This window comes from Dermacentor silvarum, chromosome 1 (genome assembly GCF_013339745.2).
Source record: "Dermacentor silvarum isolate Dsil-2018 chromosome 1, BIME_Dsil_1.4, whole genome shotgun sequence".
NCBI classification, from domain to species: domain Eukaryota; kingdom Metazoa; phylum Arthropoda; class Arachnida; order Ixodida; family Ixodidae; genus Dermacentor; species Dermacentor silvarum.
The window spans coordinates 331777911-331849999 of record NC_051154.1 but is presented as its reverse complement, the minus strand read 5'-3'; the positions used below and the strand labels follow the sequence as shown (position 1 = coordinate 331849999).

Genomic DNA, 72089 nt, shown 5'->3' with positions numbered 1-72089 from the left:
AGGAAGTCGTGATTCCTTGTAGAGCACGGCGTTTGCTACAAACTTTGGCAGCCCCAGACATAAACGAAGTGCTTCCCTTTCCAGCAAAAGTAGTGGACGTAGTTTGTAAGCAGGGGAGCCAGAGAATAACACACAGCCGAACTCTAGAATTGGCCGGATATACATGCGGTAAATCATTAAAAGTGTGTCCCTGCGCATGCCCCATCGATTATTGCTAATCCTTTTCAATATCCCCATTGCACGGGAAGCTTTTGAGGTTATATTTTCAATATGTAGATGCCAGTTAAGGTTTCCATCATAAACAATTCCTAGGTATCTGACTTTTTCCACTTGTGGAATAGTGGAATGGCGGTACGAAAGGGATATCGTAAATGGGTCTTGTACCGGAAAGACAAGAACAGCGCTCTTATTTACATTAAGAGACAAGTGAATACTATCTAGCCAAGCTTCCAACTCGCATAAGTATTCCTGTAAGTACTCGTACAGTGCCTGAATATCATTTGCCGAAGCAAAAAACGCTATATCATCAGCGTAAACGTACGTGCATATATTCTGATGACAAGGAATGGAGCTTAGCAATATATTAAACAAAAGCGGAGATAACACTGAGCCTTGTGGAACCCCGCGTGTTTGTCTGAATTTTCCTGATGCAATTCCACTTTGCGCACAGTAAAACTCCCTGCCCTGCAAGAACTCAGCAGTCCACGTTATGAAGTAATCAGGTAATCTAATTTCCTGCATCCTTTCTGTTAAAATAGGGTATTCCACACTATCGTATGCTTTTGAAATGTCTAATGTAACTAGAGCTGCACATTGGTTGTGGTAGCGAGCCAATTGAATTCTGCTTTCTAGGTCGACGTGTGCGCACCAGATTGACATCCCTGGCCTAAATCCAATTTGACAGGGGCTCAATAATTCTCTTGTTGTCACAAATTCAATCATGCGGGTGTATAATAACCTTTCTATTAATTTTACAAAATTTGATGTTAGAGAGATCGGCCGAATATTGTCTAGTACATACCCTTTGTTTTGGTCTTTGAGCAGTGGAATCACCTTCGCGATTCTCCACACAGGAGGGATCCAAGCATATTGTATTGAATGATTTACAGTATCTAACAGAACGTTAGGAGCGATGTCAAATAGAAGTTTAAGCATCTTAGTAGTGAGTCCATCAGGACCTGGGGCTGCAGCTGGTAAACATGAAACAGCCTCCGACAATTCCGACAAAGAAATCTCTTCGAAATCTTCAAATGTGCCCAGTCTTTGAGGAGAGGAGGGAAAACAGGTCGAGAATCGGACCTCCAAACCTCTCGCAATTACCTCTAGAGATTCGACTTTATCACTCGTGGTTAAAACTATTGACTCCAAGTTCAAGGGACGCGGAATAAATTTTTGTGATCTTAAAAACCGAAACAGTGCACGCTTATTATTTGACTTTGAAAGAAATTCAAAATGACGAACATTGTAATCATCTTTTGCCTGAGATACCGTTCTTTTAAACGTTCCAGCCATAAATTTATAGTTATTCCAGTTTCTCGGAGACTGGTTCTGCATGAGTTGTTTCCACGCAGCTTTCCGTCGCTTGTAAGCCCGCGAGCAGTCGTCATTCCACCAACGCGTAGAAGTACTGTTCTTGCTAGCTTTTAACTGGAATTCTGATCTTTTGCGCGAAGTCTCTAAGATTGAGCAAATATCCTCAGCGTTCAATGCATGATTTTCAATTGTTGATTTGAAAGTGGTTTGCAAACATTTTTTAAATCTATTGTAATCCACAAATGAGTGGATTCGAGCCTCCACGGCGGACTGCGAACCTATGACTTCAAACTTAATTGGAACGTGATCACTATTTGTCCCAACATTCACTGTTTCCCATGCTGATATGGAAAGACCTGGACCCGAAAATGTAAGATCCAGCACAGATCTAAACTGTCCGCGAAGAAATGTAACTGATCCCGAATTTCGACATAGAAAATTATTACTTGTTGCCCAGTCCCACAGACGCTTACCACACTGGTCTGATCTACCCCAGGATATATGATGTGAGTTGAAGTCTCCAGCCAATACAATTTCTTTACCGCATTTTGCCAGAACTAAGTCTAGTGGGCGTGTATCCTGAACACCCGAAGGAAAATATACATTAGCCAACGAGAAGGGCCTACTGCCAGGGAGAGTAATTTCTACCGCTAAAATTTCACATTCTGGAGACATCAGCTGGAATGATATATTTGCCCTGAGGCAAAACTTGCTTGATACCATAATTAATAAGCCCCCTCCTTTAGACGGACGATCTAGGCGAAACGATCTAAAATCACGTAAACAAAATAATTTTTCAGGAGATAACCAAGTTTCTTGCAGTATAATTATATCTGGACAAAGTTGATAAGACAGAACGTTTAAATCGGTAGAAGCAGCGAATATTGATCTGCAGTTCCACTGTAGTACCCTCATCTACCTTCCGGTGATGAGAGCACCGCAGAGGCAACTGCCTCCTCCAAAATATTAGATTTTGAGTTGACTTCAGAGAGGATTTTCTTAGATTTACTAATTGAGCGTAAAGTGGTATTCTCCAGTGGAGAAAACCTCCTTTTCTGAGCCCTCACATCAATTTCCATGTTTGAGGTATCCTGTGAATCAGAATTGACTGAGCTAGTAGTGTCTTTGCTTGAGGAACCTGGAATAGGCCTAACTTGTTTTATGAGAGATGTTGCAATACCCTCATCTTCCTGAGCGTGAGGTGTAGTAGCATTCATTTCAGAGTGCATTGGTTGAGCAGTAGCAGTCGGTAATAATTGCACTAGTTGTGAGGATACAAGGCCATTAAAACATTCCGTGACGCTTTCTACAATACGCTCCATGATTTTAGCCATACACTTTTCAATCGCTTGTGCGATTACCTCTGACAGGGTTCCATCAACGACAGCCTGGTGTCGTGCTGTCACACTCGCATATCCATGAGCTCTTTCCTTTACGGCCACAATGGCATCTCGGCGTGAGCAACGCCTTTTGTCCATAACTTCCAGGATTTGAATTTCTTGATTTCTAGCAGGGCAGTTAGAATAATCAGCCTTGTGGGCTCCATCGCAAAGGCAACACGTGTCCCATTGAGCCGAGCAGTCACTAGCGGAATGGCTCTCCCCGCATGTACAGCAGCGAAGGCTAGATTTACAACCACCTATGCTATGTCCGAAGCGCCAACAATTACGGCATTGTAATGGGCGCGAGGCAAGCGGATCCACTCTGAAGATCAGAGGCCAGACCTTTATCTCAGTGGGGCAAGATGTACCCGCAAACGTGGCAATTACTGATTCTGTGGGTACACGTGCATTGTCCACTAGTCTGTTGCACCGGTAAACAGAAATTGCCCCAGCCGCGGAGAGCTTTTCCAGGGTCTCTGCCGGACTTAAATTCGAGTCCACACCACGAACTATTCCCTTGGTACAGGCAAGATGCGGAGGGATGAAGGCACTTACTTGCAATGATCCAAATGATGAGCACTTAAGTAGGTCATACACGCACGCCTGGTCTGGCGATCGGCAAACAATCCCACCCCTGCCAAACTGTCGTACATCGGTGATGTGCAAGTAGTGATGCGTGGCCGCCTGAAGCTGAGCCTGCACTGCCTTTGGGTTGTTTAGCCGGATGGTTCCTCCATGCAAAGGCACCAGCGCCACAGGAATGCTGCTCACCCCGCTACGGAAGAAAGCTTCAAGAGGCATTTGATCAGGTGGTAGGGAGGCCGACCAAGGCGGAGATCGCCCCGGGCCATCCCCCGGAGAATTTGTCGACATCTGTGGCACTATCTGACTATATAAAAATTAAATTTCTCTCAAAACGATACTTAGCACCCACAATCAGGGAAATAAATCCGCCCGACACTTAGCCGAAACCCCAAGAGCTCACAGTTCGTAGAACCAGGCAGGGACCAGGCAGAACGTGAATCCCCCGAGAGGACGAGTCCTTGTCCTTGTACGCTGCTCGAGGTGCCGTGCCTCCTCTTTCCTGCCCCGATGAAGTACCCCATGTCTTATCTCCGCTTTTCACTGTAAATAAATCCATTCTTCATCCGTAACAATATCTTTAAAAAAAGAAATAAAAAGAAGTGAACAAATAAGCATTGCGAAAAAACAGCAAGAAGTGAAAAATAGTTAAATTATAGATTACATATTATAGGGCATTTTTCTGACGCTGACAGCAAGCGCTAGCGTGGGGCAGTGGAAAAGTATCCGACTTTCACGCAGCGGGCCTGGCTTCGATCCCAGTGGAGGCCGGGTACTTTTTCGCCCTATCGGCGACAGCGGTTAGGCCAACGTAAATATACCTGGTAGCGAAGCTTCCATAGAAGTCCATACGTTCAAAACATGGAGGCGATCATCGGCGGTTCATTGGGCTTAGCGCCATCTGTGTGAGGAGAGAACACTTCCGGCGGAAGAAAAAAGTAATGTGACGTCATATCTGTTAAAAATAAAAGTGACGTCATATCTGTTAAAAATTAGTGACGTCCTTTTGTTCTCAAAGGCCCGAAATTTGTTTTCGGAGGCCTGCGATTAGAGCTATATATTCAAATGCCCCGCCATTCGACTTTATGGGCGTTTCGAGCTTTCAGCGCAGAAAGCGATGCAGGAAAAGGTCAGCCGTACGGGTGTCGAAATCGCACCGCTGCACATAACATACTTTCTTTGGAGGCGGACGAACACTTTGGGAGTAGAGTACTCGTCCTTTCGTGGGACGCCAAGCCCGTCGGCCGGCGCTGTCGCACGAGAACTAAAGTAAATAAGTATCTGGTAGTCGCAAGAAAGAATGAAACTACCCGCGTCACCAAATTCAGACAAACGTTGACAAGCAAAACAACACAACATGTGAGGGGGGCGTATTGTAACAGGTTAAATTTACGAACGCGCCTTTCTCCACACTTCAAGAGCTGCATTGTATTGCAAGTGATAGCGACGTCAACGCCCGCCGCTATCGATGGGCGCTCTTACGGTGGGCGCTGAAAAAAGGTATTTATTGATAACGATCAAGTAAAGTAGAGTTGTCTCTTCTTTTCATAACATGCGTGTATAAATTTGACTAGGAATTTTATTTTCGTTGAATATATATATAACTGTGTCTCGCTTTAATTTAAAAAAAACGCTTTTTTCTTTCCCAGTGTTTGTTCCCTCCAAACGTAGTAGTCGTGCTTCAATCGTTGCTCCCATAACCACCCTTGCTGATGTTGGTGACAATTCGTTCTTAACCACTTTTCTCCCGAAGCTTCTCGGCCTATTTGAATCGACCTTGGTTAGGCGGCGGCGGCGGCGGACAACGACGCGAAGCGAAACGGCTATTAGAATGAGCCCATAACAGCTTACGCTGTAAAAGAAACAGTGGGAAATTCATCGCTGAGAAGACCGATAAACATAGAGTGCAACGCAACTTGAAAAAAAAACGATATTGAAATATCCAAGAATTTAGAAAAAAAGGAAACAAAAGTGATTGAATCGTCGCGATGGCACATCACAAGTCGCCGTATAGCGTCGAAGTCCCAAGTTATAACGAAATTATTTTTAAACAGTTCTGATGGCGTCCAGGCAACAATGGTTGCCTGTGTACTGTCAAAGGTTCATATGCTGCGGTGCGAAAGCGCGCTCGCCGCGAAAGCGACACATTATGCGCGCACATGCATGCAGAAGCGCAGTCGGTCGATGCGAACCCGTGCGATCGCTGCATTGAGGTTTCATTCTGTTATGCTTTATTTGGTTATACAGACAGCATGTTATAAGATAATGTTGCACACAGTCAGCTCTCAGCGTTTGCCTACCTTTCGCGCAAGAAGATGGTTCGGGGGCTCAATCGCAGCGACCGCGCGCAATGGGCGTTCACTGTACGTATTCGGTGAAGAGATGGTGCCTGAAACTATTCTGCGCTTTCTCTTGCCCAAGAATATTATTTTTACAGTAAGAAACTTCGCCCGTTTGGAGAGCACTGTTACGTTTGGTCGAGTTGGGTTCCAAGCCGGGAGAAGGAGACGCCGCGAGATGGAAGAACGTACTTTTAATGCGGCATGCTTTACGAAAGAAGGTGTACAAAAAGAAGCGCTCACGGCGTGATCCGCAGTCCTTTATAAAGGAACGCCGTGTTCAAAGGGCGAGGGAACACATATCGACGCACATGTGCAAAACAGATTATCGTCCGGAACAGATGAGCCAGACTTGGGCGCCGGCTGATAAGCGGTGCGCAAACGCAACAGCCCCTCCCCACGGAAGAGCCATAGAGTAACATACGGATTGGAAGAGTGGCCACTCGAGCCTAAAAGCGGCCGAGCTACGCAGCTTCATGCCGCCCGCTAGAGGGCAATACAACACTCCCTGTCTCCAAGGGAACGCGCGTACTACTAATCTATTGTAGTAACTTTTCTATAGTGCACTATACGCCTACTTGTCTATGTGGCTGTAGACGTAGACGTTATCAACGGGATCAGCCGGCCGTGAGCGGTGGATGATAAGACTAGTATAAAGAATAACGCATCGCTACAAAATATCGGCCATGGTGTGATCAGGCAAGGCGACGCTACAAAAGATGTGCGATAACGTCTGCGTGGTCTTTGCTGGGTTCGAATGCCAGAACGTGTCTGTCTGCTTGGCTGCTGCTTGGTAAGAAGGCCTTCATTACGTTCTTTTTTCCCTTCATTACTTTGCAAATTGCTTATGTATTTGTCACTTCAGCCGTAAGTTAACATTTGTCGCATTGTGCTGTTCGGCGCAGAGAGCTTTTTGTGTTCTTCACTTCGCGCATGATGTTCGTGGATTGCTTCACATTATGTAAGAAACAGCAATTTGGAATGCTGCGCAGCACGTTTGCGAGAAAATCGTTTCTGGGCGCGAGAAAGTGAGTCGGCACACGCCGGTATACGTAGTCTGAATTTGATGCACCTGTGTTGCACTTGTGTGAAAGAATGCAGTTATGCTTAGGATCGTTATTCGTGGCGTGCGCAGATTGCTTGAAGCCTTTGTTACGAGCGCAATTAGAGAGAACTTGCGAATTGAGATTGAGAAGAATGTAAGCTGTGGCTACGACGTATTCTGAATAAACACTCCTACCTCAGTGGCGCATGCATGGCACCGAAGGTTGCTTTTTTTTTAGCTGTGACAATTAAACGTGACGCTTTTCGCGAAAGGGCGATCTGAAGTGCGTAGGTGAAAATTTGTGCGAAGGCGGGAGAGAAGACATACCAATACTTTTTTTTTTCAGGTCATGCCGACCATAGTGAAGTACTACGGGAATTAACTGCTGTGTTGCGAGGTGCAGTAACAACGGCAGGACAGGTAGAGAGCGTGGTTGGCTGACAACTGGAGTGAGCAGCCTTCATTCCTTGTTTGCTATGCAGCCCGAAACTACCACTTAATAAGAAAGGTTAGGCTTCAAAGGATGAGCGTTGTTTTCCTCTTTAATGCTAATGCCGTCTTCTGCAGTTTTACTGTTCTGTGGGGTTTTTCATAATATCGCCTGTTTATTCCTTTTGTGAAATTTATTCTGGACATGTGGCAGCTGTATTGGCATGTCTCTCATTGTGCAGTGCACCCATCTTTTTGTGCTTGCGTTCATCGCACGTTGCGTAAAAAAAAAGTGTACATGTGCTTACTGAGAATGACTGAAAAATAAAGTTTCGTCTCTTCCAACACTTGTCATGTTTATTTAAAGTGCCTGCATAAACACACAGTGGCATCGTGAGCTTGCTGCTCTGGCGGTACAGCTTACACGAAGCTGCTCTATGCATGCAAGCAACGAGTTAAAAAAATCAAAATATAGCCATAATATAGCCTCCTGGACGAGAACTCGCACGGAAGCAATCTTGGAGGACTTGTACATTTTCTAATCGCCAGAAAATAGCCTTCGAGATTAGCTTTTCTGCGGTACTAATCTCTGAGTCTGCGTAGATTCCTAACACCCGCTAGGTGCGCTGCGAACCAAAATCGGCCGCAGGGGCCTATGGAAGTGTCCGCTCTTATCCTTGTATGTATGTTACTCTATGGAAGACCACCAAGGGGGTAAAGAAGGCTTCACACGCACGGGTTTTTGCGAAAGGTTGGTCGAAGGCTTCGATGTAACGGCACTTTCGGAGATTTTCACCAGTTTAGCCGGCTGCGCGCTTGATGGGCAGTTCCGAGGTGCACTGAAGCGTCGAAGTACTTGGCGACCGATGTTAAAGGATCCGGCGAAGTGACGTCTCACCGTCCGAGGACAGATGACTCGATGCTCGGTTTTCAAGTCGAAGGATGCGTCCTTAAAGGTGGATTCACACGACCGCACGGAGGAGGAATTTTCGCCGCGGATGGCGTATCACGTGTCGCGGCCGTCATCAAAACGTGCCGCCCTCGTCTAGTCCGGCCTCCTCCGCTCGCGGTTCGGATCGAAAATGCTCGCCGGTATTTCCATCTGTCCGTTTGGCGGTCATATGACGTCAATTTACCGCAGTCAGCGTCAAATCTGTCAGCATTGGACGCATTGGCGTGGCTACGATGGCGTGTTATCGGCTTGGAGCCACGTGTGATTTCATTGTGCAGCAGTGACCGCATTTATTTCGTTGGGATGCAGCGGGAAAGGCGAGTCGTGGTTGCGCGCGCATTTCTATTTACTCAGACCGCGCAGCCTGCGTGACCTCAACATGACTGAGGTGCACAAGAAAACGGTAAGTGACGAGGCAACCGTCACTTTTTTGGCTCTTGTTGGGGGATTCCCAGCGCTATGAAATATAGAGCACTCCGAGTATGCAAACGCGCAGTTGCTAATAAGCGTTGGAGTCGAGAGTACGCACGTGGATTCCGCAAACGGCGCTCCGCCTCTGGGAATGCGACCTAACTTGGCTGCGCCGGACTCAAGTGATCACGTGACTGTTTGGCCCGCGGAGCAGGTGGGATTTTGCCCTCGCGCGTCCGTGCTCACGTTGGTTTCGACGGGAATTCAGGGCGCAGGCTCCTTTCCCAAGCGTATCACCCCTGAAGGAAGCCGAACGCCAGGCCGGGGTACGCTTGTACCCTTTTGAACCAATGGGTGCCCGGCGGCGGTGGGAATCGAACCCACAGCCTCCCGCAGCCGAGGCGGGCGTTCTACCACTAGGCCACGGCTGCGGGCACAGAATGGGCGTCCGTACAAGTATGGACGAAACTTCGCAACAGCCCATACAAGAGCGAGGCACTCGCGCTCTATGATTGAATAATTGCACTCGGCGGGTTATATAAGTCGGCTGGCATAGGCTATAAAGCGATCATGTCCACGCTGGCGTTGTACTAACATTGCTCCTATGCCGTGACCACTGGCATCAGTTTGAACTTCCGTTGAGGCAGACGGGTCAAAGTTTGCCAGGATTGCAGGCATGGTAAGGAAAGTAGTGAGCTACGAAAAATAAGCAGCATTGTCAGACCTCAAGAAAACGGGACGTCTTTCTTCAAGAGGTCGGTAAGAGGATGCGCGATGGTCGCAAAATCTTTTACAAAGCGTCGGAAATAGGAGCACAGCCCTACGAAACTATACGAACGTCCTTGGTAGACTTCGGAAGAGCAAAGTTCGTAACGGCGCGAATTTTGTCTCGATCAGGTCGCACGCCTCTGGCATCCACGACGTGTCCAAGGACGGGGATTTGGTGGCGAGCGAAGTGACATTTTGACGAGTTCAACTGGAGACTGGCCCGGTGGAACACGTCAAGAATCGCTGAAAGACGGTCTAGAGGCGAGTCGAATGTGGGTGAATGAACGATGACGTCGTCCAGATAGCACAAACAGGTGGACCACTTGAACCCCTGAATCCATCATTCGTTCGAAGGAAGCGAGCGCTTTACAGAGACCGAAAGGCGTCACCTTGAACTGATAGAGACCGTCAGGGGTAACAAATGCAGTCTTCTCTCGGTCTATGTCATCGACGGATATCTGCCAGTAGCCGGACAGTCGATAGAAGTCGATAGAAGAAAAATACGTGACACAGTACAGGCAGTCTAGAGCGTCATCAATAGGTGGTAAAGAGTAAACGTCCTTTTTTTATTTTGTTCAGGTGGCGATAATCTACACAAAAGCGCCACGTTCCATCCTTCTTTTTGACGAGTACGACGGGAGAAGCCCAGGGACTACAGGAAGGCTCGATAATGTCCTTTTCAAGCACCTTTTTCACTTCCTGTTGGTTAACAGCTCCTTCCGATACAGAAACACGATATGGACGTCGGTGAATAGGGTTCGCATCGCCCGTATTTATGCGATGGGTCACGACGGACGTTTGAACTAAGGGTCGATTATCAAAGTCAAAAATGTCGCTATAGCCTTCAAGAACGTGGCAGATGGCTTCAGCTTGAGCAGGTGTAAGGTCAGAGGAAACCATCCTCTCAATGTCGACGTCACTGCCGTGGGATGAAGTCACGGTATGGGCTGAGCTGTAACAATTATCGACTGTGAATGGCTCGACCTCATCATCCTGCAGAGCGCTAATTATAGCCAATGAGATCCCCTGAGGCAGAACTTGTGCGGTTAGCGAGAAATTGACAAGGGGTAATTGTCAGTACATTGTGCGGCACGGTAACACCATGTGTAAGTATAACGGCCGGAATTGGTGCGACCACGTAATTGCCGTCAGGTACAGCTAATGAGGAAAACAAGTCGACGTGTGTCACAGAGTGAGGCGGCAGGCGAATAAAGTCCATGCAGCTCAAATGGTATCTAGGCGGGTCCACAGGTTCGCAAGAAGAGGCAAGTCACGGCGAAGTGAGCCAGCCGAACAGTCAATGAGGGCAGAATGACTAGCGAGGAAATCCAGACCGAGAATGAGTTCGTGAGAGCAATTCTCGATGACGGTGAAGAGAACGACGGTGTGTCTCTCAGCAATGGTGAGTCGGGCAGAGCACATGCCAACAATAGCGATAGTCCATCCGTCGGTGACTCGTACAACTCGGTTCGAGGCAGGCGTCAGAACTTTATTGAGCCGACGGCGAAGAGCAGCACTCATAATTGACACATGCGCCCTGGTGTCAATCAACGCGCACACAGGAACATTGTCGACGAGAACGTCCAAAAGATTCTTGCTCGTGGGTAAGGTGAAGCGAGGATTTCGTGCCAATGTCGTCGTTGCAGCTGCACCTCCAGAAGCTGTACTTTCTAGTTTTCCGGTCGGGGGTGCGGCGAGTAGGTCGGAGAAGGAGCACGGCGTGACGGGGGCGAATGAGATTGACGGTGGGAGGGAGAAGGCGAGCGAAAGTAGCGGGGTCGTGTCAGAGGTGTCACAGGGTGAGATGATGGATCGGACATAGGAGGAGCGAAGGAAAAGCACGCACTAGAGGGACGAGGGTGGCAATCAGAAGAAAAGCGCGTCGGAGAAGTCGAGTGGCTGCGGCAGTTGCGAGCGATATGTCCACTGCATCGGCAGTTAAAAGATATCGGCTTGTCGTCCACGGTTCGCCATTCGGACGGGTTATGCTCTCCATAAGAGGAGTAAGAAGAGCTGAGTGGAAACGTGCGTGGAGAAAGAGGTTCCGAGCGCACAGAACGAACGGAGTTCAAGCCGACGTCTGACAACTCTTGACGGACGACGGCCTATATCAAGGAGGTTGTTGCCAGAGAATGATCAGGTGTCGGGAATGAAATGGCCGCTGGTTGAGCTGCTTCAACCTCACGACGAATTATGCGGGTTAAGTTGTCACATCGCGAAGGCTGGTGGAAGAGGTCGTCATAGGATGACGTAGCAGCTGTGATGAGAAGTCGCATGATGTGCTTGGATACCCGACGACTTTTAGCGTGCTCGATACGGCTGCACTCCTTGAGGGTCGTATCGATGCTGGTGGCGTTCGTAAACACCAGTAAATTGAAGGCGTCATCAGAAATTCCTTTGAGGACGTGATTAACCTTATCGTGGTCTGACATGTTCGGGTCAGCCTTGATGATGATGATGATGATGATGATGATGAATTTGGTGTTTTGTGGCGCAAGGGCCAAGTATGGCCAAAGAGCGCCAGGCCACAGTTAATGAGTTAATAATGAAATAATTAATTATGTCGTTGGTTGTGACATGGCTGTAGAGGGGCCTAAAAACAGTGGCAGTAAAGTCCGTAAACACATGTAATAAAATTATGGAAATGACCAATGAATGTACTTTAAAACAAGAAATACATTGACAAGGGGCGATAAAATGAACTACAGTGTGTCGTTTGTAGCACTACTGCATTTCCAAGGCCCTTGAAACGCAAGGGCATGGAAGCATGGGCGTTACAAAGCGGTCCTATCGCAGCAGCAGCCTCTTGAAAAAGGATGCGCTACGAATGTCTCGTGCCTATCACTTTCAATAGAGCAAAATCATTTAAAAAGTTTAAAACTGATTTGCTATCGAAAAACGGCTCTGGTCCAAGGAACATTGCCGGATGGCGAGGAATATGCTCTCTGTAAGCTGAAGAAAGATACTTTCTACGTGGTTTTTTAGCTTCTTGCGTACAAAAGGTTTAAGATCTCCAGCTGAGACAGTCATGGTAGAATTAACAGCATCCGATGCAACTGATGTAGCCATTTTGTCGGCAAGCATATTACCTTCTATTTCCCTATGCCCAGGAACCCAGCATACTATCACATGTTTATTGGATGAATAAATAGTGCACAATAGTGAATAAAGCTCAATAAAAACAGGATTCTTGTGCTTTTTTAAAGACAGTAAAGCTTTTACAACACTTAAGGAGTCTGTGAATATTATTGTCTTTTGTAGTTCGGATTCCTTGATGTGTTTTACTGCAGTCAGTACTGCGTAGGTTTCTGCTGTAAAAATACTTGTCTGAGGGTGCAGAATGCCGGACTCAGAGAAGGAAGGACCCAAAGCTGCGTAAGATACGCCGGCATGTGACTTTGCCGCATCCGTGTAAAATTCAGGGCAACAGTACTTTGACTGAAGTTCTAAAAAGTGCATGTGAATGTGTGTCTGTGGAGCATGTTTTGTAACCTCGATAAAAGATGTGTCACATTCTACCACCCGCCACTGCCGCGAAGGTAGCAGCTTTGCTGGTGGCATTAGGCGATTTTCAAGCAATGGGACGCCCATTTCACTACTTAGCTTTCTCTTGCTGTAAGTTGATTGCGAAACAGTGTGGCAGATGTGGTATTGTTTATGGTCGTGTAACATAGGTGTTCAGGGTTCGAATGCACTTTCAGAAAATAAGTGAAACTAGAGTATGACCTCTGTAAATTAAGAGACCATTCATTCGATTCCACGTAGAGACTTTGTACGGGACTTGTCCTGAAGGCGCCCGTGGCCAATCGGATGCCTAAATGATGAATCGGATCCAGCATTCTTAATGCGGTTGGCGCAGCAGAGTGATACACCACGGCACCATATTCTAAGCGTGAACGTACTAGGCTCTTGTACAGGTTCAACAAGCACTTTCTGTCGCTGCCCCATGTTGTGTGTGACAGTATTTTGAGAATGTTCATTGTGTTTAGGCATTTAACTTTGAGGTACCTAATGTGGGGAAGGAAGGATAGTTTAGTGTCCAGTATCACAACTAAAAACTTGTGCTCTGCGTTTAGAGGTAGGCGTTGGCCAAGGAGTTCGATAGTGGGCTCAGGCACGAGGCCCCTCTTTCTTGTAAAGAGCACACAGGAGCTTTTCTGGGGATATAACTTAAATCCATTTTCGTTAGCCCATTTGGACACTTTGTTTAGGCAAAGCTGAACATGTCGTTCGCAGACGGCGAGGTTACACGATTTAAATCCGATTTGCACATCATCGACATATGCAGAATAAAAAATACTTTGCGGAATAGATGATCGCAAGGAGTTCATTTTATAATAAAAAGGGTACAACTGATTACACCACCCTGCGGTACCCCGGTTTCCTGGATAAATGACCTGGACAAAGCATTACCAATTCGAACACGGAATGTCCGATTTGTTAGGTAACTTTCAATGACGTTTAACATGTTCCCACGGATACCCATTCCTGACAGATCCCGCAGAATTCCGTAGCGCCAAGTGGTGTCGTATGCTTTTTTCATGTCGAGGAACACCGACAAAAAGTACTGTTGGTGCGCAAATGCGTCACGAATGTTAGCCTCGACGCGTACGAGGTGGTCTGTTGTCGACCGCCCTTCCCTGAAACCACACTGATGTGGGTCGAGCAACTTTTTGGATTCAAGAAAGTGCAACAGACGGCGATTGATCATCTTTTCGAACAGCTTACATAGGCAGCTGGTCAGTGCTATTGGGCGGTAACTTGATACCAAGGATGGGTATTTCTTCTGCTTCAAAATTGGGACAACGATAGCTTCCTTCCACCTAGCTGGAAGGTATCCGGCGGCCCAAATTGTGTTGAAAAGTGCGAGGAGCGTAATTTGTGTGTCAGTGTGTAAGTCACTTGAGCATGTCGTACATGATCCTGTCAGCTCCCGGCGCGGAGCTTTTGCATGCGTTCAAAGCAGCTTTCAGTTCTGCGATGTCGAAGGGACTGTTGTATGGTTCGTTTTGTTTGCATCTGCGGTCAAGTGCCTTATGTTCTTCTATTTCTTTGTAACTGATGAATGATTGGGAATAATGCACAGAGCTAGCTAGACACCCGTTCGAAGTATTCCCCAAGCGCATCAGCTTGGTCTTCTAGGCTGTTCCCTTCGTCATTTACCAGGGGTAATGGATGGCTTTGTTGCCCCTTAAGACTTCGTATCCCGTTCCATACTTTTGCCTCTTGGGTATAGGAATTAATGCCTGAAAGGAACCTTTCCCAGCTTACCCTCTTGGCTTGCCGTCGCGTTCGCCTTCCCTGTGATTTAATGTGTTTAAACTCTATGAGGTTTTCAGCTGTTGGCGATCGACGGAGCATGCCCCATGCTTTATTTTGTTTTTTGCGTGCCTGCTTGCAGTCTTCATTCCACCAAGGCACTCGTCTTTTGAACGAGCTGCCACTTGTTTGTGGAATGCATTTCTCTGCTGCGTCAATAATAAAAGCGGTAAAATACGCTACTGCGTCGTCTATGCTAAATTCATTGATAAAATCGCGTGATATAAATGTCGATTCTTTAAAAAGTTTCCAATCGGCGGACGCTAGTCTCCACCTAGGGACATGCGGAGGGGAGTTATGTTGGGTAACTGAGTTTAGTGTGACTGGAAAGTGATCACTTCCGAATGGGTTTTTAATTACACTCCATTCTAAGTGGGAAAAAAGGGAAGCAGAACCAATCGCCAAGTCTATTGATGAGTATGAATTGTGATGGAGGTTATAATAGGTTGGCTCCTTTTTATTGAAGAGGCATGCACCGGAGTTCACGAGGAAGTTTTCTATGAATCTACCTCTCGCATCGCATCGTGAGTCTCCCCACATCGTGTTATGAGCGTTAAAATCTCCCACGAGTATGTAGGGTTCGGGAAGCTGATCAATGAGGTTATGGAAGTCTTTTTTATCGAGATGATGATTCGGGGGTATATAAATGGAGCATACGGTTACCAACTTACTGAAAAGAAGTGCCCGAACTGACACTGCCTCAAGGGGCGTCTGAAGGACGACATATTGACAAGCTACAGACTTGTTGGCAACTATTGCTACACCGCCAGACGAGGCGTTCGCCACATCACGGTCTTTACGGTAGATGGTGTAGTGACGAAGAAAGTTTGTATTTGTGGGTTTCAGATGTGTCTCTTGAACACACAGCAACTTTGGATTATGTTTATGTAGGAGTTCTCTAATATCGTCGAGGTTATAAAGAAGTCCTCTCACATTCCATTGTAGTATTTTTGTATCCATAATGAATGTGTTTTGTGCTGTGTGTTTAAGAGAGGAAAGTTATGTTAGCCCACAGGGCCCTTTCCGGGCCCCGTGATGCGGGGTTTGTCTTTCTTGGCGCGCTCCTGAGAGCTGCGCCGGTGCTTCGGCGTCTGAGACGCCGATACACTTGGTGATGTATCCATTGCCTCCGCCGAGGCGCTGGATGCCCGCTCGCGGCGTACGCTCGCGGAGATTCGGGCTTCTCTGCACGAGCAGAGGCCCTAGAAGTCCTAGATGCCGCAGGCCCGGAGGGCTGCTGGCTGTTCTTGCTGGGTGGTGGAACAGCACTAGCGGATCCCCCAGTGGGGGCGGGTGGCACTACCGCCGGTCCACTCTGCGTGGCCCTGACGGTCGCCGAGAACCGTTGTGGCACTTCCCCCTGCCGTGCCACTTCGGAGAATGTCGGTCCCTATACAACAGAGAGGCGTTTGCGCGCTTCTTTGAACGAAATGTTTTCTTTTACTTTTAGAGTGATTATTTCTTTTTCCTTCTTCCATGAAGGACAGGAGCGAGAATAAGCAGGGTGCTCACCGTCGCAGTTTGCACAGTGGAGTGGGTCGTTGCAGTCGTCCGCGGGGTGGTCATGCGACGCGCACTTTGCACAGGTAGTACGACCTCGACAGCTCTGAGAGCCGTGACCGAATCTTTGCCACTTAAAACAGCGTCGTGGGTTTGGTATGTATGGTCTGACATTGATTTTTATGTAGCCTGTTTCGATCTGTTCGGGGAGTGTGCTGGTGCAGAAAGTGAGAATGAGGTGTTTCGTAGGAATTTCTTTGTCGTCGCGTCGGATCTTAATTCGCTGCACATTCGTGACATGTTGTTCCTTCCAGCCCTCTAGGAGCTCTGTCTCAGTCAATTCTAAGAGATCTTGTTCCGAAACTACACCTCGTGTGCTGTTGAGGGAACGATGTGGAGTTACCGAAATTTGGATGTCACCAAATGAAACGAGATTTGTCAGCTTCTCATATTGTACTTTGTCACGAATTTCAAGGAGAAGGTCGCCATTGGCCATTTTTGTGATTTTGTATCCGGGGCCCAGAGTGTCGGTGAGGCACTTTGCGACAATAAAGGGTGATAGCGTTCTTACAGTCTTTTGGGGAATTTCAGTATGGATCACATGGAACCGTGGAAAGATTTCCTTGCTCTTGGCAAAAAAGGTGAAAGATTCATCGGTGCGCCCTCTCTTCAAAAGAGGGCGATCAGGGAGTTTTGGGAAGGAGCTTAAAGCCATAAAATTATATAAATTTCGGCAGCTGTGCCAGCCGCCCACCACGGAGCCCAACAAGGGGACGCGGCAAGATTCTGCATATACATGGCCTGCCAGCGCCAGCAGTACACAGCCACTATAACCTAATGTATATACCCAAGAGTGGATATGTTACACGCGGTTAACCCTTGCCGCCTGGAAATTCGGAAGTAAGAAGAAGTGAAAAGAGGACAGGTAAGCTGAAAAGGTGAGAGATAAAGACGAAGATTGGAGAGGAGGTAGGAAAAGGCGACTGCCGATTTCCTCCAGGTGGGTCAGTCTGGAGGCGCCGTCTATGTGAAGCAGAGGCCAAAGAGGTGTGTTGCCTCCGCCGAGGGGCCGTAAAGGTCCGAACACCCGGCATCGGCTCAACCCCCAGGATCCCCCTTTCCCCAGACACGGCTAAGCCGCGCACGGCTACACGCGGGAGGGTCCAAACCTCGTGTGCTCGGGTCCGTGGTGTCGCAACACACCTAACGCCTGCTTACGCAGACGCCCCTGCGGGGGTCAGCCTTGGCACAAAGGGTCAAGACGTCGAGAATGTACGACATGTTGGACTCGGTTGACGTCTGTACACGTGCGGGAAGGGCCTTTTTGGCGCTTTGAGTTGCGACCGAACGGATTGCCAAAAAGGTCTCGGAGCTTCTCATTGAAGAAATCCCAGCTCGAGATCTCTTCGTGAGTCTGGAACCAGGCCCGTGAAGCTGCGTCGAGGTATAAAAGAACGTTGGCAAGCATAATAGTGGGATCCCACATGTCACTGGTGCTGACACGTTCGTATAAGCGGAGCCAGTCGTCAACATCAGGACTGCCGACTCCGGTGAAAACACCAGGATCCCGAGGGCGGGAAACTATGATACAGATCGGGGCTGCAGGCGGAGACGCTTGCGTAGATGAAGTGCCGCCAGCAGGAGCCGAAGTGGCGGTGGCGCCATTGCGGCCGCAGCGAAGCTGCATGATGGGTAAGGGGAACGTCCGCCTCCACCAATAAATGTTACGTGTAGCTGATGCCCAAGGCTATTTACAATTTATTTACAGGGAAGCTAAAATGGCGATGCTATATCAAGCGGGAACACGTCGTATTCCTTTTCCTCAGTGCAGCTAAACTGGTGCGGCTGTTCCGTATCAATATATATATTGTTACGGGTAATGTTGAACCGGCTTTATTTAAAGGACAAAGTTGATGGTGAAGTAAAGATAGCGTCGAGAGGCTGTGCCAGCTAACGTCTTCCTCCTCTTCTCCTTGCCCGGATCATGACGTAGCAATCCCCGGTTGCCAGACGAAGCCCGCAAGGCAAGTACAAATCACTCGGAAAGCGTGGGATGAAACCGCTTAAGACGAGCAACATGTACTAACTGGGTCCGGCTAGACCGACTACCAGCTGACGTCAAGTGTGCCACCACGTACGTCAAGTCACTCAAGCGATCTACAACGACGAATAGGCCCATGTACTGGGGTAAAAACGTTTCGCATAAGCCACGTTTACGTAGCGGGGTCCACAACCACACAAAGTCTCCTTTTGCGTACGAGACAGACTGGTGTCGGCTGTCATAGCGCTCTTTCGATCGGTGTTGCGATGCCACAGTACGAGGACGAGCAATACGCCGGGATTCTTCGGCAAGACAAAGCGTCTTGGCAACAGAGTACTCGCTGTGAAAGTCAAACGGTAGTATAGTGTCAATGCAGCTTAGCGGTGGACGTGCGTAAATGAGATAAAAAGGACTGTAATCGGTCGCCTCATGCTTTGCAGTATTATAAGCATAGGTTATGAAGGGGAGTACGTCATCCCAGTCTCAGTGATCGGAAGATACGTACATGGCCAGCATGTTAGTTAGAGTTCTGTTCGTACATTCTACAAGCCCATTTATCTGAGGGTGATAAGGCGTTGAATGGTGGAACTGCGAACTGCAGAGACGAAGCAGTTCTTCTACGGCGTCCGCAACGAACTGACGACCGCCATCGCTAATGATTACATGTGGGGCACCATGCCTAAGAATAATGAATCGAAGCAAAACGTTGCAACGGACGCAGCTGTTGAAGATGGTACGGCCGCCGTTTCCGCGTAACGGGTCAGATGGTCGACGCATACGATCACCCACCGGCTGTCGGTAGATGATCGAGGAAATGGGCCCAGAAGTTCGATACCCACTTGTTGAAATGGCAGGCGAGGCGGCGGCAGCGGTTGGAGAAGACCTGGCGGAGCGGTTGTAGGTCGCTTGTAGCGTTGACATTGTTCGCAACTGGCGACATAGTGCTTGACTGTGTCCCACATTCTGGGCCAGATAAACGCTCCTGTGTCCGATTCAAAGTTCTGATGAATCCTAGATGGCCAGAAGTCGCATCGTCGTGCATGGCTCTCAGTATGTCCGCTCGCTAACTCTGCGGCACCATCAGAAGCAAGCGTGCGCCTTTAGCCAAATAAGTGGTCTTGTAAAGCAGGCCGTCACGGACACAAAATCGACCGGTGGCTCCAGGACGCAATGCAGCTACAAATAGAGGTTCCAAACTACTATCATTTTCCTGTTTTGCCTTGAAAGTCATCGAGTCTGGAAATGTAGAAGAAATGAGAGCAACACAGTCATCAAAATTGTCTTCTTCACACTCCGTCGTCGTCAGAGGAAGGTGGGAGAGACAGTCCGCATCTGCGTGGCGACGCCCAGACTTGTAGTAAATAACGAAGTCGTACTCCTGCAGTCCAAGAGCCCAACGTGCCAGTCGTCCACTCGGGTCACGGAGATTCACCAACCAGCATAACGCGTGGTGGTCGGTAACGATAGTGAACGGGCGTCCGTAGATATAGGGCCGAAATTTGTGGACAGCGAAAACAGCTGCCAAGCATTCTTGCTCGGTGACAGTGTAATTGCGTTCCGCCTTAGTCAGAGTGACTAGCATAAGCCACAACGTGTTGAGCTTCATGATGACGTTGTACTATTACGGCGCCGATGCCGATGCCACTGGCATCAGCGTGCACTTCCGTAGGTGAGGATGCATCGAGTGACGCAATATGGGCCCTGACGTTAGTAGAAATTTGAGCTGGCGGAATGCGTCGTCACAAGCCGATCTCCAGTTGAAAGGGACGGCTTTTTGGAGAAGACATGTTAGGGGGTACACCACATCGGCGAATCTTGGGACGAAGCGACGAAAATATGAACACAGGCCCAAGAAATTCCTCAACTTCCGTACTGACTTCGGTGCTTCGAAGGAGCTGACTCCCTCAATTTTCCGTAGATCTGGCCTCACGCCGTTTTGGCGACCAGATGCCCAAGTACTAACGTCTCAGTTTCCCCGAAACGACATTTTTTTTAATTCAGGATCAAGCAGGCTTTCTCGACGCAATCCAGAACAAGACTGAGACGGCTGTTATGCTCACTCAATGTGCTGCCAAAAATCACCACATCATCGAGGTAGCACAAACAAATTTTCCCTTTAAGTCCTCGGAGGATAGTGTCCATAAATTGTTCGAATGTTGCTGGCGCGTTGCAAAGGCCGAACGGCATAAAGTTAAATTCATAAAGACCGTCTGGTGTCACGAAGACCGTTTTCTCCTTATCGTCTGGGTGCATGGGTATTTGCCAATACCCTGATCGCAAATCCAGTGATGAAAATTAGGGAGCGGAATGTAGACAATTGATGACATCGTCAATTCTAGGAAGCGGATACACATCCTTTTTGGTGACCGCGTTCAGTTTCCTGTAATCAACGCAGAACCGCCACGATCCATCTTTCTTCTTTACTAAGATTACTGGTGCTGCCCACGGACTAGAGGACTCTTGAACAACACTTTTCCGTAGCATGTCTTTCACCTGTTCAGCGATAACTGTCCTCTCTGCTGAAGAAACGCGGTAAGGCTTTTGCTGAATGGGGTGCGCAGATCTGGTGTCAATTCTGTGGCGAGCACGAGAACGCGGGAGTGAAGCCTGCTTGTCACCTTGTGTGAAATCGAACACAGAAAGATGTGCCCACAAAACTTGTGTGAGAGCGTGGCGCTCATGTGAGGCAAGCGCCTTGTTGATCATCCGTAGAATCTGCTCTTCAGAAGTGCTTCGGTGGGGATCGCTAGTATGAGACTGTTCCTCCTCGCTTAGAACTGTAATGGAGCTGTACGTAATCTCGTCAAATTCAGCGAACTTCATATCACGCGGGAGAACAGCAGGGACGCAAGAACAATTAAAATCCCACAAATTTGAGGCGCCATTCACTACTCTCAGGAGAGAGCGCATCACAAGTACATCTTTCTTTGAGCAGCTCGACGTAAGTGGCTGAACTTGCGCGTCAAACGATGAAAGGTCGGCAGCAGCGACATTGACAGGGACACATGACAGCGACCAAGGCTGTAGCAGCAAATCGTTCAAAACAACACAATAGTTTTTGTGTGGTAAAGATGTGTCGGGAAGGGTGACGAACAGCGCACTATTCGAGGTAATTTTGCCTGTGCCACAGTTAAAGGAAGCACCACAATCCTGAAGAAAGTCAATCCCGAGAATCACATCATGAGTGCACCGCGGTAGTACGAGAAATTCTGTTTTAAGATTTTCCCCTCCGAATAAAACACTTGCAACACAAATACCAAGGGGAATAAGGCACTCTCCACTGACACCACGAAACCTCACACCATCATTCCACGAGAACATAACTTTCCGACCCAGCCTCTCCTTGAACGTCACACTCATGACGGAAACAGTAGCACCAGTATCCACTAATGATGTTGCAGGTATACTATCAATTAACACACGCACTTTGTTCTTCACCATCATAATAGGCAGAGGAGTATTTCGCAGAGACGTAGACTGTCCGGCGACCTTACCTCCATCGGCCGCGCTGGTTAGTTTCCCGACGGTGGTGGTGACGTAGCACCGGCGTTGGCGACTGGTTGGGGGCGTCAGGCTGCGGTCTGAAGCTGGCGAGCCACTCCTTCTACTATATTGACGGAAGGTATTCCGGGGTGGCGCGCCTGTGGTGTTTGTAGTATCAGGGTCTGTCGGCCAGCGGTCGTCATAACTGTCACGTTCAAATTGGACCAAGGTGGTGGTGGGCCATATGTTGTTGTCAGTCGGCGCAGGCGACAAAGACGAGCAATGTGTCCTGAGGCGCCACAGCTGTAACACACAGGCGATGCGCGACCGACGTTGTAAGCCTCGGGGTCAACCCTGGGACGCTGAGAATAATAAACGCGATCTTCTGAACGCCGATTCGTGGTGGTAGCTCGACGAGTGCGTTGATCGTGCGTCACGTCGACGGAAAACGAACGTCGATGCTGTCGCAGCTGATCGACTCGACAGTCTGCAACGCCTGGCATGCAGACAATGCCGACACAGCAGATGCATGTTCTTCAGGTTGGTTGGAAGCGCAACCAAGCTGCTCGACATCCGCCCCTGTGGTGTGTCGTTCAAGTTCTTCGCGGACAATTTGCCTTATAGTTGCCGCAAGGTCAAATTGAAAACTGTAGTTGTCGTTATCGTCAACGCTTGCCACCGTCGTGACATTCGCTAACCTGCTGAACTTTGGCGTGATACGGCACAGCTTCAAGGGCTCAAATGTGCGGCAATGCTTGATGAGGTCGGCGACCGAGGCGAGACTCTCCTTTCCGATTAAATAATTGTAAACATCCTCGGCTATGCCTTTGAGAAGGTGTCCAACTTTGTCCTCTTCGGACATTCGAGGATTGACCGTCTTGCAAAGTTTCAGGATCGCGTCTATGTACGTAGTACAGGTCTCACCTGGGACTAGAGCGCGCTGAAGTAATGTCTGCTCCGCCCGCTTCCTTTTCGTCGTGGAATCGCCAAAGCACTCTGTGATTTCAGTAACGAAGCTGTCCCACTTGTGAAGGAATCTTCATGGTTCTCAAACCACACTAGCGCAGTGTCTGTGAGGAACAGAACGACATTGTCGAGCTGAGCCGTGGAGTTCGAGCCGTTTTACTTGCTCACACGCTTGTAGTGGGTGAGCCATTCCTCCACGTCCTCGCCGAATTTTCCTGAGAAAGGGCGGGGTTCCATCTGATGCATCCAAGTGCCGGGTGTTCGCACTGGAGCAGCCAGAGAAGGTTGTTGTTCGCCGCTGTGGGACATCGGGATCTCAAGTGGTGTCGGAGGCAGTCGAGCGAGGCGTCGGCTTCGGCGTGGCACTTGCTGCAGCAGCTCCGTTGTCTTGGTCGAAGTACCCAGCACCTCCACCACAAAACTGTTACGGTTAATGCTGAACCGGCTTTATTTAAAGGACGAAGTTGATGGTGAAGTAAAGATGGCCTTCAGAGGCTGTGCCAGCTAACGTCTTCCTCCTCTTCTCCTTGCCCGGCTCATGACGTAGCAATATATATATATATATAAACAAGTGAAAGCACGGGCTATCATCGTCCGATCGGAAATACAGGAGAGAGAGAAGCGGCATTTTCAAAGGATGGCAGTACTTTTACGCAGGTATAGGGACTTTAGTGCATCGGTGCTTTAGGTGCCATTGAGCGAGCTTTTCATGAGCCGCCTAATTATGCAGCTTTAGTCTTATTGTTTTATTTAAGAGACAAGCACAGCGATCAGGCGCACATGCTTGCTTTTCATGACGCGTTTCGCAAAATCTCTCCTGCTCATTACTATATGTGTAGCAAACAGGTGGATTTTGCCTTTCAGGTCAGTGAAACTCATGTGCGAGCAAGCAAATGCTACAGCATATGTGACTGTTATCTCAAGTAGCTCGAATGGTATACAATCGCAGCTTCTCTGATTACTGTTCACAAATGTTCATCCCTTCTGTTGCCAAGTTCGAGCGCTTTTTTGACATGCAGGAATAGTAGACGCGGTACATGCGCTCTGGCCAGGAAGTGCGTCGGGCCTTTCGTTGATGGTCACACGAGCTTTAAGGATATCGAAGGGCGCATCGTGAACAGTGATGTGGTACGATTGCAATTTAGCCTATGTTCGTATGGAAATTCTGCTTAAATTTCACAGCCAATTAGAGAACTTAAATCCAGCGGTTAAGTGGCACGAAGCGTGAGATCGCAACTAAAGCTGCGCTTTTGCGAGCAAGTGCTATGCGCTCAGGCTGCGATTACACAATGCAAGCGTTCTGGTTGTGTCAGCCACGTGGCGTCCGAGGCTGCACCATATCGCAGGCTACAACAATGAATTCGCTGAGTGGTGGTTCTGTCCACGAGTAGCTACGAGCAGACGACAGTGACCAGGAGAGTGACTTCCGGTCACGGTGCTATCGAGTGAAACCTCGGACAGTTCCCGACAGCTGGATCACGGCTGTGACGTGCGTTTCTGTCAGGGCTAGTCAGAGCAGAAGCCGCGAACAGCTCGACCCTACCAAAACCCTCATAACTTCTGCGTGCTCTTCGCCTCTTGTCAGCCAATGTGAAAAAAGGCTGTAGAGGTGAGTAATGCTATAGCCTTTGAAAGTGACGTCAATAAACACTTTGCATCAAGTGCCCTCGCGGAGCACTGCGCAAGTACGTCACATACCAGCAACGGGCGAGAACTACGTGTAATGGCCAAGGAAAATAATCTATCGTCAAGCCTTTGTCTGCAGTCATCGATCATGCAAACCACGCCATACACCCTTAATCGCAACGATAGCAATCTTGCGTCCGTGTATGTCGGATGTCTTAACCATGTCATGCGCTGTACATAAAAACCACGCACTGAGCCGCTTTTCACTCATTGGGAACAGGGCTCCCGTGGGGGAGCCCAGAAAGTTAAAAACAATTTTTTTATCCTGATCCGTCCTTTAAATATGTATCATCTTGACCAGATGGGCTGCCATCACGCAATCAACTTTGAGCCTTTGAAAGCAAACAAAGGTGGCTTACTATAAAGGATAGCGTTTGATTGGGCTCTTAAAATAACGCTGCGCGTTACCGCCCGTGCTATTGTCACTGGTTACGTAAATTTGACGTAACGACAGTAGAACAGCTTTGTGTTAGGCCTCATTCACACAGCCGTCAAACGCTCCGTCAGGTCACCGTCACGGCATCCGTTTTCGTCAGGGGAGAGGGTTTCCGAGTCGTTTTCCCCTCAAAAACGGCTCGCCGGCGACGCAGAGCGGTGCTCTACGTTTCCGTCGCCAGCACGGTGACGGATCCCCACCCCTCAAATATCGACCAATCAGAAATTAAGAAGCCGACGCTAAATACAGCCATATTACAAAGCTGAAGCTGGCAACAGCAGCGGCGGCTGGTTTGTTTACGTGCGTGCCAGCATTGGTTCCACGTGCGGCACGTCGAAAACTCAGCTGTGCGTTTCGGTGGTGCTCAAATGTGCGACATAGACCACGCCGATGGCCGAACTTGCGATTCCTGCACATTTTTCGCCCCCACGTACTTGTTCGTCGCCGAGCTTTGCGCCCTTGTTGCGGTCTCCGCTTGCCAATCAAGAACAGCAGCAGAAAACCGCTCGGCATTGCGAAAGTCGCCTATTCGTACACTGCTCCTTCGCGCCTGCTGCGCGTTTTTTTGACGTGACGGTGACGTGACGGAGCGTTTGACGGCTGTGTGAATGAGGGCTTAGAGGAACCTTACATCTGCGAAAAAGTAATGATCACTGCATGCTGTTGTCCTGCTAAAAGCAGTGCATTCGACAATAGGCGTAAGTGAAATCGAAGTGAGCCGTCACCAAGCGTCACGGACAATAAACTGTGGTGTCTGCTTACGCAGAAAATAGTTAGGACACGAAGGCGAAGAAATGTGAACCAATTTTTTTTATGACGCCAAAGGCTGCAAACAAAAGACGTGTCTGAGCAAGCATATTAAAGCAACAGCAAGAAAAGCAGTCGTTAAAAGAAGCGAAACTTCTAAAACGAAAACAGTAATTGTTATTGTTACAGAAGACAATTAAGACGAATTGGCCTCGCGCACCACCAGAAAAAAAATATACACTGATCATCACCTGGTGTTTCAGTCACACAATCGGTAAGAATTCCCGGGCAAACAGGATCAAACTGCATCACAGAAACTCGACCGTTAGGTAAAGTGCATCGTCGAACATGAAACTAGGATTGCGTATAGTAGACCAGTCCTCGAGAGCAAAATCAAGCTCGACGTACCGGCTGCCCACAATCTTTCGAAACGGAGTCAGCTGGATATCTTTTCTCGAATCTCGAAGGTGAGCGATGGTTATCGCGACAGTCATAGTGAAAGGCCACTCTACGCACCAGTCCCAGTCCCCTTTACGCAGTTCTAGGGTGAACACGGCATATCTCTCCTCGCTATGAAGACTAAGACGACGACAGACGATGCGGAAAGTGTAACCCGCTATCACGGCGTCATTGCCCCGATAAAGAAGAAATGAGAGGTCCATGTCCTTCAGGGTATACATTAGCATCCACGCACCATGCTTAGACGCGCCGCGGAATGGTCCTGGCAGGTAGAGTGTGCTGGGCGCGGCTGTAGCTTTGTGCTTTTCGACAGTGGTACATGGGAGAGAACCGATAAAATTCGTACTAGACGCGGCTTCGGTGCATAGGTGCGCCAGCTCTTCCGGCACTTGTGTAGTGACTGGACCAACAGCTGCTGCGTCGCCACCGCATTCAGCGATGTGACGCGCCGCGAACTCGCGGACCACGCTCACACCGCACTTGAGGCACTTGACCTCCGCACGCGAACATAGGAGGAAGTGCTCCCGATGATCCATAAGTCTGCACAAGAAGCCGCAAGTACGGTCTCCCTTCAGACAACGGACGAGAACATTTCTATAATCTGGCTCCTCGAACTCGAACATTTTGACGCTGTCGGCAGCGACCTCCTGGCAGTTCAGCGGGCAAACTCCAGTCGACTCAAAATGGCGACCGCAAGGACCGTCGCATAGGATGTGACAACAGGGTAAGTGGTGAGTCTTCCTCGGAACCAGGCCGCAGACACTGCAGACCCGGTGCAAGGACAGTGGGTTCGAGAAGGTGATGCGCCGTAAGTCCAGGAATTCATTAAATCCCGTCACTCTGTACGTCGAAGCTTCACAACCTGCATAAGACATCGACCATAAGTCCGGCCCAACCACGCCTGCCTCAGGGTTACTGGCCGCATCCGGGTCGGCCGCCTCGGGATCGGCCGCATCGGCACCTGCCGCCTCCGAGTCGGCCGCATCGGCACCTGCCGCCTCCGAGTCGGCCGCATCGGCACCTGCCGCCTCCGAGTCGGCCGCATCGGCACCTGCCGCCTCCGAGTCGGCCGCATCGGCACCTGCCGCCTCCGAGTCGGCCGCATCGGCACCTGCCGCCTCCGAGTCGGCCGCATCGGCACCTGCCGCCTCCGAGTCGGCCCGCATCGGCACCTGCCGCCTCCGAGTCGGCCGCATCGGCACCTGCCGCCTCCGAGTCGGCCGCATCGGCACCTGCCGCCTCCGAGTCGGCCGCCTCCGGCCATCGGCCCCATCGGCCGCATCGGCACCTGCTCGCCTCCGGGTCACGCCGCCTCAGGCATCGGCCGCATCGGCACCTGCCGCCTCCGGGTCAGCCGCCTCCGCATCGGCCGCATCGGCACCTGCCGCCTCCGGGTCAGCCGCCTCCGCATCGGCCGCATCGGCACCTGCCGCCTCCGGGTCAGCCGCCTCCGCATCGGCCGCATCGGCACCTGCCGCCTCCGGGTCAGCCGCCTCCGCATCGGCCGCATCGGCACCTGCCGCCTCCGGGTCAGCCGCCTCGGCATCGGCCGCATCGGCACCTGCCGCCTCCGGGTCAGCCGCCTCGGCATCGGCCGCATCGGCACCTGCCGCCTCCGGGTCAGCCGCCTCGGCATCGGCCGCATCGGCACCTGCCGCCTCCGGGTCAGCCGCCTCGGCATCGGCCGCATCGGCACCTGCCGCCTCCGGGTCAGCCGCCTCGGCATCGGCCGCATCGGCACCTGCCGCCTCCGGGTCAGCCGCCTCGGCATCGGCCGCATCGGCACCTGCCGCCTCCGGGTCAGCCGCCTCGGCATCGGCCGCATCGGCACCTGCCGCCTCCGGGTCAGCCGCCTCGGCATCGGCCGCATCGGCACCTGCCGCCTCCGGGTCAGCCGCCTCGGCATCGGCCGCATCGGCACCTGCCGCCTCCGGGTCAGCCGCCTCGGCATCGGCCGCATCGGCACCTGCCGCCTCCGGGTCAGCCGCCTCGGCATCGGCCGCATCGGCACCTGCCGCCTCCGGGTCAGCCGCTTCGGCATCGGCCGCATCGGCACCTGCCGCCTCCGGGTTCGTGTCGGCCGCGTCGGCAGCACCGGGATCAAAAGCCGCACTGCGGGCCGCGCCGCGGGTTGCTCCTCGGGCCGCGCCGCGGTCCCGTGATGCTCCTCGGGCCGCGCCGCGGTCCCGTGATGCTCCTCGGGCCGCGCCGCGGTCCCGTGATGCTCCTCGGGCCGCGCCGCGGTCCCGTGATGCTCCTCGGGCCGCGCCGCGGTCGCGTGATGCTCCTCGGGCCGCGCCGCGGTCGCGTGATGCTCCGCGGTCACTGGATGCACCACGGTCCCGGGACGCGCCGCGTGCAGCAGTAGAACGACTTCGAAGCTCACGATCCATCGTCACCGAGTTACGAAGTTACAGGCGTGGCTTTGGCTGGAAGGGGAGCGCTAGGCAAAATCGCGAAGCCGTGCAACTTGGCTGGGAATATATGCAGCTCTGAGTGGTCACGTGGCGGAAGTGATGTCTTGAAGGTCGCCCATAGCGCAGAGTTTCATAAAATAGTTATTAGAGGGAAGATCTGGCGCTAGTGTCTACTGGAGCTTCAAGCGGGGTGGTTCAGCCAGCAAGCGAATCATGAGTAGTGCATGGATTTGGCTAAACTTCATCCTTCTGGCTGCAAATGGCTTCGTGACTTTGTAGATTCGTCATTTTCAATGAAAATACTGTGTCATAAGTAATTAAATAACCATTATTAAATTTTCCGACGGCAGGATTTAAACACAGGACCTCTAGTCATTACGCTACGGACGCATGCATCGACCAGCGGCATAGATCGCTTTATGAAATGCTCTTGGGCAAGTCAGTGCGTAGAGACACTTGGCGCGTTCCCATTTTGGCATCTCGACAAGCTAAACCGCTGTAATGAATAGCAATTGCGTTTGTTCTCCGTATTCTGAACTTAACAAAAGCGCAGATTGCTTTGAAATTTAGGAGGCTGAAGGCAGATAAAGTATAATCAACGAAGCCGCAAGAACGTCTTAATATACAAGCACGAAGACCAAACAAATGCATGTGCTACCCATCATTCCAATTATGGCTGAAAGATTACAGCGCCAGAGTTCACTCTAGTAATTCCTGTAGGAAACTCTATGGCCCGCAGAGAACGTAGTGTCGCGGCAGAGATAGTAGTAGTCTGACTATTCATCACTAGGTGGCGTAACAATGTCTGCGTCCTCCCGACGTGAAGAGTCGGTCTCCTCCCATTCATCCACTAAATTATGATAATACTTCTGCTTCGCAGCCGGTTTAAGTCAAGCTGGTCATGTTGCCATTGCGTTGTTGGCGTTAACACCCACTTCACTAGGCACCTCGTTTTAACGGTAAGTTTTTTCCGTGGCTTCTCAGCAGAACGAACTTTCTTATTTTGTGCCTTGCCATTGTGTCAGGCGGAAAACCGGACGCTCATCTCGTTTCACCTCCCTGCCTTTCTTCTCCTTCCTTTCTTCTCCTTCCTTTCTCTCCTATTCGCCCTGCTGGGGAATATCGAAACGTCATGTAACTCGGCAAGCGTTTTGTGTACGTGTAGCGCAGCGTAGGCGCCAGCGTGCGTTTCGCCTACGTTAGTGATCGCCCGTCCCGTTTAAAGGTCCGTCATTTGCTGAACATGGTTTCAATTACAATGTGACGCTTAGCTTAATAAAACTTATTCAGAACAACTTCGCTTCGAAGCACACAATTTCAAACATGTTGCTCACCTGATGTGTAACACCATACGCCTTCTTCGTTTCCCGTGTGCTTCGATTTAGGTGCACGTTAGAGAACCCCAGGTAGTCGAAATTTCCGGAGTCCCCCACTACGGCGTGCCTCATAATCATATCGTGGTTTTGGCACGTAAAACATCATAGAAAAAAAACGCCTTCTCCGTTTAGGCGCGGTCACCATCATTCGGCGAAAACGTGTTTATCTGCGTGCGCCCGGTGCGTGCGCTACCCATGGTTGTCCCAATTCCATTTGGATATGAATTATGCTCTGCTTGATAGCGCCTGTGTGTTTCACGTCTTCCTTCGTTCTTCTCTTTTCACGCGCTATAAGCCTCACCTTGCTAAAACGTTGATTCAGTCGCAAAATGTCGAACTGATATACCATATATCAAAGCATTCTGTCTGTCGCTGCTCAGAACCACTGCTGCGTTGATTCAACACCACCTAGATAGCACAAGGCCTACTCACTCCGATCCATGACGCCATGCTACCTGGCCCGACTGCCATAGAATCTAATGGGGATGCTTCCGCGCAAGCAACAGTAATTTTTACGTCACCGTTTTCGTCACGCCAGCCTTGGCAAAGGCAATTTCGGGCCAGATAGCCTGACATCATAGATCGGAGTGCGTAGGCCTTGTGCTATCTAGGTGGTGTTGGGTGATTAACGCATAGGCAGGGAAAAATAATGCAGGGTTTGCGAGCGTGTGCCAAACAGCGTTTCTGCGCCGTCTCACTAAGCAAGCGCGTGTTGAGAAATCACACGGCGCATGCGCGTACTTTCATGCCTAACCACACACCCATTGCTTGAGACTACAGTAGGAATCGCGATAAAAACTCAAGGTTACGCAGGAGAGCAGTGTTTCGGCCGGCTGAGAGTGCACAGTGCATTGTCGCACGTTACAACGGCGAAAGCAGACACCGCTCTTCTAGCGTAATATTTTCCAATAATCGCGATTAACAGGCTCGCAAAAAGTGAGAGGAGGCAGGTGAGAAGGTGTCTCTCCCAATTGGTTGAACGCCGTCACGTGGTAGTTTCAAGCCTTCTATATTTTTTATTCGCATCTCGGCCCCTTACAGTGTACAGTGCTCGGCGTTTGAAGCACGATACTCGGAGCGCGTGGCTACCAGGGCTTTTTCGTTCCACCGATGGGCTCTGGGGACACCGATCTGGTGCGTTTTAGTATCAAATGAAAGTGAGTGCCTGTGTGATGCATTGTGAGTGCAGTCGGCCCCCTCAGCAATCAGTTAGCGTTTACCGGAGGCGCAAGATGAGCCGGCCGCCATGCCATCCGAGTATCGCGTTTCAGTCGCTGAGCACTGTACTAGAGTTCTAGTACAGTGTACGGCCCTCGGTGCAGTCGCCGCCATGACATTTGACCATCGAGTTGCTGTGGCGAGGCATTCGCAAGGAATTTGATGGTTCTGGGTAAGTTTTCTTGCTATCCGCATCATTGAAGAACTATGTTTTTGTTTTATGTTAGGAATTGCTTTTAAGTGTGCTGAATGGGCAAAAGTGTGCGAACAGAGCTTTTTTTCTTTGTTCACGGGCTACAGAACTCAGGCATAGTTAATCTTAGGCATGGGTAGACTTGTGCGAGTGTTTCTTTCTCGGTTCTCATTCAGATATTTTTCTCCTGATTACGCTACCGTCAACGAGCGTCTCTGTGTCAACAAATGTATGAAACTATCGAGTGCGTAGGCTGTCCTTTGTCATATATAGTGCTAAAAACGTAGCGCGCGTTATTGTACTACTTAGAGTGCGCAGCTTTGACAGTCCATACGATTTTAGGCATTGAAAATATATTTTGCGAGGACAAGCTGCTCTTGACAGGTGTAAATTATTTTAACTATTGTGAGTTGGTTTGATAGCTGGAAAGGTATACCGTAAACCCTCGTTAACGCGAACACTGATATCTGGAATTATGGGATAAGTCGAATTTTTTCCCTGGCACGGGGTCAACTCCATGGCTTTTTCACCCCTTATCTCGAAATGGCCACTACGCCGAACTCCGGATATCTCGAAACCTAGACTGCGAAAATGCTGGAAAAAAAGACACTACCGAAACATTTTTTTTTCTATTACGGAGCTGTGGTATCGCCAAAAAAGTGAAACCAGGGCCGGTATTTTGTATCGGTGCCTTTCCCGATGCTAATGCCTTTTCGCGCTTGGTCAGCGGTGAGAGCGACTGTCCACTCATGTTATCAACGGGATCAGCCGACCGTGAGCGGTGGATGATAAGACTAGCATAGAATAAAGCATAACGCATCACTACGAAATACCTGCCCAGGCCTGCACTTTTGTCCCAGTGACTTTTGCTCGATTCTACTTCACCCTCATCTACAGTTCTCGGCCGGCTGATCCCATTGATTACGCGGGCGGAGCGTCGCTACGACCGCTGACGCATGCAAAGAGGGCCGTGATTTTGTAGCGATGGCTTATCTGGTGCCGTTCATTTTCGCGCTTTGTCATTGGTGAGAACGACGCTCTGTGGAGGTTATCCTCGGTCGGAAACTCCTGCAAACCGAGCACGTTAGCGAAATTTTTAGCGTGACTCGGTTTTGAACACAGTGTCAACATGCGTTTGCGCTTATGTGCGAGATTCGCTGTTGCCTATATACGACCCACGTGTCGGTTCTGGATCGCTCATAATATCGCAAAAATTATCTACTAAAAGTACCACTCCTGGTACATTGAGCTTTTGTGAGGAAGTCGGCGGTTACCGGCGCCATATTGGAAAGGTGTCGTGTTGGCTTTACGCGGTGGTTATGCTTATGTTTTCTTGAATTCGGCTATCTCGAAATTTTTTCCAGTTTTTACTACTTCGAGTTAACGGGGTATTACTGTACAGTCGCAATCTTTTTGAGGGTGAACACGGGAGCCCGTGGCTTTCTATATCACCAGCGCCGTCAGACGGCAGCCACAATATCTGCGCGCATGTTCGGGGAGGGTAGGCTCCTTTCATGCGCATTACGTCATCGTAGCGCGCGTGTGTCGTCTGCTAGCAGTTTTTTCCCCTCAGTAGAAACCAAATTATGACAGAAACCACGATTTTGATGCTTTTAATTCGGAACGTTGTGCTTCTTATGCTTGGCGTTATTGTAATTACTTCAACTTTTCACATTGTTTAGTTTTCCTTCTGCTGTGTTCTTATCGTACAACGAACAGGCAAGTGAACACAAACATCCGAACTTTTATTTGGTGCAAGTTCAACAATATATTGATCCGTTTAGAAGCAGTATTAGTAAGCAGGAATAATTTTCTCTTTGATGATGTTAGTATTTTGTCATACAACCCTTTGCGCAATCGACTGCTGCCATCCTAGAGGGCAGTGACGCGTACAGCGTTGGCACAAAGTCATGATGCGCTCGAAGGTCCTCCCATTCTTGTCGAACGGCTGCCCACAGCTCGTCCCCAGTCGTCGGGCGGACAGGTTTTCGCACCATGGCTGCTTTGATGTACCCCCATATATTTTCGCAGATGTTCATGTCAGCGCCTTTGGCCGGCCAGGAAAGCATGCTGATTCTGCGGTTTTCTATATGTTCCTTGACAACTTTTGCCGTGTGAACCGGCGCCAGGTCATGTTGAAACACAAAATCGGCATCGCGAAAGACGCTGGGGGCGTAGGGCAGCAACACATTGTCCAAAATTTCTGTGCAGTATCGCTGCGATGTAAGGGCACCTTCTATGCGATGCAGAGGCCCGAGACCATGCCTTGACACCGCGCCCCACACGTTCACGCAGTTTCGACCACTCGCGGCGACTCCCTGCACATTGGCTGGCTCGTAACTGCATGGCAATCGTATTTTTGACCATCCTTCGCAAAATCAAACGTGCATTAAGTTTCTTACCGTATGCCTCTGGTTCGCCGAACTCGCATCCGTTGGTCTTGGCGAGTTGTAAAAGTCGACTCATCCGAGAAGATCTCTCGGCTCCAGTCATATGCCATCCATGAGGCGTGTGCTTCGGCAAACTGGAGACGTGACTTCTTGTTCGAAGCAGTGACGACTGTCTTTCGTGCAGCTACAGAATTTCGCAGTCCAGCACTTCGGAGGCGTCGCCGGACCGTAGCAAGGGAAGCGTCCACATCTAGCTGCTCCCGCACTTGCCTCGCGGACTGGAACGGGTTCTCGACGACAGCAGCTACCATAAGCGCGTCTTCATCCTCCGTCGTTGCCTTTGGTCGACGCCTGTGTGGGGCATCACAGAGTCGGCCTTTCTTGCTGAATGACTGAATAATCCTGTGCACGAGAGCACCGATGGAGCGCTGTGAATATCCCTTGAGCGAATATTGTACGATTTTCCGCCTCTCTTCATCGGGAACGCGGGCCATGCTGAAATTCAGTTGCGGCTCTGACAGATGCGGTAATGTGCAAGAATATATATATACGCTCCTCAAAGACGGAAGCCGCTTTTTAAATACACCCATAAGTGTCATGAGCATGCGTGGCCTGGCTACAGATCAACAATGATATTGAGAACGCCCACAAAACATTCCATATATTTTCAAGTTTATTGGTGCATCGTGGGTATCGTAATGAGAAGTTCAACGTCGTCACCAATCCCGAACCGTACGGCTACCTTATTGCGGTATGCGCGCAGCAGACGACACGCACTTGCTTGCGTGACGCAATGCGCGCGCGGGGAAATTTGCGCACGCCGGACAGACTGCGCATGAGCAATGCTTCTCGTTGCCGCCGCTGAACCGCGCTGTGAGCTCAGAAGGCCTAGGGAGCCTAAATGCAAGCGCCGTTTTAGGGTGGTGACTACTCCAAAATTTTGAGCGCTAATTACCGCCAAATTTGGTGAGTAGCCATTTTGATTCCCAATTTCGGTAGAAGACGTGGCGCATTCCTGCTTTCTTTTTGTCATGCTATGATGTACCCATTTTGGCACGCGATTAATTAAATTTCTTGAATTTAGTTTTGCACCAATGTGCGCAAGAAACCTGCATACATCTTTAATATACTAGTTGCTTTTTCCTTTTATTTTAACACATCAAACTTTTTTCTTCCATAGCATACAAAGCATCAAGTTATAAGGCACTGTGGCGTGCTCGTGGTAGTATTTCCTCACGCCAAGAATGTGAACTGCAACAAACATTGTCGTTGCCTTCCAGTTGTAAACACGATATAAAGGGTGTTTTTCGAAGTGTGTTGTAATAAAAACTGTGCTTAAAGCCTGTTTAACTAAAACGTAGACGTGCCATGCACTGCTCTCAGGCACGCTATAGGTCTCTGGCTGCTGAGGCCAAACTTTATTTTAGAAATTGAATTAGTTTACAGGCACCAACGGTTGCGAGAAACGTGGTCTGTCGGATGGTCTTTTCGCCATTTTGATTCCCACGTGCTATATTTGGCGGAAAATTTCCCTCGGCAATTTAGCTGGCGGCGGCAAGTACCCTTACAAAGGTTGTCACCACCCTAAAACGGCGATTGTATGTAGGTTCCCTAAGAAGGCGAAGCGTTCCCGTGTTCACCCTCAAAAAGATGGCGACTGTACTTTGGGGCAGCGCGCACTGCAGTGCACGCGTTGACGGGAATGCATAAATTTGGGCATGTTGAAACTACATTTGGCAAGGTTCTTCCTGGTGTTATAGAAGTCGCGGAGCGTTTTTTCGTTGCTGGGTGTACGTCGGAGACTTTCTCGCGCCTGCGGCACTCGTGTTGAGTCAGTCATGCAGTATTTTTTCCTTCCTTGCATTTTACGGTACTCTACTTTCAAAATAACATCACTGATTTTCCCGGGGGAGCAGTAGGAGCCGTAGTAGGGACCGGGCCTGCTCTCCGGGAGCAGTATCTTCGCTCCTGCCAGGCTTTTCATATGCTGCTCTGCATGACTTTTTGAAAGCATTTTTAATGGTCCCCTTTGAGTTACATAAACGTCCTTCCGCAAAAACATCTGCAAAAATTGCTAGGCAGGAGCCGCGGAGCTAGCAAAACGGAAGCAAAGCAGGTACGTCCGACGTACCTCTAGACACCGTCATCTCAGGTGCACTCCTGAAGCCTCCGTTTGCTGGTCACATGCGCCCCTCTGGAGCAGTACTTGTAAAAAAATCCAATCTATCGTTTTGACGAAAAAAGCGCCCCGCGACTTCTACAATACTAGTCAGAACCTTACCCTATGTTGCACCGGTCAACAACATGCAAGCATTGTTCCGTTCTTTGTACGACTCCGCGTGATTAAAACGTGGTGGCTGTGCGTGCTCTATATGCTGTACACCCTTGCAATTTTTTAATATCGCGCGAGCGTCAACCGTACAGCATTTAGGCGGCGAGGGCCACTCCTTAAGCGAGCGTTACAGCATAATAGATTCGAACGGGAAGTCGCCTTGCACGCCCGCGCGTACTGGCGCCGGTCCCGCCGCCCCTCACCGCTTCAAAGGCACTGACACGCTGCGCGGTCGACGCTCGCGTGATATTATTTTAAAAATTGCAAGGGTGTACATTTGCGCTTGTATGCAATTCGGTACATACTTCGTCCACGACAGTCCTCTTGTTTTCGTCCTCGCTATTGCCCCCGTGAACGAAAGGCAGTGTGCGTGACGCCACTATAAGTTTGCGGCTAAGGTTGCGAAACCATAGATAGTCTTATAATTTATATAGTCTTAAATTATACTCACATTGCATTTACGTTTTGACTGATTCAGGACGTGACTCTTTCGCATTGCGCATTTATTTTTAAATTTTTTCGCAGGTTCCACGAAGTCGAGCACTCGCAGCCCTTTCACGCCGGTCAAGTGTCTTTAAAAAGCCAAACAGAGAATCTCATCAATAAAGTAGAAATAACCGGCGAAGCGGCTTGCTCTGTGCGAGCCACTACAATGTTTTTGCCTGCAGGTACAGGAAGGCATAACACTCAAATAAAGCTCTGGCAGGTATACGAACAACCTATGCATTACGTATACATTATTGGCGAAACAAAGAGCTCCCATTTATGTGCTAGAACTTGGCACCAAAAAGGAATTTGTCCACGAAACTAGCCTAAAAAGACTTCTAACTAGAAGCAGGCAGTCAACCCGAAACGGCAAAACAAGTGCGCAGTTAATCTGCCGAAAAAGCAAAAAAAAAAATCATATGCTTCTGGTAGTTTCGTAGCGTTCCATCATCGCTCCTAGCACGGCACACAACAAACATGACTTAAAGGGGCCCTGAACCACTTTTTATCGAAGTGGAGAAAGGCATTCGAAGTGAAACGCTATTTCAGAAATAATACTTTGCCGCAAAACGTACTACGAAATAAAGCGTCCAGAAAAGAGTGAGGAACATGGCTTCTGTTGAAAAGAGAGCGTTTGAGAGAACGGCGACTTCACGCTCCGCTTGCGAGCTCCACGCACCGCGTACGACAGTAAAACTTGGCTGAGATGTTCACGGCAACGTATGCTACAAGGTAAATATACCTGGTAGCGAAGGTTCCATAGAAGCCCATACGTTCACAACATGGTTGCTTACCGGCGGTTCATGGGGCTTAGCGCCATCTGTGTGAGGAGGGAACACTTCTGGCGGAAAAAAAAATAATTTGACGTCATATCCGTCAAAAACAGAAGTGACGTCATTTTGTTCTCGTAGGCGCGAAATTTGTTTTCGGAGGCCGGCCATTAGAGCTGTATATTCAAATGCCCCGCCATTCGACTTCATGGGCGTTCCGAGATTTCAGCGCGAAAAGCGATGCCGGAAAAGATCAGCCGTACGTGTGTCGACATCGAGTCGCTGCACAGAACATACTTTCTTTGGAGGCCGACGAACACTTTGGGCGTAGATTGCGTAGAGTGCTCGTCCTTTCGTCGGACGCCAAGCCCGTCGGCCAGCGCTGTTGCACGAAAACAACTAAAGTAAACAAGTGTCTGACGGTCGCAACTCACTACTTTTGACTGCACAGGTTAAGCAACAATAAAACCACTCACGTCACCTAATTCAGACAAACGTCGACATGCAACACAACACACATGAGGGGGGGGGGGGGGGGGCGTATTGTAACAGGTGAACTTTACGAGTGCGCCTTTCCACGCACTCCAAGAGTTGCATGCCATTGCAAGTGATAGCGGCGTCAACGCCCGCCGTTATCGATGGGCGCTCTCACGGTGGGCACTGAAAAAAGGTATATATTGATAATGATCTAGTAAAATACAGTTGTATCTTTTCTCGCCATGCATATATAAAATGAGTTAGGAATTTTATTTTCGTTGAATGAATGTAACTGCGCCTCGCTTTAATTTAAAAACGCTTTTTTTCTTTCCCAGAGTTTATTCCCTCCAAACATAGTCGCGCTTCAATCGCTGCTCCCATAACCACCCGTGCTGATGTCGGTGACAATTGGTTCTGAACCGCTTTTCGCCCGAAGCTTCGCGACCTATGTGGATCGACCTTGTATGCTACCCGCGGACTACGCGATTTCGCCAAGCCCGAGGGGTGGTTCAGCACCCCTTCGAATACGGAAAAATCCATGCGCCAACACCCAACAATTATTAATGACTCGCCTCGCGTAACTCTATGGGCGAAGCAGGTGTGCCCCGGAGCGAACTACCAAACTGCGAGGGCGAGCGGCGAGGAGCCCAGGAGAAGGAGAGGCCGTGCGAGGAAGGATGTCGCTCCCTTTAGTTTTATTCAGGTGGCTTAGTTTGACGCACGCTTGCAGATCCCGTGTTTGTTTGTTTGTTTGTTTTTTGTTTTTTTTTTTTGTCCCTGTCTGTACGCACACCAATTTTCCTGCTACTTCGTTTTGTTCACGAATTAAGACAACGCAACACAGTTTTCAACTCCGATGTAAATAGTAAGATGCATTTGGGTAGCAGCTAAACATGCAGTAAATGAGCGTGATACACAGCCGACTGAAAAAAATAACGCAAAAATAATGAATGGGATTACAAGGCATGGCTGCATGTACAAGGGCGCCCTTTCATGGTATTACTTGTCACATAAAATAAGTAAACAAAATGATGTTGAAAGACATTTTGCCGGTGGTCATGATACGCATCGCTACAGCAAGTGCTTCTATTGTTGCTGTAAAAATGCGTTTGTTTCAAAATCTGCCCAAAACGAGATTTCTGACATGTTTCGGTTTGTTTCAGTACCAGTGGGCAGCAGGCCCTTGCAGGCTCCGACAGAGCAAGGTAGTACATCATTGGGATCCTGCAAGCGAAAGTGACGAAATAAAGGAATAAAATATCAAGAATGCGGAATAAGGACAAGACGCCAGCAAATCTTCAAACTTAAGCCCTGTACAATGTCCGACGCGAACAACCGAGAATAAAGTTATTGACTAAAATCGCTGCCTCCGGTTGTGCCCACCTAAGGAATGCGGTAACCTGTCCGAAATAACGCCAAAAACTGATATAAAAGTATTTCTTCTACACTGCATAAGCTAATTGAGTCTTGCCTCAATAAGTACCAAGGTCGTTCAGAATGGCCGCGGGGCTTTCGACGACCTTCGGTTCAGAATAAATTTTGAGCATTATCAACAAAAGGGGCTAGGAGAGGTTTTTTGCACTTGATCTCACCGCACCTGCTCTCTGCGCATGCGCCGTGTGGTATTATCAGGCTCCGTTATCCTATTTGAGGGGTCTATGAAAGGATAGGACTTGTCTCCGGCATGGTCTAGTGGTTAGGATACGTAGCTCTCACCCAGGAGGCCCAAGCTCGATTCCCGGTGTCGTGAATTTTTTTTCGTGCTTATTTCTTTTGATTTTTATCATTTTCTTTAGTACGCATTGATGGTGTTAGGTTAGGTTAGATTAGGCCGCGGCGCGCCGAACACACGGACTCGCCATACCACGCAGTCCCTATTCATTTTACTTATACCCTACAACTTCACAAGAAGTTTGTAGTATCGTAACATCACTCAAAACAACTGCTCCTGGCCTTAATCTCATCCGACCGTCGAACATTAAGCTTGTGCATAAAGAAATTTCACCGGTACTTGCCGACGTTATAAATAAATTATTTAAAGATGGTATCTTTCCCAAAAGCCTCAAAATGGGTAAGGTAATCCCAATTTTTAAAAAAGGTAATCATGAGTGTTTGAATAATTATTTTTGTCTTTTTTAGCAAGGTAATTGAAAAACTTATTCACAAACGTTTAACTAATTACTTATTCAAATTTAAGCTATTATCTCCTTATCAATTTGGTTTTAGAGAGCATTTGTCAACTGAACTTGCACTTATTACGTTTACTGACAAAGTTAAATTAGCTATAGACGAAGGCCTATTAGTCGGTGCTCTCTTTATTGATTTCACTAAAGCGTTCGATACAATTAACCACCTCATCCTCCTACAGAAACTAGAATCTTATGGCATTTCTGGCCCGCCTTTGCAGTTAATTCGTGACTACCTAACAGACCGACCACAAATAGTCCAAGTGAATAGTTCCTTCTCTTCACCTAAAATTATTAATAGAGGCGTCCCTCAGGGATCAATACTTGGGTCATTGTTATTTTTATTGTTCATTAATGATTTGCCTCAAATATTAACGCATGCACACTGCCTTCTCTATGCTGATGACACAACCATTTTCGTATCCGACAAAAATTCCGTCGCACTACTAAACAAACTAAACAATGATCTCGCTAATGTGCATGCATGATGCCTGAAAAACACATTATACATCAATCCATCGAAGACAACATTTATGGTATTTCAATCCCCTCAAACATTATTCATAGATTCCTTAATTGTATCACTTAACAATCACAAAATTACAAGATCTGGGTCAACCAAATTTCTCGGCATTATCTTTGATGAACACTTAAAATACAACCGCCATGCCCTAAAATACAACCGCCATGCCCAATCTCTTGTTCAAAGAATTTCTTTTGGCATTCACGTTATTATCAAATCGCGCTCTTTTTTTCAGCCAAGCATTCTCTTGTCTTAGTATTACGCGTATATTCACAGTCATCTTTCATATTGCCTGTCGTCATGGGGTAATACATACTTCACTCATCTCCACCAACTAGAAGCTATACAAAAGCAAGCGGTACGATTGATGACATTTCAACCTTTTACATCTCACTCTGCTCCCATTTTTCGTTCCCTAAACCTTCTCCCCTTGCGCATGCTACTCAATCATAAACTGTTGCTAATAATGTTCCGCCTCATAAATACGGAGTTAGGTATTGAAAGTTTTACCCGTACTGACCTCACTAATATTAATAACACAAGGTTTTCCGCACGTCGCAATTTGCTCCTTCCTAAAATTCGAACTAACTATGGGAAATTTACTGTCATGTTTTCAGGTATATCATTGTGGAATTCAATTCCGTCCGATATCAAATCATGTGCATTTGAAGCCTTCAATCGTAAAACTAAGGCATATTATATTAACTCATTACAGAATTCCTAGTAGTTTTATTGTGCGATGTAAACGTTATTAAATATATTTTTATTGCACTGTTCCCAATTTTCTTTTTATATTTTTAATTGTTTTTTCTGTCCCTATCAATTACATTACAGCATTGCTTGTTCCCTATGCTACCACCACCTAGTTTCGTATTAAAACGCTGTTTTTTTTTTCTTCCCGATGAAGACTTTTCTGTGTTGCATGTTCTACATACTACAACCACATTTTTGTACTCGAAGCTCTGTTTCTTCTTTTTTATCCTGTTTTTTTTTTCTTTTTGTTTGTTTTGTTTTTGTTCTTGTTTTCGCTGACAAACACAACCTTTGTATGATGTAGCCTGCTACTGTTGCCACAATTGTATTAACCCCCATTTGTTTCTTGTTTAGGAGGTCCCCCCGACAGTTTTTACTTCGGGACCTCCGATTGTGCAATTATACTTCACCTGTTATATTTTTTGTGCTACTGATGAAAATAAATTCAACTTCAACTTCAACTCACCGCCCTCCTCTCTTCCGTCGCTATCGCAAAGCGGCGCATGCGCAGTGGGAGTGAGATCAAGTGCAGAAACCCTCTCCCGAAGAGCTATGGAAGTTGCGATTGAAAGGCGACGAAGGGGGAGGAGGGGACAAACACTATTAGTGAAAAATCCCTTTTGGCATAAGCATTAGCTTTTCCTTTTAAACAATCAAAATGTAATTTTAATTTGTCGAAATAGATGTGATGCGGAAAGCAATGACTGCTCCCTTTTATTTATGTATTATTGAAATATACGAGCGCCCAAGCAAAAAAAAAAGGGGGGGGGGGGAGGCGTCATTGACGCTGCTGCGGTAAAAGGCGCTCGCAAAGTTCTCGTGATACGATACGCACCCTTCACAGTTTATTGCGTGTTGCTCCTGCATGTTTTCTGAATTCCTGTGGCGCGAATTTTACGCTTGCTGAGCGCGGTGTTTTCAACGTGTTAACGTAGTGAGTCAAAGTGTTCAGTGAAAAGATTTCACTCGCTGCGAGTAAGGAACACTGGACAAGTGTCTGCTTCAGCGGCCTTCGTCCGACTGCTATGACCGACGGGATCTCCATCCTTCGGGACGATGCATCCAGCCCTGTATATAGGGAACACTTTCCAATGTGCACGCGAAAAACGATGTTCTGTGCAAGGATGCGACAGCGACACACGAACGGCTGCCGTTTGGCTGCATCGCTTTCCCCGCTATTCCTGAAGGTGAGCACGCCTCCATCACTAATTATACCGCGTGTACAAAATTGAGCTTTACGAACTTTTGAAAATCGCCTGTGGCAGGTAGCATAATTCTTATCGTTGAGCTGGGTTATTCGAAGAGGCGGACATTAGTAGCACGAGAAATCGAAACACATATTCAACTAAGAAAAACTGACTAACCAACTTCTTAGTTAATTACTTTACGACACATACCACAAGTTACTAATTGTAGCCAGTGAGTTTGCAAGACGCATTCACTTGAAATGAGTTTCGAGGATGATACCAGTTTCGAGATACTATTTCCCAAAGTGTAGACCAAATGCATGGGCATTCCAGTTACATTTGTGCTTGAATGTATGAAACAGCATTTTGGTAAAAAAGTGGAACAGTGCATTTTTACGGCGAGTTTGGTGGCGCTTATCTCCAAACTGGTGTCATTGTGGAAATTCATTCCAAGTGGATGCGCCTGAAAAGCTCACCGGCTACAATTAATGAATTGCAATATGTGTCGTAAAGTAATTAACGAAAAAGTTAATTAGTGAAATTTGTTAATTATTTCAATATGTATTTCGATTTCTCGTGCTACTATTGTCCGCCTCATCGAATAACCCAGCTCAATGATAAGAATTATGCTACCTTCCACAGGCGGTTTCTAAAAATTCCGTAAAACTTAAAAATGAATACCCTGTATAATGTCTATACGTGTCTTTCTGGTAGTACCGAGGCGCTTTGTAACATCATTCCAAAACACCTTTAATGTGCACATTTGCTCGGCTTAGCCATTGTTTTGGCTCGAAGCCTGTGGTGGCAGAAGGTTGGAAAATTCACAGCTGACAGCAGTATCTGTAATTCGCCGTTTCGCTCTTCAGTGCAATAAAATTTCCATTCTTTAGGTGGTGTAAAGCACATGGACACTCTTAATTGTTGCTCCTGAGACTAGGCGTACAACGAGCCTCTCATTGGTTTACGCTGTATGCTTTCTCAGTAGGGAGTACAACTTTAGCCTTCCTACCGCGGGTTACTTGTTTTGATCCACCTGCTTCCCTGTGATTTTTTTACTTAGGGAAAGGATAGGCTAATTAGCAGGATCATCGTAGTAAAACGTTATACAGACCAAGCGAACATGTTGGAATCTATGTGGAGCGAAGCAAATTTCGTTAAGCATTTAATTAAATGCAGAAAATGTTGCCTATTTCGTTCGCGCGTCTTTGGCGCAAAACTGGCGCGCTCATGCGCCTTCGCGCCCCCGTGCTATACGTATTGTGACATCTCAAATTGACTTGTATCTTTTTCATTTATTCTCAAATATGTTAAATTTACTGATCGCTGTGCCGCCGACTGCCATACTATGGAAATTATTATCTCCATCAACACGCGCCGATCAATTCGGAGACTTAGTGGCACGATATCTATACCGTCCTCTTCTCGGAAAATCTTCAGTTGTGGGCACGTGTAAAAGTCTAGAAATCATCATCATAACCAGCACTAGGACATGGTTTTTTGCCTATCCCCTGTTGTGGTGCCACCACACATATACCCCTGTTGTGGGTTAAGTATCATAGTATGACGATCATCATCATAATCAACACGTGGACACGCTCCTTGGCTGATTTCCCGTTGTGGGTATGTGCAGTACTACGGAAATCATCAGCATGATCAACAAGTGGGGACAATCTGAAATAGATAGTCGGTGTTGGCATGAGAGAAGTTGGCGCGCGTTTGTGGCCCAATACAACCAAGAATAAATTTTAATCCAGTTATATGTTGGCAAATATAGGCTGACTCGTTTTAACAGTTGCACTCTGTTTTGTCTAGTCAAAATCGGCAATGAAGAAAGAAAAGAGTGTCCATAGTTTATCAGGTGATGCTTCTTCATGACGCTGTGTGCATTACCGTGCAATGTAAGCTGCAAAACGCGCGCGGCGCGCCGCCGGCGATAAAACACAGCTGCGGCAGGGCGGCCACACCAACCGGCGGCGCTTCGCTGCGACAGTCACGTGACAACATAGACTCCTCTCCCCTTCTCGAACTATCCAACATCTCCGTCCGGGAGGCGTATATTCAAAATATAGAAGGCATAGCGCCTAGCAACCAAAGTTGAACACAATTGGCTGAAACGCCGCTGGCGACGCTCTCGTGTCACGCCGTAGCAACGGCGCGAAAGCGCCGCTATTTTGTGCTTGGTGCCCGCGCCGCACATGTGATTTTGTTCCCAGTGTGGTGTGCCCCGCTGTTTCGGCTGTCACAATACGTACGCGGACGCTCCCAATATGTTCACCACCGCGCTGCCGTTCTACCGAGGAGTATTATTGCCTTTGCGTGTCGCCCACGAAAGCGCTCATGTTTTTAGGCCGTCGGCCTGAGAGGTGCGTAAGGGACGAAAAGGCTTCTTCGAATGAAGTTGAAGTGCTCCGTTCCAGCTTCAGTGATGAGGATTCAGCTTGCCATTGCGTGAACGAATATGCCCTACGCACGAACACATCCTGGATTGTGGACTTCGTTCAGCCAAACGCAAGATGCTAAAGGTACGATGTTAATGGTATTAATAGTAATAATAGTACTACGCCTTCATTCACACCCACATTTCCTGCTGCATTACCACATTATCAGTTCTTCGTTTGTTGAAGAAACTTGCCACAATTGCGTACAAATCAGTGCATATGCATCACCAGCACGTGTATTTTGTAATGTTGCTCTTAATGCTAAGTCCTAGCAAATTCGCGTCAAATATAAATATTTTACTCTATTTCATACACAAATTACGGACGTTTTGTTATTTATTCATACGTAACGAAGTGTATTGCCGCTTTAATACTAGCTGTTTACGTTAATATACACTGTTAGTAACATTTGGTATGAGGTTCCTCCCTAAGCCTTGTGGTCGCGGACCTGCTTTATATGTACATATGCATTTCCATGTTATCATGTTCTCTTGAACTTGATTCTGATAGAATTTGTGACCCTTGTCACACAGATACTTTCGATCACGATTGAAAATACTTAACTACTCTACAGCTGCACCTTTCAAGGATCGTTATCGAGGTGGTTGAGCTCTAGCATGCCAGGTCTCGCCAAGTACGTAGAAACACCTACTAAATTTGCCCTGTGGGTAGTAAAAATCGAGGCACAAAGGCTCCTTTTTTGAAAAATTACTTGATATGTTGTTTGGGGGGCAAAAGATGTAGTCTGCTGATGCCTATATTTTCGATATGTTCAAGTAGTAGACTTATAGAATAAGAATACTTCTTATATTTTTTGCCTAACGTCTCAAGGTTAGTTTCCAGTACGCTGAAACTGAGGTTGTTCATGTTCAAATATACGAGCCGTTGAAACATAGATGCGGTACTTTCTGCTGATAAAACAATGTTCTGCACAAATTACTGTACAGAAGTAAAATACCTTCACGTTTAAAAAAAGTAGCACACAAAATTAAGTTCCAAGGAGGAAGCAAAAGACCCAAGCACTAACTATTGGTGCTGTTGTGCGGGACGCGAGCGTGGCTGGAAATCAGCAGACAGAAGCGAGTAGGTGCGTCCCTGAAGAACAAGCAACAACTAGCTTTTATTTTCTAATCGTACAGCCTCTGCGGCTCGGTTGCGCACCCTCGCACTACTTCCCTTTCCCGCACACAATGCGATAAGATTGTACCGAGTCAAAGATGGGAGAGGGTGTCTGGCTGCTGCTGTGCGACCGTGAGGCCGCCACGTCACTTCCCCTCCTTTTTTATTGATATGATATGAGGAGATGTTGACGCATAAATAAGGCGCCGGCTACTCCTTAGCTCTTGCATGGGTCTAACCTACAACATAGAGGATTTAAATTACAAGAATACATGTCAAATAACTGTCTCATACAAGCAACGTTTGCGCAGCAACACGACAACGTGGGAAAAAAAACGTGGTACATACAATGATGTTCAATCACTCCACTGCATTGCAGAAGAAAGTCTCAAGAATGCAAATAATAATGGCACCTTACAGTCTCTAATAAGCGGGTGGTGCATACATCGTGTACATGCATTATCACATATCGTTAGAACAGAGTAATAAACATAACATAATCCACAAACACATATACAGCTACATTGAAATAAAAGGAAGATTATAAGCGTTAATAACGGCCAACAATGCCGCTTTCTTCGAGCAATGTTGTTAACGCTTTTAGAGCGCTATTTTGCAAGGCCGTTGTTGACCAAGGGCCCAAAAGTTTCCTTAAACTGAAAGGTCTGCGGTCTAATGCCAATAAAGAAGTTGATTTAAGTCGGCGTCTTGGTGTGTCGTGATGTGGGCAATCTAAAAGGAGGTGATATACATGTTCATCTATAAATCCGCAATCACATTCGGGGGTTTCCGCACGGCCAATTCTATGTCAGAAATGTTTTGTGTAGGCAGTGCCTAGTCTTAATCGATGAATAAGGGTTTCCATATTGAATTCAAGACGCGGATCGATACGGTATAAATCAGAGCTCTTCGAATTCTGGTCAAACCACGCATTTCTACACATCTTGAAAGATGTTGACCTTATAATGCAGCGTAATTCATTCTTTGATATTGGGAGCCAAATCGCATCATCTTTGAGGTGTGCTTGTGCTGCTGCTTCATCGGCTGCTGTTTTGCCAGGAATGTCACAATGTCCAGGTATCCACTGGAATCTCATTTCATGCTTCTCTTGGCTTGCCTTTGTGAGGTCTCTAAGTGTTCCATATATTATACTATCACTAATTGTTTTTACTTTTGTGCTCCAGAGTGATATTAGTGCCGCCTGTGAATCGCTGAAAATTACCCATTTTTGAGCATCTCTTACTGAAGTTATAAATTTCACCGCACATAGGATTGCGGACAGTTCTGCCGTTGTGGACGAAGTCGCACAAGATAACTTAAATGATTCGTGTTTATTGAGGTGCGGTATATAGAATGCTGAAGTTGACGAGGTTGCTGAACTGGAGCCATCTGTATAGACGTGTATGTATCCTGAATACCGCATATAAATCTGGTAAAGTGCTAGTTGTTGAGCAGCTTGATTGCATGTCTCTTTTTCTGAATATGCCATCTACTGACAATTCGATTTTTGGACGAGTAAGCAGCCATGGAGGATATTGGACATCTGAGTTCCAAAATTCATTTCTTGGCAATATATCAAGATTTTCCTGAATTTCTTTATGAACATAGCTTCTATCTCGTTTCATTATGTATATATCCAATGGGTGGTTTTTATGCTGTGTTTGACGACAAAAATAATGCCGGCATGTTTCTCTAGTTCTCATAACTGGAAACGGTGATTGGCGAGCCTCAGCTATTACAAGACGGCTAGAAGTCGCTCGTGGAACTCCTAGACATATGCGTAGTTCTCTAGCTAAAAGTCTTTGTAGTCGCTCTTCTGACGTGTGTGAAAGTCCGTGCAAGATGGGCGCGGAATACGCAATTTTTTGTCGTAATAATGCATTGTAGACAGTCAGCATGGTCGATACTGATCCACCCCATGATGTGCCAGCAAGTCTGCGATGTACAGTCACTATCGCATTGATCTCGTTTTCGCGTTTTTTATGTGGGGTACCCAAGATAGTTGCCGATCAAGTATTCCAAGAAATCGATGCTGTTTGACTACCATTAGAGGTTGTCCTTCCAGATTAAGAGTGAAATTTTTTAACTGTCTCCGAGTGAAAGGCAATACAGCTGTCTTCGCATGTGATAGAACCATTCCTCTCTCTCTCAAAAAGCGGTTAATAATATTTATGCCGTCTTGTAACGCCATCTGAAGTAATTGAACATTACTTCCAGATGTCCAAATGCACACATCTGCATATAGTGAGAATCTTAAATGTGATGGCAGTCTTCTCGCTAAATCATCCATGACGCAGTTAAAAAGAAAAGGGCTGAGTACGCTTCCCTGTGGTACTCCCTGCTTGACAACATGTTCAGCACACTTTTCTTCACTCGTCTGAACAAATACTTTGCGCCCTGATAAAAATTCAGAAATCAATCGCAAGGACCTGCCGGACATTCCGAGTTCTAACATACTTAGCAGAACATGAACGTGACTAACAGTGTCAAATGCCCTCTTGATGTCTAAGATACTGCTATCGTCAAGTTGCCACATGCACGTTCATGTTCCACACAGTTTACTATATCCAATATTGCATCCATTGTGCATCTGTTTTCTAAAACCTGTTAAGTAGTTGGACAACACATCCGTTTCATTACACCACCACTAAAGTCGCGCGTCAATCATTTTTTTCCATTACATTGCCTAAACAACTTGTCAAACTAACTGGGCAGAAGGATTCAAGGCACAAGGGCGTCTTACCCGGTTTTAAAATTGGTATAATTCGAGCGCATTTCCAAGAATCCAGGTACAGTTTCTTCTATCCATAGATTATTATAGATGTCTAAGAGAGCATTTGTACCTGTCGGCCCGAGGTTTCTTAGCATATTGTATGTAATGCCGTCCGGCCCAGCAGCAGACTTTTGGCTACATGATGCAATTGACATTGAAGCTCGCTTATTGTGAATGCAGGATGTAATTGAGAATGTTGTGCCCAATAGCACGCATTTATTTTCTGCTTAGCTAACACTACTGAATTATCAAATTCTGCACATTGTGACGAAAAAGCAGGTCTGGAAATAAGCTCGCAAAATTCATCTGCAACTATTATCTCAAATGTGTCCCGGGCTACAGAGAGAGCACGAAATGGGAAGCTCTGTGTTGCAGGGCCGCTTAAAGAGCGAATTACTAGAAAAATTCTTGGGACAGACGTGTGAGGAGACAGCGTGCTGCAGAAATCACGCCAGTGCCGTTTGCCTAAATTTTCAATGCGTTTGCGCATTACATTGTGAATTTTCTGAGCGTTTTTGAATGCTTCTAAACTTCCGCTCGGTCGGTAGGCTCTTTCGGATCGGCGTCTGATGGCTCTTAGGTGTTCATACTCTCCGTCAACTGCACCATATCTTTTGGAATTGGGACCTTCTTTGTGCATATGTGAACATTATCCTGCAAAAATTCAGTAAAATTTTCAATAGTTGTACGTTGAATAATTTAATCCGTTAGGCGGTACCGAAAAGCTTTCCAGTTGGTTAGTCTGCCGTAACGTCTGATATCATTGTTCATGCTAGGGTGATTTACAAGGATAGGAAAATGGTCACTTCCGCGCGTTTCCACATCTGTTGTCCATCCCACACCATTCACTAGATCTTGGGAACACAGGGTAACATCTATGCAGTTTGAATAATTATATCCACGAATAAATGTTGGCGATCCATCGTTTAAAACAGTCAAGTTGCATTTGTATATGGCGCACTCAATAGCGTTACCACGTGCATCACAGTGATTACTGCCCCATATAATGTTGTGTGCATTGACGTCTCCACATATACAAAGATTAGAGTGAGCTATTTTGAAGATATCCACTAGCGTTTCCACTGATACGGCCTGAAGGTTGTAGATATAGATTAATCACTGTTACGCACAGCTTACCAAAGGATACTTTACATGCGACGAATTCCGGAAAGTCTGAATCACTTGAGTGAATTTGATAAGATATGGCAATTTCTTTCTGACGCACAGGAGCACTCTGCTAACAGCTCCCTGACGAGACGACTTGTATATCACATAATTAGAGAGGCGAAAATCGTCACTGATTCCCGCCTCTTGAATGCAAAGTATCGGAAAGTTGTATTGTACAAGTAGTTTTCGAAAGTCAGCACACTTCCTTCGAAGACTGTTGCCATTCCACTGAAATATATGGAGACATTTTTGTAGCGGTTATTCATGTACTGCTTGCCGCAGGGTTGGCCCGGATTGTTGACACAATAGTGCTTCCAGAGGCAACAAGGCTTTCACTTCTGGTAGGTTGTTTGCTTCTGACAGAGCAGATAGGATTGTCTTAAGAGCTGCGAAAAGCATCGGCAAAATCAGTCGCGTCACCGATGCGGTGGTATGGTCGCTATTAACTGGCGTTACTGCTGCAGTAGGCGTGTGGGGTCGCTGAGAATGTTGTGTGCAAACATGGGAGCGTTCTGGTGCATTACTTTCTGCCTGTTGTTGCATGGGTTTTCGCAGCATTGACGCATAAGACGGGGCGCTTGACTGTGATCCTCTTGATTGGTCTCTTGATTGCACTCTTGGTGGTTCTCTTGGTAAATATCTTGTTGGTTCTCTTGGCTGTGGTGGTTTCGGTGCCCGCTGAGGCTGGTGGCTTTGCACTGGATGAACAATCTCAAGGTTTGGGGAGGGTTCATTGCGCCGTGATTTCCTTCCATGAATGAGTTCATGTCGACGCATTTGTGCCGCAGCCTTGTTCTGTGGGCAGCCTGAGTAGGAGGCAGCATGGTTCCCCGCACAGTTCGCACATTTAGGCTGAAGGAGTGACTTGCACTCCTTGTGGTCATGATCTTCTGAGCAGATTTTGCATCGACGTGTGCTGTGGCCGCTTTTCGCCATGTGCCCAAAGCGCTGTCAATTATAGCAGCGAAGTGCTGGTCCTAGATATTCCTCGACTGGATGACTGATTAAATCTAAGTAAATTCTTCCTGGAATAGGGCGATCTTCTCTGAAAGTCCGAATTACCGTGTGAAGTGGATGTGATGTCACTACTCCATCTTCCTGGCGATAATGCTTTATCTGTCTGCGTGCCGATATAACCCCAGCATCTTTCAAGAAGTCTAGGAGTTGCTCGTCTGTATATTGCAGAGGTACATATTTTACTTTCCCTATGTTCCGCGTGTATGACTCGGGGATGAAGGGCTTGACTTCTAGTCCACCTACACTTGAGAGCATCAGAAGGCGTTTTGCGGATGGTAATGAAGCAATGCTGACACTGAAGCTTCTATCTCTGGTCGTCCTGAAGGACTGCACTTTTTCTTTGGCAGCGGAAGCTATTTCAGCAGATACCGGTTTGGGGTTCACTTGCCAGAAAGTAGTACCTTCGTTTGTTGGGCGAAAGACAAGTGGGATGCCTTCTGATCGTTTTTTCTTGTACATGACCAAAGTAAACGGTTCATCCTCACCAATATCTTCTTCATTACGTAGATCCTAATTCGATGTTTTATCATCGTCGTTGTCCTCTAGGCGAGGTTTCTTGCTCTCGAGTTCACCCTCAGTCATTACTCCTGAATTCGGCGAAGTTGTTTCCGAGTTGTGAAGAACCAAACGCGCCGGTTTTATGAAGCTTTGTGATGCCTGCAAGCCCCCAGGCTTTACATTACGACCTGTAGTATCATTCATATGGCTTGCAGCACTTGACCGAGCATAAGGCTCATGGCGATGTTCTCGGCTGCCGACCACCGTAGTGGCAGGGTAATAGCCAAGTCTTCAAAGAAGAAACGTCGTACATGTAAGGCGCCCGGTCCACTGAATCTTCACCCGACCTCTTGTTAGTCAATCGTCGTCAATGCTGGCCGTAAATGTCCAAAAAACAGAACAATCAGAGCACCGCACGAAAACAGCTACCGAACAGAAATGCTTCTTCTTCTTCTTCCCCTCCTAGTGAGTTAACGAACGTTCATAGGACGATTTAAATTGTTCACAAGTCCATACGACGGGGCGCCCTGGAGACTCGCCCACTGCGTGTCCTTGTGACTTAGCGTGTTTGAACGAGTAGAGCCTTGGAGGGTGGTGTCACAGATGGCGTTGCATGTGAAACGGTGTCTGCATCTTCAATGTGCGCTGGCTTCAGCCGATCGAGTGATACCACTTCGTGACGACCGCGCACGTCGATAGTGAACTGCTTATTACCTCGACGTAGCACTCGGAATGGCCCGTTATACCGTGGTTGGAGTGGCCGATGAACTGCGTCATGGCGCACAAACACGTGTGTGCACGAACCGAGTTCTGATGGTAGGTACAGCGCGCGTGGCGCTGCCTGTCGCGGTGGCGTAGCGCGAAGGTTTTCCATTATGTCTCGTAGCCTAAGTGCGTAGGCTGCGGTAGCTGTTCAGCCGTCTTGCTGACTGCCCGTGAAGGATTCTCCTGGAAGGCGTAGTGTCGTTCCGTAGACCAGTTCGGCCGATGTCTGTCTTGACAGCTGTCCGGATTCCCAAAAAGAATGAGTGGTAGTGCCTCCATCCAGTTGCGCTCTTTTGTTGCGGCGACCGCAGACTTGAGCTGGCGGTGGAAACGCTCCACCATGCCGTTGCTAATCGGGTGGTAGGCGGTTGTTCTGATGCGAGAAGCACCAATTAAACTTGTAATGCTGGCGAAAAGTGATGATTCTAACTGCCTTCCACGGTCGGTTGTTGTTAAGGATGGTACACAGAAACGAGCAACCCAGTGGTGCAAAAAGGTGCGGGCAACCGTGTCAGCAGTGATATCCGCTATAGGTATGGCCTCTGCCCAGCGCGTGAATCTATCAATGCACGTCAGTAAATAGGCATTCTCTTGGCAAGGCGGCAGAGGTCCGACAATTTCGAGGTGTACGTGGTCGAAACGCGCGTCTGGTGGCGCGAACTTTGCCAACAGGGCCACAGTATGTCGATGAATTTTGGCACGCTGACATGGTATGCATCCTCTTGCCCAGCAACGCACATCTCGGTTGATACCTGGCCAGAAGAACCTTGCTGTGAGCAACTTTTGCGTAGCTTTGATTGCAGGATGCGATAGCTTGTGAACAGAAAGAAAAATGCGCCGACGTAGATTGGCAGGCACGAAGGGGCGTGGGTTGCCCATGGAGGTGTCACAGCAAATCTGGTTGCCTGATCCCGGAATCTGCATCCACTGTAGTTTGAGGGCCGTTTTTGTTAGGAGGCTTTTTAGCTCTTCATCTTCTCTTTGGGCTGCCGCCAGCGCGTCGAAGTTAACTCCTTCTGGATAGTTGACGAAGTTTATAGCGCTCCGCGACAGGGCGTCCGCAACGACGTTGTCGCACCGTTTTACGAGGCGGATGTCTGTCGTGAACCCGGAGAATTATGCCAGTTGCCGAAGTTCACGGGCCGTGTGCGGCCAACCGTCCGAACGCATAAAGTGGAGAGCATAGGTCAGCGGCTTATCGTTGGTTAAAATGAACTCGACGCCTTCCAAGAAATGCCGGATGTTGCGTATACTTGAGTTGACGGCTAGCAGTTCGCGCCCGAAGGTGCTGTAGCGGCGCTCAGTAGGCGTCAGCTTCCTCGAGAAGAATGCAGTTGGGTGTCATGTGCCGTTGCTCAGCTGTTGCAAAACGGCGCCAGTGGCTATGTCTGAGGCATCGACCATTAAACACTGAGGAATTCCTGGCTGTGGGTATGCAGGAGAGCCGCATTTGCCAACGCCTGCTTGCTTTGATTGAAAGCCCTTTCCGCTTCTTCGCACCAAGGCAGGTAATTCGAAGATCTTTGCGTTGCCTTCAGCAGTCCGTGAAGTGGTTGTATGATATGTGCGCATTTAGGCACAAAGCGGCGGTAGTTTAGCAATCCGAGAAATTCACGTAGTCGGCGCTTCGTGGTCGGCAGTGGAAAATCTTGTATGGCTTGCACTTAAGATGGGTGTGGCCATACTCCCGAGTTCGAAATGATGTGGACCAGAAATGTTAACTCACGCACGCCGAGTTCACTCTTGGCCGCGTTGACGATAACGCCGTGCGCAGATAGGCGCCGAAAAACAATCCGCAGGTGCGCTTCATGTTCTTCTGGGGTGGTGCTCGCGATAAGCAAGTCATACAGGTAGGCGTGACAAAAATTGAGGCCCCGTAGAACACCGCCGATAAACCTTTGGAACATTTGACCCGCGTTCCGAAGGCCGAATGGCATGCGCAGGAATTCGAATAGACCAAAGGGTGTAGTGATAGCAGTCTTGGGGACGTCTTCCGGTGACACAGGCATGTGGTGGTATGCGTGCACGAGATCAATTTTTTGAAAAAAATTTGGCCCCATCCACACCTGCCAGTATGTCGTGAATATGTGGCACGGGGTACCGGTCGGGCGTTGTGACACTGTTCAGTGCTCGATAGTCCCCGCAAGGACGCCAGTCACCCGATGATCGCTTAGGAACCATGTGAAGGGGAGAGGCCCAAGGACTGGAAGAAGGTTGGATGATGCCCAACTCCAACATATGGTCGAATTCCTGTCTTGCCACAACCAGTTTTTCAGGCGACAATCGACGTGGTCGAGCGGTAACCGGTGGTCCAGTTGTGGTGATGGGGTGAAACAAGTTGTGTTTTACTGGGGATCCCACTTGACGCTGGTGTCTCAGGTCAAAAAATTCGCTGAGTATGGAAGTGAAGCGAAGAGGGCCTGCTGGCTTGATCAGCGCAGGGCTGAGCGGCGTATGTCTTGAAGGCTTGCCTTTTACATCGCTTTGTGACACAGGGCCCTGTAGCCTCCGGTTACGCACGTCGACTAACAGTCCAAAGTGGCGCAGAAAATCTGCCCCGAGGATGGCGATATTTCACGTCGGCTAGTATAAAGATCGATCGCAGCGTTCCCTGCAGGCCCAGACTGACGGTTAGGGAGCGGTTTCCGTAAATGGCGATGGCCGTGTTGTTGACTACTTGCAGAGGCGATGTGTTCGGGCGCTTGCGGTCCGCGGGCGATGCTGGGAGTACGCTCACTTCGGCGCCTGTGTCGACGAGGAATCGGAAGCTGCTGTTGCGGTCGGTTAGGAAATAGACTGATAGCGACGTTCTTGCATGGCAGAAGCGCTGGCCCTCAGCGCCTGCCCGGGGCGTTTCCCGAGAGCTCGCAGGGTGGTACGCACTTGCGTGTAGCATTGCCGAACTTGCGATGGTACCAACAGTTTTTGGCGTTTCGTAGGCGATTGCGGAGCACCCTGAGTGGTTGACCGTGACGCGGTATGGAGGGCGGCCACGGAATCCACGAGACACGAGATTTCGTTCTTCATCTCTTCAAGCTGTTCATGTGGAGACGGTTCGCTTGTGATGGCCGCGACAGATGTGGGAGCTACCACCATGAGCTTGTCGGTTAACTCGGCCAGTTTGAATAGATCGTTCTCATTTGAGGCAGTCATGCCCATTATGACGTTCGGGGGAATTTTCTGTAGAAATATTTCTCGGAGAAGCCGGCTGTCAAGACCGTCCGCTGCATGTGACGCAGCAGCTGGCTTGGCGTTCTGTCACCGAGGTTGGCTTCATGAAGAAGCTGTTGTAGCCGTTGGCTTTCGGAGGGCGTGGTCCTGCGAATAAGTGTTGCCTTCAACGCCTCGTAAACGTTGTCTGCTGGTGGAGAAAGCAACAGGTCTCGAACTTCGCTAGCGGTTGATGGGCGCAGACTGCTCACCACATAAAGGTATTTCGTGGAATCTGCTGTGATGCGCCCTGCAGCTAATTGTGATTTTACCTGAATGAACCACAATGCAGGATCCGCAGTCCAAAACGGAGGCAGTTTGACTTCGACGCCGGAGAGTGTCGGTATGTCGGTGCCTTGAGGTGTGTCCATAGCCCTTAGCTGTTCGTCCGGGTCACCAATGTTGTGTGGGACGCGAGCGTGGCTGGAAATCAGCAGACAGAAGCGAGTAGTGCGTCCCTGAAGAACAAGCAACAACTTTTATTTTCTAATCGTACAGCTTCTACTGCTCGGTTGCGCACCCTCGCATCACTTCCCTTTCCCGCACACAACGCGATAAGATTTTACCGAGTCAAAGATGGGAGAGGGTGTCTGGCTGCTGCTGTGCGACCGTGAGGCCGCCACAGTGTATTGGTTGAAAAAATGTTAACAAATTAAAGTATGCAAGAAGGAACTGCATCATGTGTCAGTGGAAGCTGATTGAGGGTTTATATTAATATGTATGCCTGGTCCGTCCAAGAACCATGAACCGCTGTTTAAAATATTTTTCATCATTAAAAATGGAGGCAGCATGACTGCATTTTAATGGCCCCCTGAGGTGTAATCTGTTCCACAACATCCTTTTTCAGCTCCTCAGTTTGCTAATTCAAATATTTTATCTATTACATGACGCTGTTTCATAAGATATGGTGTTGTAAGCAGTGCAACCGTGGAAAATCTTCCAACAAATCTTCTGGGGTTGACTGCCCTGCACGATTGACGTAAAAATAAACAGAAGCAAACATACGAAAAGGAATGGTGCATTTCTTCGTGGGAGCAACCCTCTGCCTGCTCTGATAAAGCTGTGGCACCAGAAAGGCCACACACAGCACACGGAGTCAGCAGAAGCCCTTCGTCGGCTATCTGCATTGCTGGAGACAAAGCAGGCTTTTTAAATTATTTTAATTATGGCGTGTCTCCAGCTGATGCCATGAGGTTGCATGAATGCAAGCTTCTTGTGAAAGTAGGATTCACCGTGCTGGCCAATTCTGCCGTAAAGCCGCTGCCCCCTACGGTTTACTACTGGCACAAGGGGTGGTGTGAAAACCAATTTGGCCGTAATGTGGACCCACTCCTGAAAGTTGCCGAGAAGATACCATTGTTCAAGGAACAAGGTGAGTGTATAGCTTAAAATACTGATATAGAAGCATATAGGTAGTAAAGAAAATGCAACTTAGATTTCTACTTGTAGAAGTTATTGCTTTCAAGAGTCACTCTACCATATTCATAAGCGGCACTATATTCATTTCCCTGTGCTTATGATGCAATTGTAGGAATAAACCAGATTAAACGTGTGAGGCATCTTGATTCTGGAAAACCATGTCACTGGGGTAGCGGTAAGGTCAATAATATTATTGCTTTTAGTTTAACATGCAAAATATCTACTAGAGTGCACAGCAGCATTAGCAAGCAAACCGATTTTAAGCAAAGTATTGCGTTAATATTTGGCATGTTCAAATAATGAAATTACAATTGGATATGAATAAGAAAAATGACCACCGAATATTGAGTAGAATATAGAATATTTCGCCATTCCTAAAACAATTTGAAGTTCAAGTGGAGTGGTAAAATAAATTAGGCTTATTACGTCATTTTATATATCTATGCAGTGCCATTTTCTAGTAGAGGTCCGGGCAGCTGTTGAGCATGTAGATGAGAAACAGCTCCTTTCATTTATCTAGGGCACCTTGGCAACGACAGTATTGGAAAAAGGCATGCAATGAATGTTGTGTTTGTGATGTGTAATACCCATGCCATACGGGCAAAGTAAAGTGCACTTTGAACTGAATGTCACTTTGGCGGTGCGCTGCTACACGAGAAAGAAAAGTGTTCTTTCAAATTGATGGCCATGGAGAGCGGGAGTCAGACGGGAAATCATATATTTAATAATATAAAAATGTGTGCACGAAAACAGTTTATTATTGTTAGAAACAACATGTACAATCCACCTTTATAGGCGCCGGCAACGACGGCAACTTGACCAGCAACAGTCACAACCACTCGATCCGCCAAACAACTGCGCAGTCATCGGGCGTGGTGGTGAACAGCCCGAGAGCGAGAGTAGTTTTTGTTATGTTTTTTGCGGTGTGACACATTTTATTATCTTGTAACGTTAGCAATTTAAAACAATGTTATTAGAAATTACTCCTGACTCTTCTTTCAATATCACTTTATGTATCTTCTAAGCATTGCTAACGAGGCTACACACTTCGCCGGCGCGAAGTGAGTTCGCCGAACACACTCGCCGGCGAGTGCGCTCTGCCGTGAGTGTCACTAAGCGTTCCCGTGTGGCAGCCTGCGAATGACACTAGCCGCAAAGTGCACTCGCTCAAAGTGCACTTTACTGTGCCCGTGTGGCACGGGTATAATACTATAACATGGCTCATTCTTTTCAAGGAGTGAAAGCATGGCGTCTGGTCGAGTAATTATTCGGAACAAATTCTGTGTAAAAAGCAGTTATGTTTATTGAATGAGTGGAAATTATCAAGAAGAAACCTATCTGCCTCATGCATTCACTCAGGAAATGGTGCCCGTGCGGAACCACTATGGTGTCCTGCACACTCTAAAAACTAGAGAGTATCGCAGGAGTGAAGGGCCGATTTAATCTTCAAGGCATTGTTTTAGTCTCGCAATATGTCGGGGAGAGTGAAATTCATTGTTCATTCTATCCAGAGCGAGAGAGTGAAATATTTGTACTCCGTCCATCTGAGAGAAAATAGAATGCCCGTTCCACTCTTGCGGCAACAGAGAGAAAAACGTAGCATATACTGCTGCTTAAGCTGCATTAGGCTGGTCGGGAACATGGCGATGTATCGCTCACGCAGGCAGAGCAAAGAGCCCATCATTTTTCTTGTACGAGAACAGGCATTCAGCGCGCAAACTGGTTCGGAGATCAGCGCACTACCATAGGGAAAGAAATTCAACAAGAGGGGACACTCGGTAAAAACTGGCAACAGGAAACACGTCACCATACGTCACGCTATAGTATTGATGCCGAACGTTAGCTGCCGCGAGCATCAAAAAAATAAAAGTGAAAGTTGACAGACATTGACTTGTTTTTTTTTTTTTAAATTCTTTGCGCGAAAACTAAAACATTTTGCGTATAAATTAACTTAAACTTTGCGACTTATTTTTTCTTGCGTTACCTAGCGACAGGCCAATGACGCGGCCAGGTGGATGCGTCAAGGTCCATCTTGCTTGCGTCATCCGCCAGACACTACACTGAAGCGAGCGAGGACGGCTGCGCGTTTGAGCGCTCGCCCTGTCCTTTTTTTTATGCAGCCTGGTTTCTTGGGCTCCCGGCGTATTCTTGCGTTCCTTCTGCACTGGGACAAGACACCACTGCACTATTGGACTACGGCAAGGTGAGAAATTTTGTTTCACAGTATACGACGCAATTAGGCTTACGGCACAGGACCGAGACTTAAGACGCAGTTAGCGAAAATCAGCTCGGCCGTCCTGGCGCAGGTAATTTAAGTTAATAAATCGTGCTGGGACACGTTTACGACGCTTCTTAGGCGATTATTGTTACTTATTTTGGTTCTGTTTAGGCACACTGGCCGCACAGGGCGCTGTGACGCAGTTAGCTAGAACGAATTCGGCTGTGGTGCGTGTTCTAGTGCATGGTGTTAGAAGTACAGGTGGAACGACGGAGCGCCGCCGCCATGCACTCGCTGCGTCGAACTTCGGTACCTCCGCTCCATCACGCCACGAGATGGCAGGAGCGGTCGCGTGGCCGACATCCGGGCGAGCCGGCCCCTATTGCGCATTTGTGGACGAGAGGTCGTCGTCTAGTCGAAGCAGTTGTTGCCACGTTGCGCCCTTGTTTTGATTCTTTGTGTGCGATGAGAAGCTGTGCTCTTGTCTGAGCAAGCCATGAAAAGGGGCAAGAAGTGTTTTTTTGCCACGGTGCAAATCTGTATACCAGTCCTGCGCTGAAAAAGTGTCGCTTTTTGCTGCACCCCGAGAAACGGACCGCCTGAAGATATGGCGCCATGCGATTCCGCGTAAGGACCGCGTGCTGCCGTCGACTGACTACGTGTGCGAGAAGCACTTCGAGCCGAGGTACGTGACGAAGACGTCGGAAGCAGTCTACAAAGGACACGTTTTGTGAGTGCACCGCGAAAGGCGGCTCTGGCAAAAGACGCCGTGCCGACGAAGTTTCCCGACTGCCCTGCTCATTTGACAAAGACAGAAAAAAAGAAAGGCGCCTACGGACCGTTCGCACCCTCCTGCCACCAAACGTAGCCTTGTCAGACTGGAAATTTTTCTCCCCGTGCGAGAGGTACGATTGTAACAATGAGAATGTTTTTTGGGTTTTACGTGCTAAAACCACGATATGATTAGGAGGCACGCCGTAGGAGGCCTCCGGAAACTTCGACAATCTGGTGTTCTTTACCGTGCACTGATATCGCACAGTGCACGGGCCTCTAGCATTTCGCCTATATCGAAATGCGACTGCCGCGGCCGGGATCGAAACGGCGACCTTCGGTCAGAAGCCGCGCACCGTAACCACTGTACCACCGCGGTGGACTGGATACGCTCGTAAACCTCCACACATCCAGATGGACGGGTTCCTTAAAAGACCAAGTAATAATGCTGTCTCTGGGTGACTATGTAAGACACAGACAGCGAAAAATATCACTCGGATGTCAACAGAGAAGAATCGGAAACACATACCCATGTAAATATGTCTCCCCTTCTTGCGGTGCCAAACCAGGATGGTTTTTCATGCCCTCAAGCGTCATCGGTGCCTAAAATATAGCTGCTGGCACGTCGCTAAAATTCACTGTTTTATGCGCGACAAGCTAGCGTTAACACAGGTTGTATTCATCACACATTTTTCCCCGCAGGGGCGTCTGCGTCAGCCGGCGTTTGGTGTGTTGCGACACCACGTACCCGAGCACACGAGGATTGGACCCTCAAGCGTGTAGCCTTGCGCGGCTTAGCCGTATCCGGGAAAAGGGCATCCCGGGGGTTGAGCCGAAGCCGGGTGTTCGGACCTTTAGGGCCCCTCGGCAGAGGCAACACACTCCTTTGGCCTCTGCTTCACGTAGACGGCACACCCGGACTGACCCACCCGGGGGAAATCGGGGGTCGCCTTTTCCTATCCCCCTCTCCAACCCGTTTACTTTCCTGTCTCCTTTCTTTTACTATCCTATCATCTCCTCTCTTCTGTCACTTCCTATTTTTCATAGGCGGCTTGGGTTAACCTTGTGTATGTGCCCTCCCTTGGGTATAATATATTAGGTTATAGTGGCCATGTACGGTTGGCGCCTGCAGCCTTACGTGTTAAGCGCTGCAGCGTCCCCTAGTTGGGCTCCGTGGTGGGTGGCCGCCATTGCCGCCGAAATAAAACAAGCCGTTATGGGAACACCAGCTTTTCCCCGCGTACTTGATCGTCATCCTCTAAAGAGGGGACGCACCGATGAACTTAGCCTAACTTTCAACCGACTAAAAGAAAACTATCCAAAATAACATGTTGTACACAGCGAGAACTCTGAAAAACCGGCCAGATCGATTTCCCCATTCATAGTTGCCAAATCTTTGACCGAAGCTTTAGGAACAGGTTATAAAGTGATCAAAATGGCTAGCGGAGACTTTCTTGAAGTCCATCATAAACATCAATGTGAGAAACTTGGCAGTCTTGTGACGTTTGGCAACACACCAATTTCAATATCACCACACCGATCAATGAATAGCTCACGCGGAGTCGTATCAGAAGCAGACCTCCTAGATTTATCGGAAGCTGAACTCCTAGAAGGATGGAAAGATCAAAATGTTACCAATGTAAAACGTATCATCATCAGACGAGACAACAAAGAAATCCCAACCAAACATCTTGTCCTCACATTTGGATCTAGCGTTCTGCCTGAAACGATCGAAACAGGATACATTAAGTTAACTGTCCGACCTTATGTCCCTAACCCTAGACGGTGCTTCCAATGCCAAAGATTCGGCCATGGCTCGCAGAGCTGTCGTGGTCAAATAACTTGTGCAAGGTGTGGAGTCCAGGGCCACTCCTCTGACAACTGTAGTGGAACTCCTCACTGTGTGAACTGCAGTGGTGACCACGCTTCCTACTCACGTTCCTGTCCGAACTGGAAAAAAGAAAAGGACATAATCACCCTAAAAGTAAAAGAAAATATTTCTTTCAAGGAAGCCCGTAAGAGGTGCTCCCTTTTCCACAGCACACCTTATGCTGCTGCGGCGCTTCGGGGGGCAGCGTCGCAGCGGCCACTGCCACCTGCCCAGCCCGCACGTAGCGAGCTGTCGCTTGTGGCCCCTGCCCCCGGGGTGGTAGGAGCTAAGCATACTCCACCCTACCAGCAAACAGGCCCGGCTACCCTAGGGTTTCCGGCACCGCAACAGTCCTCGGCGACAGCCTGCGCTTCGCGTAGCGAACCCGCAGGACCGCCAGCAGCTCCCACGGTGGGTGCAGTCAAGGCTGCCTCACCCTCTCCGGCCCCTGCTGGCGCTGCCAACAGCCGGCGCAACTCAGGCTCAAAGGCAGCCCCATCGACCTCCGGGCTGGTGGGCGCAAATGTCTCGTCCTTCGCGGCGAGACCTTCTCGCGAAATTTCTCGCTCGCAAGAGCACGTGTCCAGCGCCTCACAAGAGGCAATGGACACTACACCCATCCCGACGGCGCACCAAGCGCCTATGGAGCGGCGAGGCTCCCTCGACCGCTTCAGAAAGGACAAATGCCGCGTTACAGGGCCTGGAAAGGGCTCTGTAATCTAAGGCAACACTTCCTTTTTAGTACACACAGCACCACGTTACTTTCAGTATGGATACACAAATCATGCAATGGAACGTCAGAGGCCTTCTTAGGAACCTCGATGATGAGCAAGAACTTCTCCACAAACACAATCCAAAAGTGCTGTGTGTACAGGAAACCCACTTAAAATCAGAACATACAAACTTTCTTCGACAGTATGTTACGTTTCGCAGCAGGACACGGGTATACTGGCGCCTGCCGCTTCTTAAGTGTGATGCACACGTGCACACAAACAAATCAGTGCAAGCTTGTAATGTTCGTTAGCATGTTATGCCAGCATATACATGCTTCGAAGTTTTCGTACGACAGGCAATAACCTGACGTGCAGGAATAGCAAAATCCTTTTCTTGGCGCCGTCGGCGACAAAGGCACTCGACTCGATCATTGGTGTCGACGGCATGTTGATGTAGTGTCTTTCTGATCTAATCAGACCTTAAAGAGATATTTTAGCGCGACTGATTCTGTAAATCCAAATAAACCGATGAAAAAAGAAACAATACCACTATTTAAAACCTCCCCACTTGGCAAGTTCACGTTTGCGGTCGTGTGCGTGGGGTGCGGGTGCCTTATCTCCGTGCTTGGCATAACGTGTTTGAATCCTTTTTTATTTTTTAAATTTTTTGTCGCCTGTTAATGCATGCTTAACGTTTATAATTCCATGCGTTTTCACCCCGATAAATCTGCGGTTACTGGGACAAATGCTGCTGAAGTGCCAGCGTGTCTCAGGGTCCTCCTAGAGATGCTCACAAAAGTGATGATGGATGGGTGGATAGGGCTGAACCCTTGAAATGGGGCGGCGGCACATGCCACCAAGCCGTGGCTAGTAATATATTTTGTACTTAGTGGAGAGTGAGCTTGCAGTATAGGGCCGCCCCCTGTCTGATAACTATCGATTCCCCTCCCAGTGAAGCTGCCTTGTATCGTCCCTTGAGTTGAAGCGATGTACTCACTCTACTATAACGTTAATAATTTGTTTTAGTTTTTCTTGTTATAAGCAATTTATCACGTTAAACACAGCTCAGGGTGATTAAGAAACTGAGGTTATTGATCTTGTACATGATCCACACAATTGGAAGACAATTATTTCACTAAAGGGCGGCTGTTTACCATATTTATTGCCAATTTGCTTTACATTGTGGTCATGGTTCTCTCCGTGCATTCACCAAAAGTTAACTGTAGTCAAAGTAGCAGGTGACTATATAGCAGCATTGGTGAAGTGAGGTAGAGGCTAATATGCCTGGATGAAAACATGCTAGAAGCTTCTATGGTAACAAAACATACACATACTCGCGTGTCATCAGACTTTTAAGTGCATCATTAAAAATTCGACAGTCGTCCATTACATTGTGCTCAATAATAACAGCTCATACAAATGATCCAATACTGTGCATAGATTTGATTGCTGGGGTTTGATGACCCTAAGCAACAAGCATGCAGCTGTGGCAGATGATGTGGTGGAGGAAACCGGATTCATTTCGACCTCCTAGGAGTCGAACATGCATCCAAAATACATTATACACAAGCATTATTTTGCATTTTCCCACGTTGGTCACAGCTGGTAGGATCGAGTCGTATTTTCAGGGTTATCCATACCGACAGGCGACGTAAACTTCTATGGTAACTATTAGGCCTTTGTCTTAAATGTTGCACAATCTGACACATATGTAGTCAAAACTCTCAACCCTCAAAGTATTTGTCCCGTGTCTACTCTTTCTTTCATGCCTCTGCATTTTCTTTCTTTTTTTCGGGGGCGGGGCTTTTAAATCATGTTTCATATGAGCAAAATAGCCGCTCTAAATGTCCTTTTATGTGAACTAAATTTTATTAGTTTGTTTCTTGTGGTGTTCAGCTTTAGCATTGCAAGCAGCTTAATATCTGCAAAACTAAAGACAGCTGGAAAGTCGATGTGGTAACATGATGAAATAGCACACACATTTCTAATAAGCTTTAGTTTGCAGTCACTGCATTATCTGTTTCTTCTTTTGTGTTCGTCTGCAGTGCTGTTTAATCGTGTTAATTACCACACCAAATAAACTGTTCTTACTTATACATACATTCTAAACTGTTTACAGCGTAGAGGTTATGAGTGAGAATCCTGCTACCTGTTGCTTGAAGGAAGTGCAGTAGGTGTTTGCAATTAACATACACTTTGTGGTAGTGATAAAAAGTTTCAAAATTTATAGTTTTTACTTACTTCAGCATTTTAAAACGAGGAAAGTAGAAATCCACAAGCCAGGCTAGTTAACACTTCATGGCAATGCCCACTGTTAGCAGCACTGATGAACACAAGACATGTAATTAGAAGATATAGGGACAGATGAAATGAGTTGCAGACTCACAACTGCTTATTTTTTATACCATTTACTTTTCTGGCAGAACCTTGAAGAAGTCATTTTTATTCATATGCATGTGTGCTGTCACTCTCTTGTGGCACATGCATTATTTATTTCTTCAGCAGAGCGACCGAAGCTATGCTTATACATTAATCACTTCAATGCATTTTATTTGCATCACCAAGCTTTGATACGTAGGTACACATCACACAATGTATGGTCTGCGACAAAAAAGGATGTTCTACATTCTCCGTCAAGGCCGCGAGGTGTGGCGCTGGCTGACTCCCAGCTTTAGTTCTAGTAGATAAAACATTCATACCCCAGAAAGCGGATGGGAAAATGGCTCCGCGGTAGCTCAAAAATCGCACGCGTAATGCGAAGACATGGGTTCTTGCCCCAACTGCGGCTATTTCTTTTTTCATCCCCTTTCATTTCCATCAATTTATTATTTCCCTAAGTCAATTAATAAGTGCATGTAATTTGCGATATGCTGTCCTTAGTGTACTTGTTTGTTGGCTTCTTATGATATGACTAATAAAAATCGAGCCCTCGCTTTCCTTTCTTCTCACTCAATATATGGCCAGGTTTTTAGGTGTGCATGTACAATGGTCTTCCCTGAACCTTTCAGTGATGGACTTTCACATTTAGCCTGCCTATGTATGGCCTCATAAAAGTGTAATGCTGGAGTCAATGTACTCGTATTCAAGAAACTTACTTACATGCTCCAGTTTGCAGGTGTTTTCTTGAAGCTGCATGCTGCTGGCTCTGTTGCACAGAGATTTCAGTTTTGTAACATCTGTGAAAACTACATCAACATCCTATTTTCAATTATTTAATATAGGCGGCACGTGATGTTTATATTGCTTAACGTATGAGCATTTCCAGCTGACCCTAGGCCCCTTTTTTATGTTTCAGTTATTTATGTGATGAGGCTTTCTACAGGTAAAACACTGATGATAAAAAATTTATTCTGGCAAATGCACTTTTCAGAAAGTGATTTTCCAGGAACGCTCACTGGCAGGAAGCATATGCATGGGGAATAAAAGAAAATGGCAACAGTTACAAAAGCACCACAGGCACATGCCGTATCATATTCTGAATGTGGTTGCCCAGTGGAAGTTCCAAGTCATAGTTCTGTCGCGCAATAAAAAATTTGTTTTAAAAATTTGCACTGCTATGAACAAGTAATGCTTCATTAAGAAAAAAGGCAGTCGTGCAAGACATATCTCCAGAGCCAAAATTTGTAATAAGGGCCCAGCAATACAGGAGAAACACTAAGTTGCATTGATGTAACAATGCAGGAGCATAAAGCCAACAACAACCACATAGGGGTCAGTTATCAAGAGTGCAGCCACATAATTGTTTAAGGAATCGTCCATCGCAGCAATACGCAACTTGACCACGTAGAAAATTACAGAAATGTACCATACCACAATTGATGAAATGCGCAGCAGTTATCCTTCCATTTCATTGAATTAAAAAGACGTTCTTAAGTGCATAAATGGTTGTGCTTTTTATTTTGAAGCTAGTAGTCTATTGTCGTTTTATGTTTGTTGTAGATCTCACTACACACAGCATCCATAAAAACCTCAGCTGCGAGTCAGCGCTTCCCCTTGCTTCTTAATCAGTCTTCATTGTTTGCATGCTCGTTTCTGTAATGAACAATAACTAACATGTCTCCAATACAGCCCCTCTATATAGGCAAAGGAAATGATGCCAAATTTCAAGCAGTCAATTGCGCATACGCACATTTTTTTTATTGCTTCTATGTGCCCCCACAAGGAAGCTTGGTGTTGTGTAATTCTGCTAATATTGTATATCAGATATTATGTAACTAGACCTGAGAAGTGCAAGCCAAAGTGGCTAGTGCATTCACTCCAACCAAATCGTCATTCTCTCCCATGCCAATGCACACAGGGCAATTCTAATTCTTCTGGTGTCTGTTTTCATAACCATGTGCTCACCTCAGATAAAACTCAACTGTAACAGCAATTTGACACTGTACATTATAGGTGTGCTAAAGAAGACTACCAAGTTAGGCTGTATTAGTAAATTACGCACTGAAATAGCAAAACGGCCACTGTTAACATAAGAGGCAGGTGGCAAGCCAAAAGAAACAAAAGTGGGGAAGGTGAGTGGTAGTGCTGCGGTGAAGTTCCAGCACCAGCTCACTGTGATGTCTTGAATTTTGACAAGGACCTACTCGGGTCTACTTGTTTACCTGGTGAAGAATGACTTCATTTTAAAGAAGTCAAAGAATAACCTTAGAAACTTTTAAGTACTTCCCCTGTCTTAAACGTCCTAAATATGCGAGAACACCCTGAAATCTTTCATACTACCACAATGATGCACCTGTACGACATCAAAAAAAATCATTTGGCCTTTATATTCTGCAGTAAAATTCAAGCTTTTCCTGCCAAATGAATTAAAATAATTTCAAGGAATACTTATCAGTCTATAATGACTCAGTTTTGCTCTTTAGTGTCCTTATGCTATGGTGCGAGGTAGTAGTTCAAGCTGATCCGTCTTAAGGGGCATCATGTCGAAGATGACATGTCCATGACAACTATAAAAGAATGCCATGAGGCGTCATAGATACAGTAATCGTACCATGTCTCAGCTTCCACGGCACAGCTTGAGATAATGTAAAATTGAGTGTGAATTAATGTGGTGCTTCCATTGTGCTAGCAGCACACCAAAAGACTGCTTCAGTGATGTGCATGCTGTGCACATCATCCGCATCTATGCATCTGCATGCATAGATGCAGATGTATATACTGTGTTCATGCTATTTTTCCACATCTGTAGAATCAGTCAGGGCCGGTATTTTGTAGCGATGCCTTATGACTTATTCTGTACTAGTCTTATCATCCACCGCTCACGGCCGGTCCACTCGCGTTCATAACGCGAGTGGACCGTCGCTCTGACCACTGACGAAGCGCGATAAGCGCAAAAAGGCATTAGCACCGGAAAGGCATCGCTACAAAATTGCGGCCCAGCGCTGCTGCCGTTAAGATGCGAGGCTTAGATAGGCAAGGTGATGCATGGTGACCAACCTGCTCTATTGTGTAGTCACTGTCAGGCTTGGTCCAAGTATGTCGCAATCTAGGCAGAACTACATCGCTGCGCCTCACTACAGCTCATTTTTGAAGCGTTAGGCATGTTGTTATTAATGCCTTGAAAGAGTGCTGCATTCACTCAATGAACAGAGCTGTCAGCATGGAATTTGTTGCCTGGCAGCTGATGGGCATCTCAATAGTGCAACTGTTGTGATGGCACAGTGAACATGAAAAAAATGAGATGGGCAGCAATATGCACGCCAAGGTGATCACATGAGGAAGAAGATGCGGTCACTGACCAAGTCAAAGTAATACACAGAGACGTTTCGGGACCCGTACGGGTTCCTTGTTCACACAAGGAACCCGATCACAACAGAGAAGAATAAACAACGAAATAATCTCATATTTGCGAATTTCCACATAAGAAAGTAGAGAAGGGGCCCAATGTGAATCTGCTGTTTTGAGCACATAGCAAGCTTGGTGGCTTCTGTAGCCATATTGCAAACCAAATCTATGGTGGCTACATGACAAAATATGCCACAGAGTTCACATGTCACATAAATAATTTGCAGAACCTTTCACATGTGGCAGGGTTCACATCCTACAGATTTGTCAGTGCATCAATGATAGAATGCGTGAACGTTGCTCTTTGCTGCCCATGGGCACATACAGGTGGCCATTTATTCTTTCATTGTTGTGAATGCGGCTATACCTCCAGTTTTAATGATGGGCATGAGATGGGAAAGGCATGCACAACTCTTGAAAGTGAGCGTCTGGAAACGTACTACTTAAGAACACAGCTCCAGACATGCGAGCATGCCATCTGCTCCGCTCACTGATAAAGTATACAAAGATTTAGAATAACATTTGAACCTTAAGGTGAGATATGGCTGCAGGGATCAGGCATATGCAAAACATTAAGTAGCGATATATCCTTTCAATAACCCTATAAAACCCAAAACCCATTGTACAAAAAATATCATAAAACAACTTCATTTTTCACCTGGAAAGTACATTTGTAACCTCCCCCACCCAAAAAAAGTCTTAGTTATAACTTAGTAATTATTAATTGGCTATCTCTACCTACAATTAAAAACTTAGCTTCAGTGTGTCAAAGACTCTAATGTCAATTTCACAAATTTTCCCACTCTTACATAAGCATATTGAGGTACCAAACTCTGTATCAAAAATGCCATGTTGGGCATTGTAAAGATAAACTAAAATCTTTAAGTCTAGCTCTTGTTCTGACACTTCCTTCGTTTCTGTCCTGAATTTTATGCAGGTTTCTTTTCTAAAACAAAGCAGCTCTATTTAAAGCATGCCGATTGCAGAAATGAATCCCCGTTAGTTTTGAGAATATATTAAGCTAGCACAAACAGGGCACTTATCACTGGAAAGGTGAACCTGTCTGCAGCATCACTTAACAGACACTCACTGCTTGTGCAAATGAAGTCTGACAATGACTTTGTCATTTTGATCTGTTACTGTCATGATCACAGAAAATGTGGAACCCTTTGGTTTCTTGCTCGCTTCATTTGTGATTATTTGTGATTATTAAAGAGAATGTTTGTTTACCCTCTTGCTCTTTCCTTCTGTGTATTCGAGAAAAGAACTGTTCTGCATAAACATATTTTATTTTTCAGAAGCACTTCCCAAGATACTCAATCATATTCTATTCCAACACACAGACATGCCGACAGGCTAATTTTCTAGAGGGTCATTGTTAGCAGAGTGGGAGTTACCACGTCCCTGCCAGTCATATAGTTTGAGGGGTCCTGAAGAGGACCGTTTAGTCTTCAGTGCTGCAGCTTGTTACATATGAAGTGCACTTCAACACGTAGAAAGTGGAGATATCAAAGGCGCAATTGCAGTTTCAGCAAGCTAGGTGCAGGCTCAGGTGGTTTCTGTGCTACAGGGGAACTGGATGGCTCAGATGCTCTGCTGCGCCACTCTCGGGAACTAAGTCATGGAAGTCGTGATGTGCCGGAGTGAGAGCAGTGACTTCTAAAGAGGCATGGCAGTGTGAGCCTGATGTGAAAACACAGAAGAAGCAAGAATGACAGCTGGTGTTGCACCTTGGATGATTGACATGCAATGTGTCCTGGTTGTACAGTTATCAGCATACTTGCCTTGAGCGCTTGAATGGCATGCTGTGTGGCAGTTGGATGGCTGACTAAGGAAGTTTGGGTCACTACAAGCCCAACGGCCACTGACAGCTTCAGTGAAAGTGCAAAAGAGGAACAACATGTCCTTGCTTGTAGCTTAGCCTCAGGCACTGAGTTGTTTACGAAGGTCATCAGGCGTCACACCTTACTATTGTTACTGAAGGTGTAGCAGCACCACATATTCAACTGAGACGACTTCAGTGGCAGTTTGAAAAAGTCCTTGGCTTTTGGCAAAATCCCACCCTTGAAGTAGTCTCCCATTATCTCCAGAACAACCACAGGAGTATTGTCAATCAGGAAGCCAGTCTCCAGGCTCCACATGTTGCAGTTTCTGCTTGACTTGGTTCCTGGATGAGTGCCTCAGTTCAGAAATTTTCCTGCTCAGCTGTTGAAGTGGCTTGTTGGAAGATCGCAGCAACTTTTTCATTCGCCCAAGGTAGCTTTCAAAAGGGAATTCCCTAAACTGATCTAAAAGGCCATGGTCTTGGCACTGGTCAACAAGATGAATTAGTGTGTGTACATTGTACGTGAGCTGTTTTTTCCCATATAGCTCACTAAACTCTTCAACAAAATACCCCAGCAAATCTTTGGCAAAAACATTGTATTCGCGGTAGTGCTGAGGCGATGCTAAAATTCTGACAGCCACATGAAACACTACAAAATGCTTGTAGTGCGATGTAGGCAGAAGAGGCTTTAAGACAACAGGCCCCACATAAAAGAGGAATGTCAGAAACTCTGTTGCCTTCCACCGATCAAGTTCTTCTGTACCTCTTGGCTTTCGCTGGAAATATGTTGTAAAGGCCTTGGACGCCTCTCGCAGGCTTTCATTCAGTTGGCAGCGATAGTCTACTCATTATATTACTGTGGCCTGGGCATACCCAATTCTTTAAGAGTCGTGGCATGACTCCAAGGCAAACTAGGTGCATGTATTCAGATGGGAAGAATGTAATCATGTCGACGTCAAGGGAAAGGAATGATGAAACACCAGAATGGTGGTGCTTGTTCTCTTGAGATCGAAATGATGCATTCATCCCTGCTGCTGCATGAAGTTTGGGAAATGCCACCCTGTTTTCAATGTGCTGCCCTTTTTGGTTGCATCTCTCGCACGCATAATAGCCAGTGTGGCCAACAATACATTTAACGTAGCTCTTTGCAGGAGCATCGCACACCATGGCTCCAATGCTCACCCGAACAAGAACATCTTTCGCACAGGTTGAAAAAGAAAAGGTGGCATCGCGACACGGAATAGATGTGGTTTTTTTTCAGCCACAATGAAAGTACGTAGCGTCTGCGCAGCAGTAAGAAAACGTGCGGAGAAAGGTGCAAATGCAAAAAATGTCTGCCCTGTAAGGCACACAGCCTTGTCTGTGCCTTGCGCCACTGCAATCGTGTATAGCATCCCCCTCACCTGTGTCCTAGTGTACGTGGGACAATCAGGGTGGTGTGTAAACGTGTGCCTCAGGGAGCACCAAAATGCACCGTTTGCGCCTCACACTTGGCAATGAATTGCCGTGACTGCGGGTGCACTGCAGAATTCACTCGGACCGAGATTCTTTTTCACCACACCGACCAATTGACACATGAAATTTGTGAGGCCTATAGAATACAGAAAGCAGGACCAGATTACATTAGTCAGCCTTCAAGTCTTCCAAGGAAAGGAAATTTCCTTTTTTTAGACCACGCAAGTCCTTCATAGCCGAACAGCGCGATGGTTTTCATGTTTGTTAATCCATTATTGTTTAGTATCGCCTGATCTAACCATGAGTGCATGTCATGAATTGTTCACTGCCTTGCAGGTGCATGCGCAGTTCAAGTGTATATTAACACGTTCACTCAATAAATTTTCCCGTTGAAAGTCAGCACTTGTGGTCAGCACTTCTACGTTTTCAGTCGCCTGTTCCTTATTTACCATAAATAAGAGGCTTATCACATGAATTTCTATTAGTGTATCTGGTTCACGGCATTTTTATTAGTATTGAAAAGCAGTCCGCTTTTCTCCATTTTTTAAACTTACAATGTGCTGATAGGCCTTCGTTTGTAGTCAGCAGGAACGTGGCACTGCCTTTGTTTTGGATGAGTTCGCTTGGCAAGTCTATCGACATAATAATAATAATGGGGTCA

The 72089-nt window shown here is 47.4% G+C and overlaps 3 protein-coding genes across 3 annotated transcripts; 1 reads left to right on the top strand and 2 right to left on the bottom strand.

The window, feature by feature from the left end:
* Nucleotides 1–25699: 25699 nt before the first annotated feature.
* On the bottom strand, nt 25700–27304 carry LOC125943260 (uncharacterized). Its single transcript, XM_049662095.1, has 2 exons — nt 27040–27304; nt 25700–26979 (listed from the first exon to the last, which is right to left on the bottom strand). Exons 1-2 carry the CDS (start codon nt 27302–27304, stop codon nt 25928–25930), a joined length of 1317 nt encoding a protein of 438 aa, XP_049518052.1. The 3' UTR covers nt 25700–25927.
* An 87-nt stretch (nt 27305–27391) lies between these two features.
* LOC119443148 (nematocyst expressed protein 3-like) lies at nt 27392–28029 on the bottom strand. The gene is made up of 2 exons (XM_049662090.1): nt 28000–28029; nt 27392–27961 (listed from the first exon to the last, which is right to left on the bottom strand). The coding sequence occupies exons 1-2, from the start codon at nt 28027–28029 to the stop codon at nt 27392–27394; spliced, it is 600 nt and encodes a 199-aa protein (XP_049518047.1).
* LOC125943259 (nematocyst expressed protein 3-like) lies at nt 28029–28576 on the top strand (the record flags this gene model as incomplete). Its single annotated transcript, XM_049662077.1, has 1 exon — nt 28029–28576. A coding segment is annotated over one exon (546 nt), but the record flags the coding sequence as incomplete, so codon positions are not given.
* Between the last annotated feature and the right edge of the window lie 43513 nt (nt 28577–72089).

Coding starts and splice junctions, on each gene's coding strand:
- LOC125943260 (XM_049662095.1), bottom strand. CDS start 27,304: ATGCGGCCGACTCGGAGGCGGCAGGTGCCGATGCGGCCGACTCGGAGG. Junction 26,980..27,039: donor GGCCGACTCGGAGGCGGCAG/GTGCCGATGCGG, acceptor ACCCTGAGGCAG/GCGTGGTTGGGCCGGACTTA.
- LOC119443148 (XM_049662090.1), bottom strand. CDS start 28,029: ATGCCGAGGCGGCTGACCCGGAGGCGGCAG. Junction 27,962..27,999: donor GGCTGACCCGGAGGCGGCAG/GTGCCGATGCGG, acceptor GCTGACCCGGAG/GCGGCAGGTGCCGATGCGGC.